The sequence below is a fragment of the Magnolia sinica genome, chromosome 1 (genome assembly GCF_029962835.1).
Source record: "Magnolia sinica isolate HGM2019 chromosome 1, MsV1, whole genome shotgun sequence".
Lineage (NCBI taxonomy): Eukaryota > Viridiplantae > Streptophyta > Magnoliopsida > Magnoliales > Magnoliaceae > Magnolia > Magnolia sinica.
Genome location: NC_080573.1, coordinates 57,896,105 through 57,968,193, shown reverse-complemented (window position 1 = coordinate 57,968,193; position 72,089 = coordinate 57,896,105).

Below are 72,089 nucleotides of genomic sequence, written 5' to 3'. Positions count from 1 at the left end.
GGGCTCACCATACACAAATATATATAATATTATTTAATATATATATATATATATATATTATGATCTATCCAGTCCAGCATCCAAACGTTGGACGGTTGGATGGACGGTGTTGATATAAACACATACATCATGTTGGGTGGGCCGCGCCGTTTATACGGTCTGGAGAAAACATGTACATCACGTGGGGCCCATGTTCGGACGGTCTAGATAGACCACAAACATCAAGATGGCCCCACATGAACGGTGCAATATACACCTCATGTAGAGGCCTAAGGACTTGCTTGCATGAAGGAGCAACTATTAGCTGCTGGCCATCCAGTAAATGGACGGCCCAGATAGAAAACATATACATTAAGGTGGGTCCACACATGTGGCCCACCAGGTTTATATATGTATATATATAATGTATATATTATATTATATTATATATATAATAAAAAAGAAACCAGCGTTTAGGCCTATGGCCCTTTCTAATCTGGGTTGACGTTGAGGATTCAACACATCCATCATGTGAGACCATGATCTGAACGGTCTGGATGACCCATGCACGTCATGGTGTGGGTATACGGACGGCATGGATCTAGAATACACACTATCATGGTGGGGCTTACAACAGGAAAGAGAGAGAGAGATAGAGAGAGAGAGAGAGAGAGAGAATCGGTTGGTGGAGGGACCCCACCACAATGGGTCCCTCTTTCATATAACACATACATCAAGATGGGTCCCACATATGTGGGCCCTTAAATCAAAAATCAAGTAATAAAATCACCCACCTATCGTCTTCTTGGACTTCTTCTTCCACCAATGTGTCCTAGAGCTCCATGGAATGCACTTCAACAGTCGACATGAAGCTTGGATGGTGGAGATGGGAGGTAGGAAGGTGGACCACACTAACTTCTCCATAGAAGCCATGGACGTTGGGTGCTTAGGTTGCTTGGGAGAAATGAAAGAGAAATGAAAGAGAGAGAGAGAGAGAGGGAGAGAGGTTGTAAGGAGTGAGAGGGATGGGTGATGGAGTGATGGGAGTACTTGTGTAAGAGAGAGAGTTGACTTTAGGGGAGGAGTGGTTGTACTTCGGGATGGGTGAGTGATGGAGTATGATGTGTACTTGATTGATGGGATTGATGTGATGTTCTCTAGGGATTGCAACACATGGCATTTTTCCTCGAACTGAACGCGGGCCCACATCTCCTGGCCCGGGTATCACCGCGGCGTGTAATACATGGCATCGGAAGCACGGTAACGGCCCGATCGCAAGGGTACAAGTTTCAAGTCAAGCCGACTCTGATATACGGGATACGACTCAAGATCACATGCAAACACTAATAACAAATCTCGGGTCACCAGAATTCGACTAGGATGACCGTAGAGGCATACAGAATAGTACGGTCTAAGATACGGGTCTCACACTATAAGTGCACCCAACATTGTACACTTGTTTATCAGTTACATGACTAGTTGTGTCTTGTAGTCGGATGAGTTCTTAGCAAAATGAAGACTGACGACGCAACTAGATCAGAAGCATCAAAGCAATATTGAAGATAAAGGAATGCTTCTACGATCTTAACCTTACAGATAAATGATCCCATCCCAAATAGGAAAACCTACTTAGGTCATCTATTTAAAGACAAATCCAAGTTCATAGGTTTTATCCTTTAGTCTTAACTTTAGCAAGTCCTAAGTTGGTGAAAGATTTATTGGACAAAACAAAAAAATCAGGAAAATTTGTCCACTATCGGTAAGACAAAGGTCCCACTGAATAGCACCTTCGATACCACCGAAGACACCTTCGGTGGTACCGAAGGGGCTTAAAATAGTCCAGCAGGCTTACAACATTAATTTGGTGTCACCAACTGGATATTTCGATGACACCGACTGCCACCGACGAACAAAATTTGATACCATCGAAAGAGACTGTTTTCAATTAGCAACTTTTGAAATTAATTCGGTATTACCGAAAGATATTTTGGTACCATAAAACTAAGTTTGGTGATATCAAAGTTGGCTCGGTAGCACCATAAACTAGCCATTTTCTATCTATTGGAACTTTTTATCTATAAAAGCGGCTTGTAGAAACTTGCGAAAATAGTGAAAATAGGCAGCATAGAGTTTCTAGTGTATCCCAAGCTTATCCTAGCCCATTTAGACTCTATCTATACGAGTTTCATGTTCTCTTCATTGTGATCCTTCACTCCTATGAGCATTCAAAGCTCCTATTAATGAAGAACATGAACTTGTGCCTTCTCTAGAGTACAAAAGCCAAACCAATAGTAAAACCCTTTGCCTTTTGATACTCTAGAGCATCCATAGGTTAAATCCCTTAGGAAATCCATTCATTATCCTAGATAGGAGATTTAACGAACTCCCATTACCTTGGTCACCTTTAAAGGTACATCTAATGCAAGGTTTTTTATCGTGAAGCTGAACCTAATAGGTAAATCTAAGCTACGCAATCGAGGAAGAACGAGGAAGTTGATTCAAGCATGAGAGCGCGAAGATCAAGCATCCCAAGATGAGCTACATAAGAGAACTTTATCCAACAAGTGTTATAGTTAAGAGTTCAAAGTTTAGTCTCTTTCCTCGTGTAGGATTGAGGCTAAGAGTTTGCTATTAATAAACTTGTTTAGGTTCCTGGTGTGGGACCTTGGCCGGTGGGCCTAAAACGTAGGTGCCTTATGTGGGACCTTAGTCGATGGGCCTAAACATAGGTTCCTTATTTGGGACCTTGGATGGTGGGCCTAAACAGTAGGTGCCTAGTGTGGGACCTTAGCTAGTGGGCTTAAACATGGGTTCCTAGTGTAAAACCTTTGCTCTTACAGAGAGTATAAATTGGTGTCATTAGTGTAGGACTGTAAAGGTTATTGGTGAACCTGCTTTAAAACCATTGATAGTGAAATCCGGTGTACTCTGGGATTGAGTGTGGATGTCGGGAATGGAGTAAGCACGTAGCTAAACCACTATAAATGCTTATGTCTGGAATTGTCATTTGCGCATTTGTTTAATAATATTTATATATACTTAAATGTTTTTAACTTCTCATACATGATTGAATGAATGCTATGGATTAATAGGAAGCACATTCCACACACAAGTTCACAACACTAGGCTAGTTGTTATATTCTGCATATTTTTAATAGCCTTTGTGATTGGAACCTCTAACTGGCTTGGAAGCTGTTAGAGTTATATTGCCTAACTTGGTTTAAATTGAATGATTATTTAAGTTAGACAATCAGGACTTTAAATAGGCAAAAATAATTGAAAAGTCCTATTCACACCCCCCCCCCACCCCCCCCCCCCTTCTCTCTAAGACCTTAACTTAGATTCTTTCTTTAGTATCAGCGATATAAACCGCCATTTCAATTGGTATCAGAGTGAGGTTCCTCTGAAAAAAGGTTTAACAACGTAGAGGAAGATCTTGACTGAAGAAAGAATTATGGACAAAGGAGAGGGACCATTTGTCTCACGAGCACCCATCTTTAATGGAAGAAACCACGCATACTAGAAGGCTAGAATGATATATTTTCTCCAGGCCTTAGATGATGATTAGGTGATTGTTAAAAATGGATATACTGCACCAACAGAACCAATTATTCTCAAAGATGGCACAACAATCACCAAACCAAAACTAAAGGCCAAATGGACCCAGTATGACAAAGAAATGAGGATGTGTGAAGCCAAAGCCATGAATGCAATCTGCTACAGAGTTTCATAAGAAGTATTTCATTAGATAAGTATGTGTGCAAGCTCTAAGGCAGCATGGGAGTTATTAGAAACCACCGATGAAGGAACAAACGCTGTAAAAATGTCAAGGCTTCAACTTCTAACATCTCAATTTGAACACATAAAGATGGAAGAAGATGAGACATTCATGGAGTTTTTCATAAGACTAAATGGTATATGTAACTCCATGGGAGGACTTGGAGAAAGAATTCCGGTACCCAAAATATGTAGGAAAATTCTGAGATCCCTAGCAGAACGCTTTAACTTTAAAGTCATCACCATTGAAGAGAGTAGGAATATAGAAGAAATGAAAGTAGAAGAACTAATAGTTTCCCTACAAACTTTTGAACTACACTTCAAACCACCCACAAAATCTAAAAATATTGTTCTCAAAACCTCTAACCATATGTGTACAATAGAGGAAGAAGATTGTGAGAATGAAAATGGAGATGAGGAAGTTGCCCTCTTAGCTAAAAAATTCAAAAGATTCTTTAATAAAAACCATGGAAGAAGACCATACAACAACAAGAGAGGTCAACCGGACCATAAGCACCAAACTACCAAATTCAACAAGTCCAAAGAGCTTCAATGCTGCAACTGGAAAAAGTTTGGTCACATCTCCACGGAATGCCCTATAAATAAATCCAAAGGAAAAGCTATGGCAGCCACCTGGGATGACACTGTTGACTCAAATTCAGATTCAGATGAGTCAAGTAGTGATGGAGATAAAAAATCACTGAAGATTCTCATGGCTTCCACCACTACAATCATTCTTAAAAATTCAGATGAGGAAGATGAACTTGATCTTGAAGAAATTAAAAAGAAGAGAGGAACTAGAGTTAGAAGCATAACTTTTGATAATCTGATCAAGAAAATTGAACTTCTATAATTAAAAGTTGAAAAAACAAGAAACTAAAAATGGAAGTAAAACATTCTGATCAAACAGAAAAACTAACCTGAAAATTTACTCAAAGCAGTGAAAATTTTGAGAAACTTCTAAGCAGGGGAAGAAAATCCAAAAATATGACAGGCCTAAGATATGAATCGGAATCCTCTTCTACCTCATCAATGATGACAAATTCAACTACTCCAATTCAGAAAGATCCAATTGAATGTCATTATTGTGGAAAGATATACAAATGGGAATGTCCTATAATAAAGAAATCCGATGTTACTTCCATAACAAAACACAAAGTCACATCCAAATCATTTGAAAGTCACTTAGAGAAATATTCTTCTAGCTCAAAGAAAGTGGTTACTAAATGGATAACGCAAAACAAACACAAGTGCCCTGGAAATGACTACGGCTCTTATAACATTTGGTCCATGTAAATCAACAAGTTACTTCGACCCATCTTTTAGTATATTTGATAATGGGTCAAGTAAACGTGAGCTATAAAATTATATAATAAAAAAATGAATTTTTTTAAAAAATAATATATATATATATATATATTAAAAATTAAAAATTTAGTCAAGAAATAAATCTCGTTTGGTTAAATTTGATTCTAGAGCTCTCAAAAGCATATTACTTTTGAATCAATTCTAAAAAATTCTTGACTAATAATTTCTTCATGGAGTCTGATAAAAATGCTTTCAAAACTCCATATATATCAAGTATCATTCATAACCTTTGAAATACTCATGAATATTATGATACTTATCTTGAACCAGAAAAGGTTGATACACATATTGCAATTAAATGTTTATTACCTACTGATTAACCATCTCCTTTGAATGATTATTGGTTCATTGTGATCTAAAAGCTAAATCTAAGGACTCTTGGCCTCTGAACATTTTGAATATTCCATGGAAGGATTTCAAAGATTTCACACTCTCAACCATACCATGGAATCCTATTTTAAAAACTATGCATGGTAGGAAAATCAATTTTAAGGATCTTTTTTGAGTTCCAAGAACACTTCGGTAACATCGAACTTACCTTCGGTGCTACCAAAATCGAGTCGTGTCAAGTTCTTTAAATCCTTCATTTCTCAGTTCTGCTTAGAATTATCTCTTATTTCTTCCAAAGTTCAGTTGAAGGATTGTAGAGCCAAAATCAGCAAAATCTAAGGTATCCCCTAGTGCTTTCTCTTTACGTCTCAAAAACTAGGATCATTTGACTTAAATTTATCTTCTCTTGATGGGTCCTCATCATTTCACTTCATTTTCCATAAAATGGAGTCATCTTTTTCTAGAGAAAAATCGATCCAAGAAGAAACATGACATTAAATATTCAATCACATCTAAGCATAAACTCAGCATTCCAAAATGTGGACGATCATCTAGCTAAACCTATAGACCCTTGTCTTCCTAAAACCTTAATCCCTCCAGGCACATTACTATAATTCTTTTTATTATATGTGCAAAAAATATGGATGGAAGTAGTCTTGAAAAACTCAAGGTTCAAGAGATTTCCTCTCTCCAAAGATGCCAATACTTCGGGGGACCAATAAATGAAATCTTCGCCTTTTTAATTTTGTCTCATTACACGCTATTCGAGGGGGGGGTGGTTGAGTTGGACTGTGATGGTGGAATAGTTATATCACTCCATACTGCATATCAACTCTTATAAGGATACCATTGTATTCCAAAACAACCTACTGAATTACAAATACACAGAATCAAAAGGGGTTGTTTTGAAAGGAACTCACTATATGATCTATATATACTTAATTGAAAAATCTGTGATTATAACCTATTTCAGTCAGGGGATACAAGCATCTTTTCAAATTAGTTATTATTTCTTTTTGTACTTATTGTTTTAACTTATGATTTCAACACGACATGGTTAAGAACAGGGGAAAGGAAGATGCGAAAGGAGAAATCACATCTTGAAAAAATAGAACCCATACTCCTTATCTACATTCTACTGCCAAGGCAAACAAATTTACCTTTGATCGATTTGTTAAATCCAGTCTCATAGAGCCATACAGGATAGACATTTATCTAGGATCAATGGGGTGGGATAACGTTCTTTATTTAGGGGGAGAAATAGAATATCACCTTATTTATCAATTCTTGAATTCTTGTCATGATGTTCAAGATGATCCTCCATCAATCGACATCAACTACATGAATCAAACCAAGGAGATCACTCCCTTGATGTTGGGACAACTTCTGAATTTTCCAGTCACACATACCCCACCAACTAGTCAATGATTAAATGATCCAAATGTCTGGAAAGAAGTGACCAGAACATTATGTGGTGACTAAATGGTACTCAGAAACAAAGTAAACTACCTGTCTTCATTGCATCTAGAATATACCACAAAAGTGTTTCACGAGATACTGAGTACCAATGCATATCCTTGTGAAGTTTCTGGAGATATTCTCCCACCAATTGTTTTAAATACCCTTTGTGATATCTATCGGAGAACTGAATTATGTCTGCCCACTCTAATTTTGAAACAATTAATTCAAGTTGTCATAGGTATTCATCACGCAAGTATTCCCTTTCCAAGCGTCATCTGCAAACTTTCAAAGTTTCTCACTATGCCACCTACTTGTGATACGATATATCCTACAGTATACCTTACCAAGAAAACACTACTAAAAGCACTTAAAAATAATCGTGAATGCAAGGGTAAGGAAGAAGCTCAAGACATTCCCATGACCACTAGATGGGACTCTTGTTGCACCCCAGTACCTGCACCAAGTACACTATCTATCAGCACTGGGCGCCTCCTTCGATAAAACAATCTAGCTTGTCAACTTCTTGAAGGGCAGTCAAATATACAAGCTCGCCTCTGATAGTGCAAAAATTGACTCTCCGAGATTGAACTACGTCTTAACGTTCTTCAACATATTGGGGAGCACATCACTGAATTGCTTCTGACTCATCGTTCTTATATCCCTCCGTATGAGGGTAGATCGTCTAGATGATCTTTACTGTGTTATTGCTGAATCATAGTACATTTATTTTTGGATAATCATGCCCTTAAGGGCTTGTTGGTTTGGATAATGGTTATTTTACCCAATCTTAGGGTAGTATTTTTGATAAATTTATGGTATTATCTTTTCTGGTCATATTAAATATGCATTTTATGGTCATCTTTTCTATCTAACATATGATTTGTCTGCTTATGATGATATATTTATTTATTTGAATGATGATATTTTTGCTTATATCATTATATGATCTATCTTGTTTACCCTCTGAATTATTATTATCTCTATGTTATTGGTTTATTTCCTGGCAAATCCTTTGCCAATAACTAACAAAAATGGGGAGAAAGAAACCTATCCACCAAAATAATGTTTGTTTTTGTAGAAATTACTTTTTCCCTTATTGAAGGTTATTCTTGGTAGATACTAAGGGGGAGCAGCATGGCTTTGTATTACATGTCAAGTCTTAAATTGTAAATTTCTATGTTTGATATGTAATTCTTATTGTCTTGGTATATCATTGGTATGGACCATGACACGATCGTAGGTTAGGTTATTTTTTTCACATAATTGACAAAGGGGGAGATTGTAAGTGCACCCAACGTTACACACTTGTTTGTTAATTACGTGACTAGTTATGTCTTGTAGTCGGATGAGTTCTTAGAAAAATGAAGACCGACGATGCAACTGGATCAGAAGCATCAAAGTTATATTAAGGACAAAGGACTACTTCTATGATCTTAACCTTGCAAATAAATGATCCCAACCCAAATAGGAAAACCTACTTAGGTCATCAATTCAAAGCCAAATCCAAGTTCATAGTTTTAATCCTTTAGTCTTGACCTTAGTAAGTCCCAAGTTGGTGAAAGATTTATTGGACAAAACAGGAAAATCAAAAAAATATGTCCACTGTCGGTAGGATAAAGTTGCCACTGAATAGCACCTTCGGTACCACCGAAGATACCTTCGGTGTTAACAAAGACACTCAAAACAATCCAATAGACTTACAACATTAATTCAGTGTCACCGACTGGATATTTTGATGACACTGACTACCACCAATGAACAAAATTCGGTACCACCGAAAGATACTATTTTCAATCAATAACTTGGGGAACTAATTCATTTCTACCGAAAGATATTTTGGTACCACCGAAGCAAGTTCAGTGATACCGAAGTTGGCTTCAGTAGCACCGTAAACTAGTTATTTTTTATCCGTTAGAACTTTTTATCTATAAAAGCGGCTTGTAAAAACTTACAAAATTAATGGAAATAGGCATCATCGAATTTCTAGTGTATCCTAAGCTTATCTAACCCATTTAGACTCTATCCATACGAGTTTCATGTTCTCTTCATTGTGATCCTTCACTCTTATGAGCATTCAAAGCTTCTATTAATGAAGAACATGAACTCATGCCTTCTCCAGAGTACAAAAGCCAACCAATAGTAAAACCCTTTGCTTTTTGATACTCTAGAGCATCCATAGGCTGAATCCCTTGGGAAATCCATTCATTATCCTAGATAGGAGATTCAACGAACTCCCATTACCTTGGTCACCTTTAAAGGTACATCTTATGCAAGGTTTTTTTTATCATGAAGTCGAACCTAACAGGTAAATCCAAGCTATTCGATCAGGGGAGCACAGGAAGTTGATTCAAGCACGAGAGCGCAAAGATCAAGCATCCCAAGATGAGCTACAAAAGAAAACTCTATCTGACAAGTAAGTGTCATAGTTAAGAGTTCAAAGTTTAGTCTCTTTCCTCATGTAGGATTGAGGTTAAGAGTTTGCTATCAACAAACTCGTTTAGGTTCCTTGTGTGGGACCTTGGCCGGTGGGCCTAAAACGTAGGTGCCTTGTGTGGGACCTTGGCTGGTGGGCCTAAACAAAGGTGCCTTGTGTAAGACCCCAGTCGGTGGGCCTAAACAGTAGGTGCCTAGTGTGGGACCTTAGTCGGTGGGCCTAAACGTGGGTTCTTAGTGTAGAACATTTACTCTTGCGGAGAGCATAAATTGGTGTAGGCACATAGTCAAACCACTATAAAAGTTTATATTTGGAATAGTCATTTGTGCATTTGTTTAATCAAGATTATATATACTTGAACGTTTTTAACTTCTCATACATGATTAAATGAATGTTATGGATTGATAGGAAGCACATTCCACACACAAGCTCACAATACTAAGCTAGTTGTTTATTCTACATATCTTTAATAGCCTTTGTGATTGGAACCTCTAACTGGCTTAGAAGTCGTTAGAGAAATATTGCCTGAATTGGTTTAAATTGAATGATTATTTAAGTTAGGCAATCAGGACTTTAAATAGGCAAAAATAATTGAAAAGTCCTATTCACCCCCCTCAAGGACCTTAACTCAGATTATTTCTTCAGTATCAGCGGTATAAACCGCAATTTCATACATTGATCATGCGGCACTCAAGTATATTCTCTCCAAGAATAATGCTAAGCCCCACTTGATAAGATGGATCGTTATACTCTAAGAATTTGATTTAGAAATAAAAGGTAAAAAGGGAGTAGAGAACGTAATGAATAATCATCTTTCACGACTTGATTTGCTTAATTACCTTGAGACGACACCCATGACCAACATGTTCCCTGACGAGCAATTGTTTAAAGTCTCCCACTCACCTTGGTTTACTGATATTGCTAATTATCTTGACATAGGTTTCACGCCAACACATTAGATTGCGCAAGATAAGAAAATTCTTCTCTGAGGTATGCAAATTTTTCTGGGATGATCTGTATCTATTCAAATATTTTCCAGACCATATGCTAAGGAGATGTGTGCCAGACAATGAATACCAAAGTGTCATCTCTTTCTATTAGTCTCAGGCCTGTGGTGCTCACTTTTCTGCTAAAAAGACCACGGCCAAAATTCTGCAGTGTGGCTTTTACTGGCCCACTTTGTTTAAGGACACTTATGATTTTTGTAAAGCTTGTGAGCATTATTAAAAATTAGGTGCACTGTCCCTTCAAAATATAATGCCTCTAAACTCAATTCTTATCATTGAAGCATTTGATTGCTGGGGCGTTGATTTCATGGGAGCAATCCCCCAATCCTTTGGAAATTTATATATTTTGCGAGCAGTAGACTATGTCACTAAATGTGTCAAAGTGATCCCATGCTGGAATAATGACCATCAAATGGTCATTAAATTCTTAAAAGAAAACATCTGTTCCTAGCTCGGAACTCCACATGATTTATCACTACGAACATTGAATCTATGCCACGTTGTGTTCATGGGAGACCACCACGAACATTAAATCTATGCCACATTGTGTTCATGGGAGACCAAGCATAAAATCCATAGATAAATTCTCCCAAGGGCTGTCAGGCATAGGTAATGGGGTGTAGAAGCCCGTATTCTGAGATTGCCCCTTGAAGGTCTGACAAACATGACAATATTGTACTGTTTTTCCCACACCACATACCAATTGTAACCAGTAATACTGCTCTTCCACAAGAGCTCACATCTTGTCTCGCCCAAGGTGTCCACTAAGGTTACCTCCACGTAGGTCCTAAATAATTTTCTCCCTCAGAGAACTTTGGGGGATGCACAATCGATTCCCTTTGAAGAGGAAATTTTCTTGTATATATAGTTCATTGGGATAACCTTCTTGGCACTTCATCCAAGAATATTTGCAGTCCTTGTCCTCGGCATATAGCTCCTTGAATCGAAGCCGATCATCTCATTGCTTATTGTAACAAGTAGTGATGCACGATGACTAAGTGCATCAACTACCTTATTCTGCTGCCTTGATTTGTGCTTCAGAACGAACGTGACTTCCTGCAAAAAAATGTAACCCATTTAGCATGCACACAATTCACTTTAGTCTAACTATTAATAAACTTTAATAATTGATGATTAGTGTATAAAACAAACTCTCTTTGAATCAGATAATGTCACCAATGTTGCAGCGTCTAAACAACTACGTACAACTCATGCTCATACGTCGACCACTTCTTTCAGGCTTCACTAATTTTCTCGCTGTAGAAGGCTACCAGCCTGCCTTCCTTTAATAATATTCCTCCGATTCCAACATAAGAAGTGTCATACTCAACCTCAAACGACTTGTCAAAATTAGGAAGAACCAAGACCAATATTGTGGACAATCGATGCATGATTTTATGAAAGCTCTTGTCAGCCTCATTGGTCCACTGAAACGGTCATTTTTTTCATGCAATCTGTAATAGGTGCGACTATCGTACTAAAATTTTACACAAATCGACGATAGAAGGTCGCTAACTTGTAAAAACTCTTCACTTCATGAATGTTTGTCGGGATCGGTCATTCCCTAATAGCTTGCACCTTTTCATCATCCACACGGATGCCTGTTGACGTTACAACAAATCCTAGAAATAACATGTTATCTGTTAAAAAACTACATTTTTTCAAGTTGAGGTATAACTTATTAACTTGTAGGACTTGCAGCACCTGCCTGAGATGTTCCCTGTGCTCTATCTCATCCTGGCTATACAACAGGATGTCATCAAAATATACTACCACAAATCGGTTAGTGAACGGTTTTAGCACTTGATTCATCAAACGCATAAAAGTACTTGGTGCATTCGATAGACCGAAGGGCATGACCAGCCACTCATATAACCCTTCCTTGGTCTTGAATGTCCTCTTCCACTCATCACCGGGTTGGATATGAATCTGATGGTACCCGCTCCTCAGGTCTAGCTTAGAGAACACATTAGCCCCTTCTATCATATCGAGCACGTCGTCCAACTGCGATATTGGGAACTGATATTTGATGGTAATTTTGTTAATTACCCGGCTGTCAACACACATGCATCATCTCACATATTTTCTTTTACTTTAATAATGCTAGTACAACACATGGGCTCGTACACTCTCTCAAAAGACCCTTACGGATCAATTCCTCCACTCACCCCTAAAATATCTCACACTTCGTCAGACTCATCTGATAATGAGGGCGATTGGGCATGCTAGCCCCAGGGATGAGGTCTATGTGATGTTTGATGTCCTCGATCATTGGGAGAAATTCATCAAGTAAATCTTTAGGCCAAACTTCTTTAAATTCATTTAGAAATAGTCTTAAACTTGGAGGAATGTTTGAGGGCTTTGATTCCTTGCCCTTCACCACTACGGCGTATACCTCGCCTGTTTCCTTGGATTCTTCTATGAAATCCCGAATGGTTAGGAGGGAACTCTCCTTCACTTTAGAGGCTTCAGGATAGTTCTCTGGTGCCATAGGGGTAAGAATTATTTTTCGACTATCCTTCACAAAAAATAAACATTATCTCATCCTCGGTGGTTCGCATCATGGTCTGATTGCCATGGTTGACTAAGTAACATATGGGATGCTTCCATGTCGACCATGTCACAAAGTATTTGGTCCTTATAATTTTTTCCAATGAGACAGTGTATTGTTCAGTTACTTTGGTCTCATTCACCTTTTTTATCCAGCCAATTGAGTATGGGGAAGGATGTTTTGTCGTTACTAGCTACAACTTGTCCACCATCACTCTTGAGATGATGTTCTCACTACTACCACTTCTATGATTACATCATAGACTTTTCCATTGACGATGCACCGCATACGGAATATATTGTGTCGCCATGGATGTAATTCCTTCCGTGGGATATACAGTAATCGTCTCACAATTAAAAATTTACCACAATCATTGCTCATCCATTCATCGCCATCTACTCCTTCCTTAGTGTTTTGATTATGTTCATCAAAACCAGTGTCTTCTTCTATGGCCTCACTTTCAATGCCCCCTTCGTTTATAGTCAAGTGTGTTACCGGATGTTGAGGACAAGTATTTGATAAGTAGCCCAGTTGGTCACAGTGGTAACAATTGTTCGACCTTAACCGAACATAAGGATTTGGAATCCTACTCGGGCCCACTTTTGTGGGTGTTACACGTTGAGGCCTAGATGAGTCGTTCCCCATATCACGGTTTGCGGTTACAAGAGATTGAGGACATTCTCCTACTAGTTCTTTTCCTCATGCCAGTACTGGATCCAGCATGTGACCCGTCATAGGGGTCGAGTTGAAGGATAGGGCCGAGCAGTAACTCTTACAAGTTGTGTTTCTACCTTACCTGCCAATAAAACTACTTTATCTACTGTCCTGATTGGGTGCATCTGAACTTGGTCCTGAATCGACGGTCGTAACCCATCTATAAATCATGCTACCTTCTGTGATTCGGTTTTTAACAGGTTATTTCATGTTGCAAACCACTGTCAGTAATTTTGGTATTGCTGGAATAGTCAATGACGGTTCAATTCCCCTATCATCAGTTTTAGTATTGCCGGAATAGTACCTGCTCATAATCGGTATGAAGGAATTGTGATCAAAGAAAGCATCTCATCAGTGGCCATGATGAGATGAGCGCCTTATTATGTCAGGCACGTGACAATTTTAATTTCTCCCACCATGCAGAAGCACCAGATTTTAATTTATACGCTACCAATTTCATCTTTTTATGCTTTGGAACATCCATGTAATCAAAATATCATTCTACTTTGGCTAGCCATTCGAAGAAATCTTCTATGCATAATAGACCGTTAAAACTAGGAAGCTTAGCCTTACCTCGATGGTCTCTTTTGGCATGATCTAGATGATCGCCTCCATGGATTGGTCGTCAGGCAAAGCCTTCATCGTTGTTAAAACTTGAATCATCTGGTGTAGCACTATGATTTACCACTGATAGTGCTCTATGGAAATTGGGATTGTGTCATACAGTAACCATAGGCGGTGGACCATCGCCTAGGGCTCAGGGCATAAGTAACACATCTGCAAGATGGTCGACGGTTGCTTACAACCCTTGCATGGTCAACTGACTCTCCCGGTGGAAAGCTTCCATTCTTTCCAAAAGATAATGAATCCCTAAATCACCGTCTATAGGATTTTGGTTCATACCTTCGATGTTTGTCATCGGCCCGAGGCGTGGGATGAACGTGATAAGGTTAATCACCGTCTTCCTCAAGGATAAATAATTCGAATCCATAAAGCTTTTTTGGACTCTTCACGAAGACTTCTCAAATCCACGAGGAAATAAAGAAAGAAAAATATAAATAAATTCTATAAAATTTGTAATTTGATTGATGAATGAAATAAACAACTTCACAACCCTTTAAATAGGGATACTAAGCAATTGGAGAGGTTTCAGAATCAAACTACAACTAAAACTCCTAGAATTCTCGTGATGTCTACTACTGGGGAAGGTTTTTGGCCAAAAATAGTAAGTGTCCTATTTGACTTCACCATGTTATTCTCCTAATTATTCTAAGTACTTCTCACATTGGGCGCAATCCTAGCGTCCCACAAATGAAGAATTATAATCAAACTAAAACTTACTATTTATATTAAAAATGGAATTAAAATAGGGAAACGATCGTTGATCTGATTGTATTTCGCAAATCCAGATTGTGCAAACCGGCATAGTGGGTTTGGGTGGGTAAAGTAGCTCGTTCTACCAAAAAATCATATATTTTACATCTGATAGCTCATTCCAGATTGCATGATACGCCTGATTTAAGGTCTGACGGTTCAGATCACTTTTGTCATCGACCAGGCCTTTTCAGATCCATCTTAGCCATGAAACTGTCCGCGACCCGCTTTACATAAAAAAGACAATGATAACTCATTTACTTTGAGTTACTCCATAAATCAAAAAACCAAATGAGCTCTCAATACATTAGCCCAAACATCAAGCATAACCAAAATTCAAGCCATGCTTGGAAACCTTCTTAAGGAATACAGGGGATCCTTATATGCCATCCTCAGGTAAGCCGCCACGCTACAGGAAACATTCATAAGCCTTTTCTCACAAGATGAAGGGAAACACAAATATAATATTAGCCCCAAAAAATAATTCAATGTGGACATTTAATTCCTATTGTTTTTCTTTTCATGTGGCCCACTTAAGTTTTTAATCAACTTAGCTTTTAAGATCATACTCTAGCATGACTAGGGTAATTACATATAAACAAATTAGATACAACAAAGACATTGTTGGGGGAAAAATATGACAAGTCATGAGTCGGCTTATGGAATGGACCAATTCTACTGACATAGCCAAGAGCTAATAGGTGCCGAGCCAAGAGCCAAGGCCTCCAAGGAGACCGATAGGTACCGAGCCAAGAGCTGAGGCTTCCAAGGGCACACAATGCTGACTCAATACATAGGTCAGCCAATGCATAGGTCGATCAGATCTTGACCCAACCCTAGTTTGATCTACCCGCTAGGTTGGCCATGGGTCAGCCATCCAAAACCGACCGCAACTTGATTTGTGAGCAATTCGATTAGCGTAATTCGACATTATATCTCCTTCAGAGCCGAGCCAGGAATTCGACTCAATATTAAAGATCTCCTTCTGAGATCCTCAGAAGATAATCCCCGATCCTGATAATCTAGGGATCGAAGATCTCGGGATCGTCCAAGATAATATTCAGGGATTAATCCCGAAGCCATCAGATTACATCTCCTCTATAAAGAGAGACGCCGAAAGGTGAAAGGTACACACACATTCTCACCCCTAACCTCTTATCAAATTATTATACCCAGGGTCCAGGCTTGACTTTGGCATCGGAGGGTCCACTGTACTAGCCAGGGTCTCCTTCATCCTCTCCCTATGCAAGTGTTCGAGCTGCAGAGGGGGTGAGCCAGAAAATGCATCAACAGTTTGGCACCGTCTATGGGAACGACATTGTAAGTCATTTTCGCTATATTAAAAGCATTATAGGACCTACCATGGCGAGAGGGAAAAAGAAACATTAAACCCCTCCTGAGGTGACCCCAATCGCGACCCCGCCAACGGCGGGTCATGCCCCACGACCCACGGACCAGCCAGTGCGACAGGAAACTTGCTAGGGCTCCCCAGCCCACCAAGAAACCTCTGGTTCGACTAGGCGTACTCAGCAGAATTGGAGAAATGTTCGACGTGATGCTTGGAAAAGAGACATCAGGACAAACCTGGATTACATGAGGCAGATGTTGAAGCAAATGCAGTCTCAGCAAGCACAGGAACTACCTAGAGGGAAGGATGGTCGAGTGTCATCCGCCAGTCCAACCCATGGCCTTCTGACCCACGAGCAATTCCTCAACGTCAAGATCCGGCCAAGCCGACTCCGACCAATATTTCAGGGTCTGTCTAGTTGACCGCTTCCGATCTTTGGCATGAAATAGATCGGAGGAGATGCAACTGACCCCCGGCCAAGGGAACTGTGGATAGCAAAGAGCCGTGGAAGATTGAAATCCAAAACCTTCAGAAACAGATTACAGATATGAAGCAGAATCATTCCGCCAACTCTTCTAGAAGGGAGGAAATAGAATCCCCATTCACAACCAACATAATATGGGCTTGACTACCAGATAGGTTCCGCCTGCCGCAGATCGCATTCTACATCGAGAAGGCCAACCCAAATGAATATGTCAAGTCCTTTCGGACCTACATGGAGTTGCACAATGTTTCGGACGCGGTTATGTGCCAAGCCTTTTCGCTTACCCTGTCTGACGTTGCCCGACTCTAGTTCAAACAACTAAAGTCGAGGTCCATTAGTTCATTCACCGAACTCAGTGAGGCGTTCGTCACGAACTTCATCGGGGAAAGAAGAAGCTTAAAGTGTCAGCGCATCTGAACAATATAGTTCAAAAAGAAGGGGAACTCCTTAAGGACTACATCAAGCACTTCAATCTCAAAGCCCTACAGGTTTGGAAACACTCGAACGAAATGGCCTTGAATGCCATCATGCAAGGGCTAAGAGATAAGCCCTTTCCCTTCTCCTTGGACAAGAAATCCTCGTCTATGTTGGTCGAGTTTATGAACCGGTCACAAAAATACGCTGACGCCGAGGAATCTAGGATTCTACGAGAGGCAGCCCAAAACAGGAATGCCTTGGCAAAAGGATCGATGAAGAAAGAGACCGACTTGGCCAATGTCAGTAAGAAATGGAAAGATGATTGGCCTCGAGATGAATGCAGGTCAGGCAAACGACCCGACAACAAGTTTACGATGTACACCTTGCTCAATAAACCTCAGGAGAAAGTAATGATGGAAATAAAGGGTGAACACTTTGTCAACTGGTCAAATAAGCTGTGAGGCAATCCTGACAGACGAAGCAGGAGCAAGTATCACCATTTTCATTGAGATCATGGACACAATATGAGTAACTGCTACAATCTGAAGCAAGAGATCGAAAGGCTTATCCGTGAAAGTCATCTCAGTGAGCTCGTGGACTCAAGGATTGATAGAACCATGATCGCGGAAGAACACCCAAGTGACAACCAACCGACTGAAGAAATCTAAACCATTGTCGGTGGTCACAAAGGTGGAGGTGACTTAAATAGCGCTCCCAAAGCACATGAAGGAGCATTAGTCGGCCCGAGTCTAAGGTCATAGTCTTGGCCTGACCTTTAAAGGAAAGAAAATTGGAGAAGTACCGCATGACATTCATAGAGGAAGACGCACGGGGCATCTATCACCATATGATGACACCCTAGTCATCTCTGTCACCATTGCGAATCGTAAGGTATTCAGGGTCCTCGTGGATAGCAGATCATCCGCCGATGTACTTTTCACTCTGGCATTCGATAAGATGAGTATCAAACGATGCATGTTACGACTAGTACGAACTCCCTTGATCAGGTTCTCAGGTGGACAGGTTTTCCCTGAGGGAACCATCTAACTCCCCCTCACTGTCGGGGATGCACCGAACCAAGCGATGGTCATGATCAACTTTCTCATAGTTGACCAATCTTCAGTCTACAACACTATCATGCAAGGGCTAAGAGATACCTTCTCCGAGCCATAGTTTTGACGTACCATCTCTCCATGAAGTTCCTGACCGAGTCGGGAGTCAGAATCGTTAAAGGGGATCAGTACGACGCTCGATGATGTTATGTTACAGATCTGAAAGCTCCATCCGAGGTAGCAACGATCCAGTCTCTGGACCCTCGCGATGAATCTCCCGAACGAGGCCAGCCAGTAGAAGACCTCGTCCAGGCACCACTAGATGAGTCTAACGTCTCCAGAATCGTTCAAATTAGCTGTTCCTTGACACCGCCGTTGAAGGACAAGATGATAGCATTGCTGCGGTGATATGCCGATGTCTTTGCGTGGTCTCACGAAGACATGCTGGCCATCAACCCTTCAGTCATCACTCATCGCCTCAACATCAACCCGACTTACAAATCGGTCTGATAGAAGCGGCGCACCCTCGGCCCTAAGAGGTATCTCATGATTGAGGAAGAGGTCAGTAGGCTCCTTAAGACCAAGTTTGTTGAGGAAGTGTACTACCCTGACTGGGCAGCCAACGTCGTACTAGTCAAAAAGGTCAATGGGAAGTGGTGGGTCTGCGTAGACTATACCGACCTAAATAAAGCCTACCTAAAGGACAGTTTTCCTCTTCCTAGGATCGACCAGTTAGTTGATAGTACTACCAGGCACGAGTTACTTAGTTTTATAGATTCTTATTCAGGTTGGAACCAAATTGTAATGCACCCATCTGATAAATCAAAAATCACCTTTGTCACTGACAAAAGTTTTTATTGTTACCGAGTGATGTCATTTGGGTTAAAGAATGCAGGAGTGACCTACTAAAGGTTGGTTAACAAAATATTTACTCGCCAAATAAGGTGAACGATGGAAGTATACATTGACGACATGCTCATCAAAAGCGTCAAAGCTACAGATCATATAGCTGACCTTGAGGAGATGTTCCTCATCCTTCGAAAATATCAAATGAAACTGAACCCGAATAAATGCGCATTCGACGTAGGCTCAGGCAAGTTTCTCGATTTTCTAGTGAGTCAGTGAGGGATCGAGGCAAACCCCAAGAAGATCTAGGCCCTGCTCAACATGGACTCGCTAAAATTGATAAAGGACATCCAAAGGCTGACTGAAAGGGTCGCTGCGCTCAATCGCTTTGTGTTCCGAGCCACAGATAAATGCCTTCCCTTCTTCAAGCAATTAAAGGGTCGGTAGATGGTAGATTGGATGGGCGAATGCGAGGCAGCCTTCCAGCAACTTAAGGTATACTTGGGATCATCACCCTTGCTCTCCAAGCCTGAGCCGGATGAAATGTTGCTACTCCACCTGGCAGTATCCGCGCAGCTATTAGCTCGGCCCTAATTCGCGAACACGAAGGGAAGCAGTTCCCAGTCTACTATGTCAACAAAGCACTTGTCTCGGTAGAGACGAGATATCCGCTCTTGGAAAAAGTGACCCTAGCGCTCGTCACCTCTTCTCGATGCTTACGATCATACTTTGAAGCTCATTTGATCGCTATTCTGACCGATCAACCATTGAGGCAAATACTCCATAAGCCGAAAGCCTCGGGACATCTCACTAAGTGGGCAATTGAACTGAGTGAGTTCGACATCCAGTATAAACCCAGTGTCACGATCAAATGCCAAGCCGTGGCCGATTTCATCGCTGAAGTCACACAGCAATCCTAGCTAACTTCAACCAACCCTGATCAAGCTGACTCTCCTGGAGAGTCAACCACTTGACAAAATTAAGAACAGTCTACTCTTGCTTCAATTAAGTATGCGTACATGCCTTAAGATTTGGATTTCAAGCCTCTAACAACACAACAAAATATGAAGATTTTCTCCTCGGACTTTGCTTGGAAGCTAGTTTGGGAGTCACTCATCTCGACGTATACAGTGATTCACAGCTGGTTGTCAACCAGATAGCCGACGTCTACTAGGCTAGGAAAGAGTGATTGAAAGTCTATCTACAAAAAGCTAAAGAGTTTATTAGTGGTTTTTAGCATTGCTTTGTCATCCAGATTCCACGAGTAGAAAACTCCAAAGCCGATCTACTAGCAAAGCTCGCCACAACTAACAAAGACGAGATCCCTCGGTTCGTTCCAATTGAGTTCGTAGTTAAGCCAAGCATCGATGAAACCGACACCTTGACTGTGCTTCCAATTGACTCGGGACCCACCTGAGTCGACCCAATCGTTCGTTATCTCGAGACCGGTGAACTGGCTGAAGATCGAACTCGGGCCCGACGGCTAAAAATTTGAGTCGCTCGTTATACCATGCTCAGCGAGATACTGTATAAGAAAGGATTCTTTATGCTGCTCCTAAGATGCCCACAACCTGATGAAGTTGACTATGTCTTAAGAGAGATCTATGAAGGCATCTATGGAAATCACTCTGGAGGATGATCTTTAGCTCATAAGGTTGTACGACATGGCTATTACTGGTCGACCTTCCAACATGATGCACGAAAGCTCGTCCAGAGTTGTGATAAATGCTAGAGATTCACCACTATCCCTCGGCAGCCACCAGAGGAGCTTACCCTCATGGCCGGGTCATGGCCCTTCGCTTAGTGGGGAATCGACATCATCAGACCTTTCCCTACAGGGAAGGGTCAGACCAAGTTCGTTGTCGTCGCCGTGGACTACTTCAACAAATGGGCCAAGGCCGAGCCGTTGGCCAAGATAACAGAATAAAAAATCATGGATTTTGTTTGAAAAAATATTATTTGCCGATTTGGGATACCTCGGACTATCGTCTCCGACAAAGGGAAACAGTTCGACAATAAGTAGTACCAGGAGATGTGTAAAAATCTCGGGATCCGAAGCGTATACTCGTCTTTACGCCATCCGCAGGCCAATGGACAAGTCGAGGCTATCAACAAGATCATCAAGCAACACCTCCGAACCAAACTCGACAGAGCGAAAGGAGCTTAAGCCGAGGAACTCCCCAAGGTATTGTGGGCCTACCGAACCACGACCCGGACTACAACAGGAAAGACCTTGTTTTCCCTAGCGTATGGGTCAGAGGCGATCACCCCCATGGAGATTGAATTACTGACCACCCGAGTAAGCTCATTCGATGAACAAGACAACGAGAAGCTATTGGCGCTCGGCCTCGACCTTCTGAAAGAATGGAGAGAACAAGCTCAGCTTCGGATGATCATCCTTCAGCAGTAAGTGTCTCGATTCTACAATGCTCGAGTCAAAGTTAAAAGGTTCCGAGTGGGAGACTTAGTCCTCCAGAACACATTCCAAAATACCAAGGAGGTCGGTGCAGGTACGTTGGGGCCCAACTAGGAAGGACTCTACGTGATTGCAAACACCGTCCGACCTGGCACATATCGATTGGAAGATCTGACCGGCCAATTATTGCCTCATCCTTGAAATGTCGAGCATCTCAGATCTACTACCCCTGAGTTGGCTGATAGACGATCATTGTTCAACCTTCATCAATAAACATACAAGGATCCATGACGGACAATGTAAATCGTACAATGGATTACAAGGAAAAATGTATTCATTGATCAGATAGAAATGTTACATCGGCATTAAATCAGCATTTGCATCAGTGTTACATTGGCAAAAAAAAGAAAAAGAAAATACATAAGATCAAAGTTGGACGACACTCACTTCCTCAGACGCTCTCGGTATTCAGCATGCTTGAAGTGCTTGAAGTTACAGATGTTCTCAAGCTCGACGCTCGGTACGCTTGAAATTCCTGAAGCCAAAAAAGGGAGCAGAAAGGAATTTTGCTCTGCAAAATCAACTTCAAGGCTCGGCCTCCATATCATGGGCCGATGGGGCTACCTCGGCAGTTGTCTCAGGAGTGGTCTCGGAAACTGCCTCATGATCAACCGTGACCTCACCACCAGGACCATCGGACCCCGACTCACTCTCGTCAAAGCCAGAGAGGTCGAGCTCGGGAAAGTCTCCTTTATCTCCCTCACGCACTCAGCATAACCTTAGTGAAAGAGAGTGTTCCTCTCATCCTCGAAGGTCTGGGATGACTGATATTCCTTCACGGCCTCTGTCCATGTGACAGCGAGAGCGGCCTTAGTCTCTGCTCTAATCCAATTGGCCGCATCACAAGCCTCGACGCACTCCTTGCAACATTTATCATATGCCCTCCTGACCTCTTCCAATTGCGAGGCTAGACGGGCCTTGTCCGCTACAGACTCCTCAAGGGCAACCCTCGTCGCCTCTAGCTTGGCCTCAGCAGAGGCGGCCCGAGCCTTGGCAGACGATAGCCAAGCCTCCGCCTCTCCAGCTCGCCTATTGCCTTGGCCAGCTTAGTAAAAAAAAAAAAGAGTATGAAAAGCTCATTGTCGAGGAAGGAAGCCGAACAAGCAAGCAACAAAAATCACGCTCTTACCTCAAGGAGCATTGTCGTCATCCTAGCAAGCGTCTGCTCCATGGAAGGTGGCTCAAAGAGGCTGATAAACTCCTCCTCGTTCCCTTGGTGATTCGATCAAGGGAGGATCCCCTCGACATACCGAAGGAAGCTCCCTCTCTCTTCCTCAGCTACCTCCTCCCTTAGAGGCTCCTCCTCCTCCTCCTCCCTCCTCGGGGGGACCTGCTCCACAACAGGTCCTGGCTGGGGAACCTCCCAAGGTTTGGGAGGAACCATCTCCACCACCTCCATACTCTCATCCATGACCTCAATTACGGTCAGGTGAGGAGGGGCGGCCTTTCCCTTGCCCTTAGAGGACATCTTCTGCTTCTTCGAAGCCCTTAGATCGCCCCGAGGAGGAGCTCTGACTTTAGAAGGAGGACGGAGGGTAGGCTAAGCTTTAGATATCTCTGCATTAAATGTGAGAACACAACAGTGTCAGCAAAGTTATCATCACTACAAAAAATTTCCAAGTCCGGATCATCAGCTACCTGTCAAAGCTGTGTCTAGGCCTGACTGAAGAAGATGCTCTGGTTAGAGAAGCCTTTTCCAAGATCTCATTTCCGGACTTAGGGCTCATAAGTCCTGGATCCGAGCTAAGGAACCAGGATCGAGCCTCGGCGGCTGCTTGAGGGCAACTAAAATAGTACGAGCAAATGATCAGAAGGCATAAGGAGAGAAATCAACTGACCAAAAATGATAAGAGCAAGTGATTATTCAAGTTACCTGCCTCGGAGAAGGGTCGAGGAACAAAGGGACTGAAGGGCCCTGACTCGGTCATTTCCCAACGGCTGAAGGCCCAGAACCACGATCCCTCCAGTTTTTATTAGAAAATGGAGGGTTGGTTATCAGAGTCTGCCAGTATTCCGCCAGGAACAAAAATAGTACCAGCTGGGATGCTGAGGGTTCGGCCGTATTTAATACAGGTGAAGGAATTCATCCACATTTAACTCAGGCTACTTCATCTCGGCCTAGAGAACCGCGTAGTCCCTCCACCTGTTCAGGGTAACATGCCCCAGAGCCATGCCGAGGCAGCCCAAGAGACGTCGAGCGACCTCCTGAAGAGGTAGACGAAGGCCGCACTGCAGCACGACCTGGAAGATTGCGACCACTCTAGGGGGGTCAGTCGGGCAGCTCATCCGATAAAGGGAGACGCAGGATGACCGACTCAGGAATGTGATACCCAATCCGAATCCGAGACAAGTCATCCTCAGTCAAAATTAAGGGCATCGGCCCCTTGGACCCTTCCCCAACGTTAGCCTCCTCAGCCTCGTCCTCGGCCAAAGGGTCAAACCGGCCAGGAAAACCTTTCATTGCTGTCTCCCGCCTAGGAGACAGATTCGACACCCTAACAAACGTCACTGGCCTTTGCATCGAAGAATCCAACACTCTCTGCGAATGACGGAATAAGGCATCCGCCTCCACTGCTATCTCTGCCACCAACGAAGGTGATTCGAAAGTAGCCCAGAAGTCACTCGCTTCACCTTCGTCACCGTGAACTCCCTCCCGAGGGCTTACGAGGCCTGAAATTTTTAAAATTAAAAAAAAGGGGAGGGAAAAGGAGCTCACCGGAGTTTCGTGGAGATGTTAGAGAATGCAGAGAGAGCATAAAATGGAGTGCAGAGGACAGAGAATGAAAATAGAGAGAGCAGATAAGTGCGAAAATGAAAAACGGAAGATGCTAGGGCATCCCTTTTTATAGTCGTCCCACGTGGCTCCGACATTAATTGGGAAGTCGAATCGGTGCCTCCTCGGATGCCCCAGCCTGACACATGGCACCACACCGCGTGCCGTTTGGATCCGCCATCGAGCTCCCTACCACGCGTCTTCTTCCTATTCGTCCCGCCGCTAAAATGACGACCTCACGGCTTGTGCGTCCTCGGGAAACGAATCGACGCATGTAAGAAAGAGGTAACATGTCCCGATATTCGTGATAGCCGCCGTACTAGCAATAAACACTCTATCATAAGCTCGGTCCAAATATAATCCGACCCAATTTTGATCTACTCCTCGGCTTCTAGAGGTTGGCATAAGGAGTAGGGGGGCTCACTATTGGGGAAAAAATATGACAAGTCGATGAGTCAAGTTATGGAACGGACCAATTCCATTGATATAGCCAAGTGCCAGTAGGTGCCGAGCCAAGAGCCAATAGACGCTAGGTGCCGAGCTAAGAGCTAAGGCTTCTAAGGAGATAGATAGGTGCCAAGCCAAGAGCTGAGGCTTCCAAGGGCACATAATGCCGACTCAATACATAGGTCATCTAAGGCATAGGTCGATTGGATCTTGACCCAACCCTAGTCTGGTCTACCCGCTAGGTCGGCCATCCACAGCCAACCGCAACTTGATCGGTGAGCAATTCGATCAGCATAATTCGACATTATATCTCCTTCAGAGCCGGGCCAAGAAGTCAGCTCAATATTAAAGATCTCCTTCTGAGATCCTCAGAAGATAATCCCCGATCCTGAGAATCTAGGGATCGAAGATCTCGGGATCGTCCAAGATAATGTTTGGGGATTGATCCCGAAGCCATCGGTTTACATCTCCTCTATAAAGAGAGACGCCGAAAGGTGAAAGGTACACACACATTCTCACCCTTAACCCCTTATCAAATTATTAGACCTAGAGTCCAAGCCTGACTTTGGCATCGAAGCGTCCCCTGTACTAGCCAGGGTCTCCTTTGTCCTCTCCCTGTGCAGGTGCTCGAGTTGCAGAGGGGGGTGAGCTAGAAACTAAATCAACAGACATCATGGTGGGTGGGCCTACAGAGTTTGGCGTGCTTATATCAATTATTATCTCAGTAGCCTCGGGTTACAGGCAAAGTCGCTATCTCTGAGACGGAAGCTCTCTGAAATGGAAGCACCTGCCAGAGCATTTCCTGTGAACTTCATGCAATCCGAAATCGTGATGTTTGTGAGAAATCAATTCCATTCATCCCTTTTTCTAGTTAATATTAAGGATGTGTGCACATCCAAAGCTCAACTAGGCCATATGGTACAAAAAGGTGGGTAGGGAAATGCCTACTGTTGTAACTTCTTGTGGGTCAACCATGATGTTTATATAGATCCATGCGGTTCAATCCTCTTACTGAGATGAATTGAAAATGCAAATAGCAGTCTCATCCAAAACATAAAATGCAAATAGCAGCCTCGTCCAAAATTTGTGTGACTCCACAAATGTTACAACCTTCAATCCTCACTATTCGGGTTGTGCGGCTCACTTGAGCATTGGATCTGTCACATTTTTAGCCAATGTCTTAACATAATTTGAAAAAAAAAAAATAGGAAAATAAAAATAAATTTCTCACAAATTTCACGGTGGGCTCGGCCATGAAAAATTAATGCACTATCATTAGAAAGGAAGAGGAGATCAATGGTAGTAATGGAGCGTGCAAAAGGAACCATCAGATCAGAATACAGCTCCTGTCCACATTCAACCGCAAACGCTCACAACAAATAGGTGGTTAGACCATTCATCATGTGGTCCCACCGCATCTAAAGTCCTGATTTACTCACATATTTGCCACGTGTACCATGAGATGCAGCTGCGTGTTACCTGTGCAATGCGAGATGGGCACAGATTAGATTAGGTACTACCCCCGCCCGTCTGGAGCTCAGGAAAGGCTAGACGTGTAGCTCATTGACTGGTGGAAAGTAGTTACATAAGAAGGCAGAGGACAGGTAAGCAAATGGAGACGTTACCACATACGTCTCCTCTTTTTCCGTTTTTTTCCAACACGGATTTCTTGCGAAAGCCTTCCGCGCTGGGAACCTAGGTGGGACCCACTGTGATGTTTGTGAGAAATCCTTTCCATCCATCAGTTTTGTGATTTCATTTTAGGACATGATGCCAAAAATGAACCGTATCCAATGCTCAAGTGGACTGAAAATGTGATAATTGAACATACACAGTTGAAATATTCATGGGGCTACGGAAGTTTTGAATCATGCTAATATTTTTGTTTTCAGTTCATCCAGTTGTAATTATGTTATTAACGGTATAGATCACATATAAACATCACTGTCAAACCCAGGGAGGTTTCAACAGTAGGAATTTCCCTAACCATCTTTTCCTTTATTACAGCCCACTTGAGCATTAGATACGGTTCATTTTTGACATCATGTCCTAAAATGAAATATAAAAAATGGATGGATGGGGATGATTTCTCAAAAAAATCACAGTAGGCCCCACCTGGGTTCCCAGCGCAGGAACTTCTTGTGAAAGGCTTTCGCAAGAAGGGCACGGATTAGGTACTTCTAGACCATCCAAATTGTTGAGCTGAATGGTGTTAGACTTTTTCTATTGTTTAACCCCGTTTAAATCTAGAGTGTCCAAATTGTTGAACTAACTTTTGATAGAGTATAATTTTTTTTTTTTAAAAAGTACATTGAGATGATAATAATACCCATGTTATGTTTACCGTCCAATTTTTAACCACTCACTATTTTGCTTTTAACCATCTATTTTCTACCAACTAAATTGATAGTCAAAATTGCTTCATCATTATAAATCTAGAAATATGCTCCATCCATAATCGGATGCAACTTAAGCCGTCGGATTATCACCCTTTTAACATTGGTCCCATAACTTAAACTTTTTTTTTTTTTTTTGAGAAATTGTAACCACTGTGCACAATTTTGTGAGTGAATCTTACCTATCCACTTACTTGTATATGGATATCGTAGAATGCACATTATCTATTTAGTGCACGGATTGGGTAGATGAAGTGACGTAACCCAGTTCTATTGGCCCCACCATGATGTATGTTTTCTATCCACACTATCCATCAATTTGGAGAGATCATATTAGGGCATGATCCAAACAATGAGTTAGATCCAAATCTCAAGTGGACCCCACCACAGAAAACAGTGGGGAGAGTGACACCCACCATTAAAAAGTTCTAAGGGCAACAAAAGTTTTCCATCAAGCTAATATTTGTGTTTTCCCTTCTTTCATGTCTGAGTTAATACATGAACAGGTTGGATCTCAAATAAACATCATGGTGGACCTTCGGAAGGTTTCAACAGTGGGCGTCACTCTCCCCACTGTTTTCTGTGGTGAGGTCCACTCCAGCCTTGGATCTACCTATATTTTAGATCATGCCTTAAAATGATCCCTCCAAATGTATGGATGGTGTGGATTCAACACATACATCATGGTGGGGCCCACAGAACTTGGCGACGTCACTTCGGTGGTGAGTCTCACTACTCAACTTGTCATTATCCAATCCACGTCCGAGAAAAAAGGACGCCAATTTCCTGCGAAAGCCTTTCACATGAAGTTCCTGCGCTGGGAACCCATGTGGGGCCCACTGTGATGTTTTTGAGAAATCATCCCTGTCCATCCGTTTTTTATTTCATTTTAGGACATGATGTCAAAAATGAACTGTATCCAATGCTCAAGTGGGCCATAATAAAGGAAAAGATGGTTAGGAAAATTCTCGTTGAAACCTCCCTGGGTTTGACAGTGATGTTTATATGTCATCTATACCGTTAATAACATAATTACATCTGGATGAATTGAAAACAAAATTATTAGCATGATTCAAAACTTTTGTGGCTCGATGAATATTTCAACTGTGTACGTTCAATTATCATGTTTTCAGTCCACTTGAGCATTAGATACGGTTCATTTTTGGCATCATGTCTTAAAATAAAACCACAAAATTGATGGATGGGAAGGATTTCTCACAAACATCATAGTGAGCCCTACTTGGGTTCCCAGTGCGGAAGGCTTTCGCAAGAAATCCGCGTGGTGAAAAACGAAAAAAGAGGAGAAGTATGAGCTAACGTCTACTTCTGCTTACGTGTCCTCCGCCTTCTTAGGTAACCACTTTCCACCAGTCAACGAGCTACACATCCAGCCCGTCCTGTGCTCCAGACGGGCGGAGGTAGTACCTAATCCGCACCCATGCGAGATGCCCAGCAGCATTGTATTAAGAAATTTCTCGATTTCCAAAATACATCAAGGTTAAGAAGGTAATTACATTTTGCATAAAGAAAAAAAAAATTTAATAATATTTTACTTTAAATAATAATAATAATAGAAACGAGGAGATGATCAGAAGATAGGTTGGAAGTTGAAACGGAAGCATCTCAACAGCGTAACTGACGCGAATCAGACAATCAGGAGGGGCAAGAGCGGGCCCACACCCCACCTCGCTTTTGAAAAGACCTCGCTTTAGGTGGAATTCCACGTCGACGGTGAGGGTCGGTGGTCTTCCGTACGGAAGCGAGAAAAGCAGTACAACGGAGAAAACAATGGCTGCTGACGACAAGATTTCATTGCTCGTGGCCCCCCCCTCTTCGAGTCTTTTTCGCCGCGACTGTAACGCCAAACCACCACCTCACCTCCCTATTTCTTACACCAAAGCGCGAGAATATTCCTTCCCGATTAGCCAGCTGCCACGCGGGAGCACCGAATTCCCTTCATTCCGCCGAGGGACTACCAGAGTCCGCGTGCGTGGCTACAGCGTTTTGAAGATAAGTGGGCCATCATTTAATCTGATCCGATCTTTGGCCTCAAAACTCCAAAGCATATATAAATTTAATCATTTATTTTAAGCCAAGTGTGAAAACTGATTTTTAACCTTGTTCCAACAATGAAGATTTGATACATCAACTAGTCACCAATGTTGCACCATATTCTTGAGATCTCGAGGATGAATGGAGCGTTGGTTTTTTTTTTTTTTTTTTTTTTTAAATCAGATGCTACGTGATGACAAAACAGGGAATAGTTGAGAGAAATTCGAGAGCTAACCAAACAATTAATGACGCCGGTAGTCAACTAGGAAGTCAAGCAAGCAAACGATATTCATTCAAGAGGTTAATCAAGTGGCCGATAATGATTCAGAAGTCAAATCAAGTGGTTAATGGTCATTCAAGAGCTCGATCAAGCGAAAAATAGTTTTTTAGGATCTCAATCAACCGGCTAAGCGGAATGCGGTCGAGTCAGCAAAAAGGCCGGGAGTGGTTATTGGTATGGTGGCAAGGAAGTCTCCAGAAGGTTACGTAGTGTTGAACGGTTACAACAACTGTTAGAATGTGGGAAGCATCCAAAAAGTCAAGTAGTGTTGAATGGTTATGACGACCGTTAGAACGTGGAAAGAATCAAATTGTCGGATTAAAGAAAAAAAATTGTGAGTGGAAGATTTCGTCTCATACCAACCCAATCAAACCAAACATTACCTTTCAAATTATCCTTTCAATTACCGGTCAATTTACATTCCATAGAGTAATCCTTTACTTTTCCTGTTAAAGAAATTACATTTCTTAGTGTAATTCTTTACTTTCAGCTTGTTGTTTGCATTTCGTAGTGTAATCCTTAGTACTAATCAAATAGGTGGTAATTTTATTTGTAATTTAAGTCTACACTCACACGCTGGATTCAATTCTTCACTCGAAAATTTGTTTTGCAACTGTTCTCTGCTACCAACTGTAAGAATCTCTTTCTCATCTCATTTTATCTGCATTCAAAAGTCACTTCGTATGAAAGGTAAATGTGTAACCCATCATCGAAGGACGAATCCCACCCTCTAAATATCAGCTGATCTTATTTACACATTGAGTGAATGGCTGAATATGCAACCGACCTTATTAGATCTCGATCATACACAACGTGTCTACCCTTCTTGACGCTTGGGGTCATAGATGTCCAGTTTGAACTGAGCCGCAATTCCAATCCTAGCATGTCAACATACACAAAGCCAAAAACCGACCACCAACAGCTTTTGGCATGTCCAGGGGGACACTAAACAACTTGGCTGTAAGAAATATACAATGTGTACCGACCATACCATGCAGCAAAAGTTTTTGACACACCCGATAGGATATTAAATACTAAGCGGTCAGAAATATTCACTGTGCACCGATTGTACTAAGCACCAACAGTTTTTGGCACACCCGGTAGGAAAACAAACTACTTGGTTTCCATAAATATATATTGTACATTGGTCATACCAAGTACTAATAGTTTTTTACATGCTTGGTGAGACTACAAACTACTTAGTTGCCTTAAACATTTGTTATGCACCGGTCATGCAAAGAATCAACAGTTTTTGGCACGCACGATGAGACCCTGTCTCTAATTTATCGATGTAATATTACCAATCAGAATTATGAAAAGAAGAAGTACTCGAATTGCTAGGATCAATCACTCTACACCAACCACACCACCTCCAGTCGAGGATGTGCCGGTTCAAGCGGCTTTCAAAGTGCTAAATCTGAACAATAGTCCAATGCTCGGTATCGGGGACTATGAAGGAACATCAACCTCTCAGACCATTTCTTTAGACGATATAACGGTCGTCATTCAATATGTACAATTGAGTATTCAACATGTACAAGAATATGGAAGATCTCAAGTTGAGCAATTTCATATTTAAACAGAGAATACTAACAGATACATAACCATCCAGATTGATGCCATGTATTTATTAATAGCTATGATGGTTGAGCGAATGTCATTGATGATGCAATATTTTTTTTTTTAACATACCCCCCCCCCCACACACACACACACACATACACACACACACACTCACGCTATAGTGGGATTTCACCACCTATGGGTACTCAAACCCTTGACCAGGTGTTGAAACTCCTGAGAGTCTACCACCGGGGCAAGAGTAAGGACCCATCGGTGATGTAATATAATGATTGAACTTCCTTAACATTATATTGCATCGGTCTACCACCGGGGCAAGAGTAAGGACCTATCGGTGATGTAATATAATGATTGAACTTCCTTCAACATTGATGCAATATATGTAATGACCCTAAAAAATTTTGTACTAATCTTTCCTTAGTAGTTTTTTTGGGGTAATTAGCGCTATACTCGATTGCTTGTGAAATTTGTATCAATCACTTTAAATTATATCTGCATGACTCAAAACTTATAGATTAGTTAGCACTATGTTACTCTGAAATCTGGGATCCATCGCTAAATCCAGTTGTTCTTGAAAATTTTTGGAAGTTCTGGATCAGACCTGGACTGCGCGTCGAAAGTCCGATGGCGATGATCTTAGACTGTTGCGGTCACCGTGTTGGACTTGGCCATCACCTCAAAGATCAAGTCCAGATGATGTTCTGGGTCGATTTGATTGAGTTCGGAGTGAAGAGTGTGAGAACGGTTGAAACTTAAATAAGATTTTATGAAATCTGAGTCGTGTCGTTTGCGCGATGATTTTAAGCAATCTGACTGTTGGATTTTGACCCAATTTCACCCTCTGATCAAGGAAGGTGGCCTAGGCATGTCCTTGTGCTTGTGGACCTGATCGAGATTCAGTGACCGTTGAATTGAGTGTGGTCCGCCACGGCTGATCTGAAGATCCGGTCGGTACGAAAACTCAGCTTGACCTAGATCCATGGTCAGTGAGTTTAAGTCCGACCTTTCGTGGTAATAGGCCCACCGGAAGTACTTCGTTAGATCGTGAGAGGCTGGTTTTGGTTATACCCTAAGTATACCTTGGCCCTGGGGTTATTTTCATCAATTTTTGGCCTATTTATAGACCTTAAAACCCTAGCTCTCTTTTCCATACGATTTTCCTAACCCTAGCTTGAAAAGAGAAAGGAAAAGAGAGAGAAAGTGAGAGAGAAGTTGGTGAATCATCTTAGATTCTTTCCTGTTCTTCTTCATCCTTGAACCTTCACTTTGAATCGTTATTCTGACAATTCTGAGTTCATCTTTGGGTAAGTTAACCTAACCCTAATCTGTGTTAGAGCTTAGAATAGTCATGGTGTTGCTGTATCTCATTTCTATTCTTGTCATAGGTTATCTTGTCGCCGTTGACGAAGACATATCGTCTGAAATCAGTTCGGTGTTCTTTTCTAGCTTAAGGTGCGGACTTTAAGTGTATAGGTTATGGTTTTCAAGGCTTTCAATGCCAGTTAATAATTTATTCTTGCTATGGATGAGATTTCATATGCCAAATGTTATGTTTATGTTGTGTTCCTGATATGCATGTGTTATATTGAGATTTGTGTATTCTATGTGTATGTATAAAGCACCGTATACGTATAAAATATGCACCTGTGTTTGCCATGATTATTTGTCATGTATGTATGCTAATTGTATGTGCGGCAACTCCTTGGTAAAAGGAATTGTCCAAATGCTTGTATTTCAATATATGTCAGGTATGTTATATTATGTATTCTAAGTGTTTGTAGAAATGTCTGAATGATCTAAAGTGTGATATATCAACCTAATATGGGCATTGAGAAGCGATTCTCAACTATCCCACTAGTGTGTATGATTTCCTTTATGTAAGTTACATTCCTTGTTGTTTAAATTCAAGTATTACTTATGCTTACATTCATGTTAAGTTGATATTCTTCAAATGCTTGAGTACCTCATGATTTGAGTTATTGTTCCATTACTATTCTAAATTGTAGTTACGATTATCTGTTGTAGTGGAATGTGTGTGGGACTATGCATTAGTCCAAGAAATCGGTAATTGACCTTAAGATCGTGGCTGAGGTTGTTTTCGCCACGTAGGACGTATTAGACGAACCCAACTCGTATTAGAGTTGTCGGCAGTGGTTTGGCCACGCGAAGTGTTTGCACACTCTATGTCGTTCAACCCAACGTGCGCTCGTGCTAGTCAAGTTTGTCAAGTAACCCGATTGTCCGATGTATGTTCACCATGTATGGACGCTACTGTTTGAATCTAGGGTACCGAACTTACCGATGAAATCCTATTAACTATGGTACCTTGATCCGCTAAGACTCATGAGCCGGACATGGTAGTATGGGACACTGTGGTCGAACTGTCAACCTACGCTGGGGTGACGAGCCTCCCCGTAGTGACTAGTGAGCAACCAAACTCGTGAGCCGATTATGGTGGTATGAGACACTATATTCGTGCTGTCGGCCTACATTGATTGGTGACGAGCCCTTTGTAGTGACCTCGAGCATACATGGATACCGCATTAAGGTGACGAGCCTTAGTGTAGTGACGAAAGTATGATAGGCGTGCATTGATTGGTGACGAGCCCTTTGCAATGACCTACAAACATATGATCGTATGAGCTATCTAGGACTAACGACCCTAGAATGGATCACTGTTTGGATGGTGATATGAGGAAGGTATCTTAGCTTCCCAATCCTGCTGTATGAAAAGGACTAATAACAACTTGGTAATCATATTCATGCACCGCATTTGCATGTGCTTTGTAGACGTGGCGCACTTTGAGGTGGTGTCATGCGTAACGTAAGATGAAGACGTTGAGGGTGTACGCGTGAGGGCACGCATCATTCTGCATACATCCTTGTATTAACAAGAGTACTTAGGACATGTTTAATTGTTCCGCTTTATCATTACTGCTTGATTGAACTGATAACATGTTAACCTGTGCTTTATTGTTCCTCTGAGTTGATCACTCCCACGTTGTGGGGCGGTGTTTAAACACCCACCAGACTTTGTCTTAGCTACTGATGTTGCAGATGTTGAGGCGACCTCTGAGGCAGAGCGGGAGATGGATGATGATGAGGCTGCTTTCTCTTTTATGCAGTTTTCAGACGGGTTCTAGTGAGCCTCGTTCTGATGCCGGGATGCTAGAATTTCTTTTGAAAAATTAAATGATGTAATCTAATACTTGTAATTTTGATAGTAACACTTTCAGAATGACCTGGTTTGTATATTTACTTCAGGGATTTGCACTTGTACACATATTTCTATAAGTCTTCCGCTTGCTTTCTTCACTTATCCCTGAATTATATTTGCTATTTGGCTTAATCTATTCCATGTTTTATGCACTAATACAGACAACATACATCCATCATTAAATATGTTGCATAAGTGATATTTTGGAACTCGGGAGCTGAGTTATGCTCGACTCCTGAATTTCAGGGCGTTACAATATAATACTGAAGGAAGTTCAATCGGAAATATAGCTCAGCCATTTGTGCCTCCTCCTTAGAGGAATCTGTCACCGGTCCCAGTTTGGAAGATGAGAAATACTCCTCCCATCGAACTTAAATGACTAGAGCGAGAGGCTAGGAATTTCATTCCTGAAATTCAGAATCAAGGCTTATTGGGAGGATATAATCCCTAATGATTCTCTAAGAATTTGTTGTTCTAAGAGACATCAAACCAATTAGGTCCCAATCCACTATTGATATTTGAATCTTAGCGAGTAAATCATGATCAAATCATGCAAATGATCTAAGAAGTTGTAGGCCAAGTACCCGGCCACAATACTATTTCGATCTACCATAAGCTATATCATTTATTGATTTGCCAATAACACCCATTAGATTGGAACATGCTTCCCATTCTGATTCAGGATGGGCGGAACGCTCCGCTATCCATCAAAATTAGGCGACTAGAGCAGGAGGTCAGAAATTTTATTCATGAAAAAAGGAAACCAGGATATACATAGGGGGAAGTCATTCCTTGGGAATCCATTGTATCATGAAAGACAAAACCAGGTAGGCCTTGAACCACCTCCAATGGCCAAATTACATCGTTCGAATTGTGACCAAATTATTCAAATGGTTCAGGAAGTAATAGGTCGTAATACTACCTCGGTCAACCATAAGCCTTATTTGGAATGGATTGACCGACAGTCTCCATTATCAGGGTCAATTTTGTCATTTTTTTTATTAGGGCGGTCGAGTTCAACCAAGACGGTCGAATTTACCATTTTTCAATTATGATGGCCAAGTTCAATCAGGATAGTTGAATTTACCATTTATCGATCATGATGGCCGAGTTCGACCATGACGGTCAAATTTACCATTTTTTGATCATGATGGACGAGTTTGACTAAGACAACCGAATTTGTTGTCTCTTAATCAAGATGAGTAGGGTTGTACATTGAGCCGAGTCGAGTCAAGGTGGGCTAAGCTTGGCTTGGCTCGTTATTGCTATCCTCGAGTTTGAGCTCGAGCTCAAGCTCAAGCTCGGCCTCGAGCTCAACATTGAAGCTTGGCTTGTTTGCCAAAGCTATCGAGTCGAGTTCAAGTCGAGCTAGTGGTTCGAGTCGATTCGAGTTTACCTCGAGTTCGAGTTAAGCTTATTTGCCCAACACGACCCAACCCAGCCCCCAGCTCGACCCAAACCCTAACCCAACTCAACCCAACGCCCAACCCAGCCTCAACCCGACTCAACCCAATGCCTAACTTGACCCAATCTGCCAATCATATATTGATTAACATTTTAAAAAATAAAATAAAATAATCTCCAATAATATACTGATAATATGATATATATATATATATATATATATTCAAAATTAATTAAAAAAACATTAATCACATTCACCTACCTTTGTTTGTGGTGGCTGAATGGGCTGAGCAGGCCTGAGAAGAGTCACTGAGTAAGGATTGGGCGCGGGTTGCTTGAAGTTGCCGAGTGGGCTGCGTGGGTTACTCAAAAAAATTAGGAGAATGAGAGAAAGAGAAAGAGAGAGGGGCAGAGAGTGCGGGCTGCTGTACTGGGTGCGGCGTGCTCGATAGGGAAAGGGAAAGAAAAAGGGGAATACGGACGGACGGTCAGGTAGGGTTTTTTACTTTTTACTTTTTAGTTTTTAGGAAAAACTTTTAAGTTTTACTTCTCTCTCTATATATATATATTATATTTAATATTAATATAATATATTATATTTAATATTAATATTATATATTATATATATAATATGTAAATATAATATTAAAATATATTATTCGAGCCAAGTCAAGCTCGAGTTCAAGCTTCGAGTCGAGTCGAGTCAAGTTGAAATGCACCATGGTCGAACTCAGCTCGAACTCAACTCGAGTTTTAGAAAAGAAGCTTGACTCACCCCGAGTCGGCCTTTCAAGCCGAATCAATCTGAGCTAACTCGAACTAAGTTAAGTGAGCTTTTCGAGTTAGCTCAACTCATGTACAGCCCTAAAGATGAGCGAGTTTGACCAGCATGGTTAAATTTACCATTTTTTTTATCACGATGGCCAAGTTCGACCACAAAGGCCAAATTTACCATTTTTCGATCATGATGGCCGAGTTCGACTAGAATAGTCAATTTTGTCATTTTTCAATCAAGATGGTCGAGTGTGATCAAGATGGCTGAAATTGATATTTTTACATGGCCGAGCAATCACATTTATTGCAACAAACAACGAATTAACATCACATTCACCTTTTACTAAAGGCGAAGCAATGTAAGGGGGGCAATGTTGTACTGTATTCCTGACCATTCTTAGAAAAACCAATTGGGAAGTATGCACATTATAGCAAAGGAAAAATATTGCAAACTAAAGATCTTGAAGGATACTTGGAGTGTTTTTTACGGAATCACATACAACTAACAAGATGACATGACAGGGAGCAGTTGGGAGGAATTCAAAAGAAAATTAAGTAGTTGACCAAGCGGCCAATAGCCATCTAAGAGGTCGAGTAAGGCATCGATATTCATCCATGAGATCGATCAAGCAGTTGATGGTCATCCAAGAGCTTGATCAAGTGGCCAATAGTCATCCAAGAAGTCGATCAAGCGGCCGATAGCCATCCATGAGGTCTATCAAGCAACCAATAATCATTTAGAAGACAAACCAAGTAATCAATGGTTATCCGAGAGCTCGATCAAGTGACAGATGGTCATCCAGGAGCATGATCAAGTGGTCGAACAGAATGCAGTCGATGCGGCAAGGAAGCCTGGAGTGGTTACTGGGACAGGTGGCAAGTCTCCAAAAGATTGTATAATATTGAATGGTTACAACTGTTAGAATGTGGGAAGCATCCAGAAAACCAAGTAGTGTTGAGCTGTTATGGCAACCGTCAGAACATAGGAAGGATCCAGATGGTTGGATTAAAGCTATAAATAAAAGAGGAATGCAAGAGGAAGATTTCGTCTCATACTAACCCAATCAAACTAAACATTACCTTTCAATTATCACTCAATCTACATTCCATAGTGTAATCTATTACTTTTTCCTATCAAGCAAGTTACATTTCTTACTGCAATTCTTTACTTTGAGCTTGATGTTTGCATTCCGTAGTTTAATCCATAGCACTAATCAAATAGTTGGTAATTTTAAATATAATTTAAGTTACACTTGCACGCTAGATTCAGTTCTTCACTCAGAAAGGTGTTTTGTAGCTGTTCTTTGTGTTCAATTATAAGAATCCCCTTCTCGTCTCACTTTATCTATATTGAAAAGTCATTTCATACATAAAGAAAAGGTGTAACCCATCATCATTATCAGAGGACGAACCCCACCCTTTGAATATCGCCTGATTCTGTTTAGGGAGGGGCTGAATATGCAACCAATCCCATTAAATCTCGACCATACACTACGTGTTTGCTTCTCTTTGCGCTTGAGGTAATAGTGTTCGGTTTGAATTGAGCTATAATTCCAATTCTGGCACGCCTGCACATACACAGTTGAAAACTGACCACCAACGGTTTTTGGCATGCCCAATGGAATACTAAATTATTTGGTTATCAAAAATATACACTGTGCACGAGCTATACTAAGCTGTAATAGTTTTTGACATGCATGGTGGGATACTAACTACTAGGTGGCCAAAAATATTCGCTGTGTATCGTTCGTACCAAGCACCAACAACCTGTACGTTAGATCCAACGAATATGTGGACAAAGTGGGTAAAAAAAATAGAAGAACAAAACAAAAACAGTCTCGAGTTCACATTCAATGCAGTGAGAAATGAAATGATGGTGGACACGACCTCAACGGCAGTGACCTCAGGCGATAAGTCCGTGACCAACGGCTAATGATTTATATATTCAAGATTATGGATGTTATGGGCCGCACCTTAAATGGACTATAGGCCGAAAATCTCTAAGAATTTTCTGATTCTGTTGGGGCTGTGTTGGAGTCGTATCTGTAACCACGTAGTAGGAAACGCCTCTCGTCTCCTTTGAGTGTGCCTTCTAGACGTGGGTCTCTCTCCTGGCGTATTGTCTTTTGGTGAAAGATGTTTTGTATAATGTGAGAGAGATTTTGTATTTTCAGTTTCTCTTATTTAAGTGTGTGTGTGTGTATATATACACACATACATACACACATTTTTCTTTTTTCTTTCTTTTTTTTTTTTTTTTTAAAGTTTTTATTTATTTTTTATCTTTTATGATTTTGCGAGTGTTTTTCAGAATATTTTCTTAAAGAGGAGTTAAAGGGTCCCATTAGATCACATCGGGAATTGTGTTTTCATGGGGCTAGTTGGTATATGTATGCCATTGCCATCAGGATCTTCACGTTTAAATTAAAAGAAATAGATGGTAGTTTTACTTCTTATAAAACCAGCCAAATTAACTAGATTATTAGGTTAATTGCAAGTGCCTCCTTGCATTTATATAACAATTATACATACCTGCTCTCTTTTAGATTGTTGGGAAGACCAATTTGTACCAAGTGACAAAAATACCATCCAGATGGTCCAACCCCGGCTCACCCTGACTCGAGTGAGTGCCAACTTGACTCAAGAGTAGCCGAGTCTTTTAACCATGGTCATTAGAGTTCACGTGTAGTGTAGCAAGAAATAAAATGATCATGGACCCATTCACATGGGCAGTAACATCAGGTCCTAAGTCCCTTAGAACGGGGCCAATGATTCATATATTCTAGATGTCATGGGACCCACTGTGAAAGCCATCCTATCCTTGAACATATACCCATGGTTGAATGATATTCATGCCTTTTTTTTTTATTATAGCATTTTTGGTTTGTTAGCTTTGGCTTTGATTTTATTGAAATGTGGTGTTGACTTAGATGTAAGAATACATTTGACTTGGAGTCGCCGTTAACCAAAAGAAGATTGTAATCTACGGCCAAATAGAAATGGTAAAATCGCTTAATGGTCAATGAATCGCAAGATTCCCCAACTCAAGTGACTCTTATGGTTGGTCTACGACCATCGATTCTAGATAAGGGCCTCGGTTACATAAAAGGAATGAGTTAGGCACCCTCCTCTGCCCGTGTGACGCATGGTCTTTACCTTATGGGGTTGTATGATTTTTTTAGAAATTGAAGAAACTTGCAAATATAATAAAGTTATCTCATACTATGCTAGGTCGTAGGGTTAGGATCGGCAAAAAAGAACAAAGCAATAACAAGTATAGAAAGCACAAAACATTAAGCCATACTGCACCAACTTTCTAAGGTCCAGTAAGCGTAAAAGAAATGAAAGCAGAATAAAAGCATGAGTGGGTGTAGACGTTACAAGTGTATAGGGAATGTGTGGAGTTGAATACATTTGGATTCAACATATGAGAGGAAAAAGGAAAATTAGACACCATTTTCTAATAAATGTGATTGTCAGATATCCCGAATTCCAAACCTACTTGTTTACTTCAGTAGTTACTTTGGCTTTGATGTTGACTAACAAGGAAGCATGGTGAGAGGAATATTTCGAAGAGGAATGATGGTTAGATGTATGTGGTTTTCGAAGCCTTAAAGGTTGATGGTTGTCAAATCAGATTCATTATGGCCCATTTTCCTTGATTAAAACCCTCTGGCATAGATAATCATCTTTCCACTATATTACCCTCTCTCATCTTTCTTCCTCATCTCAAGCTCTCTCACTATTTTTTATTTTTATTTAACTTTGTGGCAATGGGTTGCCTTAAATAGACAATGGATCAAGTGACATGTAAGTGTTTCAGCTCAGATCAGAATACGTCAAGCCAAGATCGCTCAGGGCAACCTCAGGATTGGGGTATACATCCTTTAGTTCGGGATAAGTTCTTATTAGCATTCATGGCAGCCAATCCATTTATAAGATTATGTATTTCCCCACCTCATATCTAGGCTACATTTTTAGTTGTACATGTGTCTTTCTCGGGGTCCAACTGAAGTTGACGAGAAGGATTCAAATCTATTTAAGGTCGGGTGTTTAAAGATGCCCCTCTTCGGCAGAAGTCGAGAGTACAACTGAATGCCAAAGTGAATGGACACTACACCTCCATATTAGACATAAACATGATCTTGTTTATTCCTTGCCAGAGTGTCATTGTTAAGAGGCTTTCCTAGTTAAAGATTATTTTGGATATCTCATGAGGGTTGGAAAAAATGTTACAATGTCCATGCACATTCTATGGCTTTACGGGACATTGAATTGCAACCCCTTTCACACCATGATCAACACATATGCATCGAAGGAGTTTGCAAGTCTAGATTTAGGGTGGTTAGAGTCTGTGCGCTTTAAATGGCCTTACGAGGATAACACACTTTGATCTAGAAATGTAGTTTCTAATGCTGCATGATTCTTTAAGATCGTTTGTAAGATAGGCTATTTGTAATGGGCAGTTGCCTGCACATTTTGTGACTTTATAAATCTCCCAAATTACAATGTGTTACACTTACAAGTGTCCCAGATTAGAGTCATCCAGGTTATTCTTTCGCCATTTGAATTCTCGATTTTGTCACTTTGGTCATAATATAGTTTTTTGCAGTTGGAAGTGTGGTTGTGCTAATCTAGAAGTAATAATTCTGTATTCCGATATGATCGAGCTGACACTAAAAGTTCAGGTTGGCTGCCCCATGTTCCGTATATGATTTCGGAGAAAAATGATAAGTGAGATAACCAAAATCAATTATTGGTGGTGTTGGCACCCACTAGGAAGTATGGAAGACCACTTAGTGGCTCAAATAACGTGCGCGTTGTATTTAAATTTTTTTTTTTTAGATTGTTTTTTCTCTAAATGATCCCCCGCTTGTAGAATGTTGTTCCATAGGGTTTTTATTGCAAAATATTTTTTTGAATGCTTTTTTAGGCCATTTATTTTGAAGTATTCGCTTGATTTTGTGGGTGAGCATCACCAAGCGGTTTTTTTAATTATTTGGCCTCTGTTTTTTGTTTTTCTTTTTCAAATAAGTTTGGCTTGCTCTCATTTTCACTAGGGATTGTGATAATTACAATTGGAGTTGTTTTTTTTTTTTTTTTTTTTTTGCATAGTTTTTTTTTAAAATTTTTTTGAAAATAAAACACTAACCTATCATCTCACAATCCAGTGGATGCAATTAAGATTACTTTTTATTGAGACAAGCTCACTTCTCGGTGTCCAACTTTAGGCATGCTTTTAGTTGACGCATCAATCTTCTCTTTACTATCTACAGTGCTTCTATACCTATGAAGAGAAAGAGATTGCTTCAGTTTGAGGATTAAAGAGTCATAGTAGAGGGAGCGATACTCACCTAGGTAGTTTGCTGAGATTGTCTGATTAAGCCTGGAAAGATGCCCATGGCTAGAGTGATGCAACCTGCAGCAATGGATTTTTTTTGGATGTTTATTTATATACATGCATCTGCACCCATTTTTTTAGGCAAACATAACTTCTTATGGAAGAGACGAAGTAAAAAAAAATTTATGCCAGTCTTTTTCGTATGATTTGTTATTTGAATTTTTGTGCTTTGGATTGCAGGGATTAGACACTTGATTGTTCCAACAACCGTCCTCTATGAGATTTGAGCCGATTCCTTATGGTTTTGCATAACCCGTAAAAGTATGGATTAAAAGTTTCTTCTTAAATCTGGGTTGAGTTGAAAGTTCTTGAAAGTCATGGTTTTCATGCTTTGCCTTCAAGATATAAGCCTAGGTCGAAGTTGATGAACACCTTGCTTTTGCTTCTCTTCCTTTTCTGGTTTTTTTTTTTTTTTTTTTTTTTGTAACCATTTTTACCCATAGCACTCTTTCAGGTTTTTACTATGTCCAGTTTTGCCTGGCATTTTTGCCTATGGTGCCCTTTCAGGTTTTCATCACATCCTAGGTATTTCTTCTTACATGCCCCTTAGTAGCTCTGCCTTTTTGCCCATGCTGCCCTTTTTAGGTTTTCACAAGGTCCGTTGTGCATTCATTATTTTTTACTCAAGGCATCCTTGAAGGTTTTTACTTCGTCCATTTTACTTCGAACACACTTTTTTCTTCTTATTTTGTTTTTCATTTACTATGGTTGGAAACTCCATTATTGCTAGCCAACGGAAGTTTCCAAGATAATAGGAGGCTTTGAAACTTGCTTCCCAAGGTGGAAATCTTTTTAAGGGTGAGGAGGTTGGTGGGTTTTTGCACCCGAGGACTGTTTTAGTGTTGATGATTATTGAGAATGATAGGAACTAAACTTAGGAAATTTGTCCATCATGTTCAATAAAGTGAAAAAAAAGTAATTCCCAACTAAAACAATAGTAAGCATCGAAAATGGCTACCTATTGTAGGAAAATGAAACAAGAACAATGATATTTGAATGGACAAGAAAAGTTTGAAAATAGCCATCGATGAAAAAAAAAAAAATCAAACGTTTGAAGAATATAATGTTGAAATATAAGACAAGTTTTGGTTATTCTTTGGTTATCCTAAATACTCTTTTGATTATCAATGTTGTAATGAAAATATAGAGTTGATCATTTGGTTGTGTTAAGTCTAGATTTTACTATGCATACATCGAACTCAATGTTTAGAATTATTCAATTATAGGATTAACACTTTGAACTTGATTAGGATATTTATCAAGTGCTAGAGTTTAGGTGTAAGTAGGTGTGTCTCAATTCTTGCAAGAGAAGTTTTAAGTTCATTAATGGCCTATATAGTGATTCGATTGCATTGCATTTGCCCTTGCATAAATGCATTCAACATATTCTCAAAGTTTTTCTTCAGTAGAGATCAAGTACATGACCCTTGGGAATTATTTTTTGCATTCACAGTTGGTGCATTCTTCCAACTGAAATTTGGATGATTTTGCTAATTAGGAGTGTATGTAATGGAATCGGGTGCACTAAAGGGGCATTGATACACGTTCGTAGCATTATGCAGGCCACTAATGATGAGACGCAAATATTACATACTTATCATCTTAATTGCACTAGTTTATCATGCATTCAAAGGCTTAATTGATCTAATTATACACATTTTATGCATGCGAGGTGATTTCAGAACCAATGATAAAAATGTGCTTAAAGTGATGGAATTAAAGCTTAAAAGAAGACACAATGAAGGATTAAAGATATCAAGGTCATGAAGAGGATTTGAAGTATTAAATAATCAAGGAAACAAAGTGTAAAAGGAAGAAAATTGAAGATTTAAAGTGGAGTTGAAAACAAAAAGAAATCAGAAACATTTGATCTCATTGATGGGAATTCATTGCCATCGAGTGGATTTTGATGGGAGTTCAATCCCTCGAGTACAAATCAAGAAATTCATAAAATTTTCAAATTAGTTGTTGGACTCACTAGTTGATGCCATCAGCGAATTTCTAAATTTTGAAAAATTGTTGCTGGAAATTTACCGTGTTCCTACTCGATCCCTTGAGGAGATCTTCGATGTCATCGACAGGTGTCCTAGAGGAGTTCGATGCCATTGAAGACCCATGGATAGTGCGAGATGCTGCATAAATTCAATGTCAGTTTGTGAAATTTTCATGTCGATGCAAAAGATGGAGTTACTAATCTATTTAAAGGGGTATTTAGGACGTTCCTAATCATCTTCTAGATTTTGGAGAGAGAGAGAGAGAGAGAGAGAGAGAGAGAGAGAGAGAGCTTTGGTGGAGCTTTGATAATGTTCTATTACTTCGATTTCTTCACGGGTTCTAGTAGATCTTTTATTTTTGTTTTGTTTTAGGATGTTAGACATGTTAGGCTAATTTCTTAGCTAAAGCTAATGGATGAAGCTTGTAGTTAAGTACATTATTTAGTTTATTCGATTCAACAAACAATGGTTTTGAATGATGCTAGTAAATTGAGTTGATTTAGATTTTACGTTAAAGTCATTGAATTGTCAATTTCTGAATTTGTTATGAATTGTGTTTATAATAAATGCTTTAATTTAATAATTTCTTAGCCTGAATTAGAGAAGGATCAATTTATATAATTGATTGATCTATTATCGCCTAAGGGTGCTTTAAACTCTCTTGATTCCCTGCGATTGATGTCCGAGTATTTCATGAGAGAATCACTCAATCGAAATCATGCTTTAATTGGTATTAATGATTGGTTTAATTGAATTATCTTCCGATTGGATAGGATAGAACTTCGATTTCAATTGAGTTATAATTATTAAATCAGTGAATGAGGTATTGTGATTATTATAAGTGGATTCCTGGATCCTTAGTTGTTTTTATTTATTTATTTTAAAACCATTTTCTACCTCATTGGATTTAAAACCCAGACCAACCATTACCTTATGATTAGTTCTAGGTTGTGTTCCCCATTTCATGTGGATTCAATCTTGAACTCACTTAGTTAAAACTACATTGCAGCCCTACACTTGCGGTTGTCATCCTGTTGTATAGATCAATATGTGCATCATTTAGAGTCTTGATGAATATTTCTCTATGGGTTTGCAATGCGTAAAGAAGTTCCCAAACTAATATTTGGGCAGGAATATTTTTGAGTTGGGTTGCGACATCATAAGCGGTTTCAGCCTTGGAAGTTAATCCTTCCAAAGATTTCTTAAGATCTCCTCTAGGCATATCTCTCTGGAAACATCACCCATTTGGGTTCATTTTCCTACTTTGGAGCACTCTAGATAGTGCCATGGGATTGTTTGTTATTGAAGACCGGCACCCCCTTCCTTGAAGGACTAGAGAAGGTTGTGATGGTGGAGGTAATAGTTGGTAGGAGATAGTGGCCAGGTGATTTGACCGAGGTGTTGGGCTTGCCCCTAAGAGAACGAGAGGTTGCACGAGTGAATTTTTTAGGATATGGGCCGTCTGAGCTGATTTGGCCAACTCATGTGGCATGTAGAATGGGGAGGGATATCCTCATTGAAGGGTGACTGGTGGATGGTTGACAACGGGTGGTGGCTCTAGGGCTCTCCCCATGAGAATAATTTGCTGGTGAGTCCAAGACTAATTGTGACTAGCGATTGGATTGGTTATTGAGGTGTGCCCTTGTAATACCAGTTGTTGGTTCCACTATTAATGTGCATTACAGACTGGTTGACAGTTTAGTTCAAGGGCTTTTCTTTGAAAGATCAACGGAGGAGGGAGTGGTGCCCCTTACAGGACAAGAGGGGAAAATTCTTGACCATAACTCAGTGCCAAGTTTACCTGAATGACATGGAGTAGATAATCTCCCTAGATAGCATTGATAGTGGGGGTTCTCGATGTATGGGGCCCTGCCTAAAGCTGAGGTAAGGGATTTTGGAGTATACTGTTATTGCTTGCAGCGACAGAGTTAGAGGTCGTGATCATAATTTTCTTCTGATCAAATAGATTATGGACCCCATGCTTCAAAGAGAAACATCGTTCTGTGGTGTGACCCCTTCATTGGTGGAATGCACAATATTCCCTTTCATTGTAGTTTAGAGGCAATGGGTTTATAGATGCCTAGGATGGAGAGGAGCCAGAAGTTGTCTCTGGATTAAGATGACCAAAATGTTAGTGTCTAGGTGCCTGAGCTACACCTTTTTGCCTATTTTGATTTAGATATTGCGGATTTAACCTGGGTTATTGCTGTTGTAGCTGCTATCCTTATTAAGGGGCGATTGGTACCCCCTACACCAAAGCAACAAGATTGTTGGTTTCCATTTGACAATGAGTAGTTGTATCATTGTTTCTGGTTCCGTACCTACTTGCCTTTTCTTCAGCCTTTGCTTTTTATGTAGGAGGATATTGGTAGGCCGATGGTGAGATTATGCCGACTCTTATTTCGGCCTCCACTTGTTTTCCTACATGGATTAGCTGGGCAAAAATTAGATATCCTGATATGTTTGAATTGGTCGATTGGACGATCATGGAGATTAGCTCCTCTTCGTTGATGAGCATTTTCATTCTCGTGGCCATGGCTCTCAATCATCCAACATATGCAGATAACGACTCATCGCTTCCTTGCCTAAGGGCTGCCAGATCTGCCCTTCGAGGTGTTGCATTCAAATTGTACATAAAGCAATCTATGAATGCTTGGGACATGTCTTTCCAAATCCTAATCTTGTGGTAATTGACCGATGTGTACCATTCAAGTGTGTCACCTCTCAAGGACCTTTGAAATGAGCATATTAAGGCTTTGTCATCCCCTGCCACAATATCGAGTTCACCGCAGAAAGCTTTCAAGTGATCGATGGGATGTCCCATACTGTCGTACCTTTAAAACTATGGTACTTCAAAATTTGTTAGTACCTTGGCGCCTAGGAAGGGGCAAAGGTCCTTGAATTTGATGGAAGGTAGTTTCACCGCATGTTGCTTCTAGAGCTTGTTTCTCATGGCCCTGAGTTAGTCCTTGAAATGCTCTCAAAGTCAATTGATTTCAAAAAGTTGTTAAGGAATTGGTCATGACTAGGGGTGTACATTAAATCGAACCAAGTCGAACTAGCCTCAGCTCAACTTGACTCGGCCACTGGCTGACCTCAGCTCGAACTCGGCTCGGCTCGGTCCTCGAGCCTGACTGGCCAGCTCGGCTTCGTTCGGTTAGCAGCCCGGGCCGAGTTCGAGCCAAGATCGAGCCGATTTTTCTGTTGTGGCATTTCCACAAACACCTGGATTGCACCTTCAAAATTCCTCTGTATGTGAAACAGAAGCAATATTTTTACAGGTATTTTATCAAACACCTTCTAAGCAACATAAAAACCAAGAAAAACTAAGAAAAAAAAGGTATTTGTTTCATGTACATACCTTCCTTGCCACCAGCCACACTTCGTTGAGTCATTTTATCAAACACTTGGTGAGCAACATCAATGGCAAAGTAACCGAGTCACCAAACTGGTTCGATCTGAGTTCGATTCGAGCTAGATTTGATCTGAGTCGAGTTGAGCTGGGGCCTACTCGAACTCATTTTCAAGCTCAAAAAATCAGGTCGAACTTAGCTTCGAACCGAGTCGAATTGAGATTTTTCGAGTTGAGTCGAGTGAGCTAACCGAGCTAGCTCGGTTCGTGTACACCCCTAGTTGTGACCCTTGTGGAACTCAGCTGGCTATTTCCTTGTAGTTATCAATCTCTTTGGCATTCTTGTTGTCCCTGACAAGGGGGTTTGGTTGAAAAAGGAAAGCCAAATGAGGGGATTGGAGTAAAGTCCCTACTATGGGATGAGATTGACTATAAAGATGTACATGGATAGACAATAGAGGTTGAACTTGACTAGAATGCAAATGTTGTAATTGACCAAAAGGTAAATGTTTTGATTGTTCTGACTGGAATTAAAAATGCTCTTATTATGGGGAGGCTACTGGAATTGATTGGACCAAGAATGGCTAGAATGTGCCTGTTGAGGCATTGGCTGGCTTCCGTTAAGGTGAGGAAAATGGATAGGTAACTGGCTCCCTGCCAAGACTTGTTGTTGGCTCCCATTAGGGAGAGGATGCGCTGAAATTTAAGATGTTATAAATGGAGGGTGTTGAAAGTGAACCCAATTCCCATCAGGGGGAATGGGTTGAGATTGGTTAATGGTTAGGTCGAAAAGATTCATATGAGTGCTTGGTTGTTGCGCATTGTGAATGGATTGGGTGACTCGTTCCTTAAGAAGGCAGGTCATTAAATCCTCTAGCCTATGCATGTTGCGGTCGAGGTCAGCCACTGAAAGGTTGGCCACAGGTTGGGGATCTTACTGTCTGGGAGAAACCGGGATGGGTTCTGGATTGTCTCCTTGGACTGACTTGGTTGTTTGTGCATGAGTTCGGATGATGCTTTGGTATATGCTTGTTGACTTTACAAGGTGGCAAACCTACAACAAATTTTTAAGCACATTGGTTGTAGACTGACCGATCATCTCTTGATTTGGTTCATTGTGCACTCCTCCTTTTTGTAATTTCTTTTTCTGAGTTTTTTCCTTGATTTTTCAAATATTTTTTGTTCTTTTATTTTTTCTACTTTTTTCCTTTTTAGTTTTATAAAAGGAGAACCTCTAAAATGTAAATGTCAGGAAAATTCTATGCACACTAGAATATATAAAAAGAAATGTAAAATGACCAATACGATTTGAATTACAAGAAAGTAAATGGACCAATGGCAACTAGAATGTAATATGCTCACAAAAAAGTAAAGGGGACCAGTTTGCACTAGAATTCAAGATGCAGGAAGGAAAGTAAAATAGACTAGTGCAAACTGGAAAGTTAGCCGGTTAGTACATTAGTAGGTTAGCGTGGGACCAATAAAGACTAGAATGGTGGAAGTTAAGGAATACCCTAAAAAATATTAAAGTATCGTGTTTTAAGTCGGGCCTTGGCTAGTGGCAACAATCCTCGGTGGAGTCGTCATTCTGTAAATGCCCTCCCACCTGTGAACACATACACGTGAAGGAATGATACTCATGATTTTCTTGGCTTTCTCTGTCTATCAGCTCTGGCTTTGATTTGATTAAAATGTAGGATTGACTCATAGGCAAAAATACATTTGACTTGGATTCACCATGAATTAAAAGAAGCTTGTAATCTATAGTCGACTAGAAATTATAAAAACGCTTAACTGTTGGGTAATCATAAGATTCCCCAACTCAAGTGGTTCCTACGTTTCATCAGTGGTGGTTGATTCTAGATAAAGGCCTCGATTATGGAAAAGGAAAGGGTTAGGCACAATTTTCCACCCGTGAGACGCATAGTCTCTACTTTATGGGATTGCATGGTTTTTTGGGTGATTTAGAAAAACTTCCAAATATAACAAAATTAAGACATACTACATTAGGCCGTAGGGCCATGATAAACAAAGTAGAACAAGGCAGTAACAAAGTAAAGAAAGGACACAAAATTAAGCCATACTTTGTGGAATTTTTAGGGTTCGACAATGCAAAATAGTAAAAAAATAAATAAAAGCATGAGTGGGTGTGGACATTGCAAGTGTGTAGGGAATGTGCATAGTAGAATACAACTTGATTTGAAGTGTGAGAGGGAAAAGGAGAAATCAGACACCATTTTCTAATAAAATGGATGACTAAATGTTTGGAATTTCGAACCTACTCATTTACTTCACTAGTTGCTTTGGTTTTAATATTGACTAACAAGGAAGCGTGGTGAGAGGAATACTTTGGAGAGGACTGATGGTTAGACGTTTGGAGTTTTCGAAGCCAAGAAGGTCGGTGGTCATCAAATCAGATTCATCAGGGCCCACTTCCCTTGATCAAAACCCTCTAGCAGAGATAGTCTTCTTTCCTCCATATTACCATCTCCCATCTTTCCATCCTCATCTTCGGCTCTCTCATTGTTTTTTTTTTTTTTTTTTTGGCAATGAGTTAACTTTAATAGACAAGGGACTAAAGCAACAAATAAGGGGTCGTTTGGCACCGTGGATTGGAGGGGATTTGAGGGGGTTTCACATCCCCTGGTTGTTTGGTTGTTTGGCAGCATAAAGTAACTAGGGGTTTCAAATCCAGGGGGTTTCCAATCCCCTCTTTGAGGGGGTTTGTAATCCACCGTGAGAGCTTGGATTACACCTAAAAGCATTTCAATAGTTGCACGTGTAACATGTGTGTCACTATACACTATCATTCTATTGGGCACATGGCCTACTAATGATGATCAGCACCATCCAAACATTGTCCATGTAAATCAGTACTGTCCAAACATTGTCTAGCACTGTCCAAACATTGTCCATGTAAATCAGTACCGTCCAAACATTGTCCAGCACCGTCCAAACATTGTCCATGTAAATCAACAATTAAAAATCGTTGGTTAGTCACTCAGACATGATCTTGTGCTTGTGGCCCATCCGAGACTTGGAATGTCATCATTTTCAGGCAAAGCATATATTTCAGCGGGCTTATCACAACCATTGTGTCAAAAATTACATATCTCACTAATTAGAGATATTAAATTAGTTGATTTAGTAATTAAATTCAAACCTCTGTAAATATACCATGAATAGGTGGATTAAAGTTGATCCACACTAGGAGGATTGCAAATCTAGGGGGTTTCTAATCCATGGGGTCTCGAATCTAGGGGGTTCGAAATCCACGCTCTCAAACAGGCCCAAGTGCTTCATCTCGGATCGCAATACGTCAATCCAAGCTCGCTCAGGGAGACCTTAGGATCGGGTATACAACCTTTGGTTCGAGACAGGTTGTGATTGGCGTGAATGGCGTTCAGGGCGGCCAATCCCAAAAACGGTGTTGCGGGACCGTATATGTGCACATACGGTCCTGGGAAATCCGTTTCTAGAATTACGAATTTTCCCACCCCGTATCTAGGCTACATTAATACTCCCTTGGGTCCTATCATCTGTGCGCATTAACAATGGTTGCTCCGCGCTGATGGGTGTCTTTAGGCCATGATTTTAACCATACATGTGTATTGCTCGGTGTCCAACCGAAGTGGCTGAGCAGAATTCAAATTTATTCAAGGTGGAGTGTCTACACCCACCATGAATGGAATTAATAATAGGCCAAAAGTCTCCCAGACATGAAGATGGATGCTACACATCCAATGTTTTGCTTCTTTTCCATAGGAGGAACTAGCAGATCAGGTAGGATCACACTGAAAATAGCGTCCTGGTGGAGGAAATTAGTACATCGTTGGGCCACCAGATTCGAACTGAAGGAAACCAGAACGGAGTTGTGTTTCTTTCTTATAAAACCATCCACATTAGATTATTGGATTAACCATATGTTCCTCCTCTTGGTTACATGACAACTATGCATACCTCCTATCCCATCTGTGGTGGTGCAGGTAGGTGGAGGAATTTGTACCAAATAACAAAAATGACATTGTATGAGCTCGCTATTATGCATAAATGACAACCGACTAATCCATTGGGGTTGCTTCAACATAAAAATTGGGTTAATCCAATCAAGTCAGCCACACCATAGAAAACAATGAGCCACCACTTGAAAGTCTGAAACATGTGGTGGCCGACGACCTAATTGTAGGATCGACCTGATTTTTGAGGAGTCTCATTTTCATGATGGGTTGACCTCGTTGGGGTTGGATTAGATGCACACCAGTATCCCGGGCCACAGATCTACAGCTAGTTGCTCAAAGATGATATATATTGCTTCCTTCAACTAGGAAATGGAGGTATATACCATCAACCGCTCCTTAGCTTTGTGGCAGACAGACTTTGTTCCAACGCTGAGATCATCGGATCGAATGCCCATGTTGTGTGTGTGTCCATTAAAAATAAATTGAAAAAAAAAAAAACGCATAATTGTCATAAAACTATGAGGAACTAGGTGCAATCAAGCCCATATCACTCCATCCTTCCATCCTTCAATCATAGGTTCTATTTATCTCCATCCTGAAATCATAGGTTCTACCCAATATAAGCTGCATATGATCGATAGTTTACATCAATGCTTAGACCTTTCTAAGCATACTTAAGATGGACTGTCCATTTTTCAAACCACTAATTGACTAGTTAGGATCATCCAATAAATTAAAGTGATTTGATAAGGATGGAAAAAAAAATAAAAAAATCAAAGACCTGCCCATTCACATGACGGATAGTCTACACCAATGCTTATACCTAACTAGAAAACTCAATATAAATTGTTTATTTTCCAACCAAAGCAATCTGATAAGGTATGAGCAATCAAATGTAACTTACAGGCATGATCGATTGTACATATCAATGCTCAGATCTTTCTAACATACTCATATGGATAGTCTATTTTCCAAGCCACTAATTGGTTGGTTAGAATCATCCTATTCAAGTGATTTAAGAGTGATGGACAACCAAAGATAGGGCCTCATGATGGACGATCCAAATCAATGCTTGTACACCTCTAGCATTCTCAAACCACTAATTGAATGGTTAGGATCACCAAATCAAAGTGATTAGAGAGGAATGGGCCATCATCAAAGGTGGGAAAGACATGATATAAATGCTTAGAACTAATATAGTCAATATGGACCATCTATTTTCCAATTAGATAGTTTGGACCATCCAATCAAAGTGATTAGAATCTATATCAATGATTAGAACTTTCCTAGTGTTATTGATATGGAACATTCATTTCTGTATCTATTAATAAATGGCTAAAAACATCTGATCAAAGTGATTTGAAAGGAATGAGCCATTGAAGGTGTGATCCCCTGATAGGCAATACATATCTATAATTAGACTAATAATTTTGATGATTTGTTTCCATAGCAATAGATTGGATGATTAGGATGATATGATGAAAGTGATTAAAGAGGAGTGAACCATCAAAGGTAGCCCATCAATGATCAAACCATCTATAGTGTAATCAATAGTGATCACCTATTTCCATATCCATTAGTTAGATGGTTATGATCACCGGATCAAAATTATTTGAAAAAAAATAAGCCTAAACAATGGATGGTCCATATCAATTATCAGATCTTTTTGGGCATCATCGATATGAATTATTCATTTCCACAGCAATTGATAAAATGGTTACAATCATATGATTAAAATGATTCAGAGAGGGATGGGCCATGAAGGTGGGCCCCGCATCTGATTAGAGTTTTCTAGATCCGTACAATGGGTCCCACATCTATTGATATGTAATTTGGGGCTAATTTACATGTCGTGGGATACATACAGTAGATGTCATATGTTCATCACTATGCATGCAAACAGTGTAGTTGGGATCAAAACTTAGATGAAATAGATTTTATTTTATTTTTTCACTTTTACACCGTACGTGTAAGCAGAAAGTAAGAAAATGACTTTCAAATATGAAAAAAAAAAAATTTCAAAATAGCAAACATGGTAGATATGGTAAAAGCTATTACTTTGCAGATTAATGCATGTTAAAGTACTTTATAGTATAAAACGTTCGCATATTCCAATGGCGTGCAGACAAACGTGCTCGGATGTGGTCAGTGCACTGTGGCCCCCACCATGATGTATGTATTTCATCCATCTGGCCATCCATTTTTTCATCTCATTTTAGGGCACAAGCCCAAAAATGAGGCGGATCCAAATATCAAGGGACCACACGACAAGAAACAGTGGTGATTGAAAGCACACTGTTAAAAAAATTTACTGCGAGCCACAAAAGGTCAGGTGACAAATAAACATTACCGTGGGCTCTAAGAAGTTTTTAATGGTAAGTGTTATGTCACCATTTTTTTACTGTGCTGTGGTCCACTTGAGATTTGGATCTGCTTCACTTTTGAACCCATGCCTTATAATAAGCTAGAAATGTGAATGGAGGGTACCGAACTTTTTTTTTTTTTTTTGGGTTAGTTTGTTAGTGCACGCCTATGTCAGTGCAAACACTCCATGTTAGCCACCCCAACTCGGGATCTATACCAAGACCTCAAGTGTTGAAACGAGGTATACTCGGTATGCCAGTTGAGCTATGGATCTGGGTGTCGGGGACCGTACTTGTATGGGAGGTGTCACTACCAAATCAAAGTCCGACGGGCTCGTAGCGTGTACGAAATCAACGTGGGGGAGTTTACCTTATACTTGGGGTGAGAACGACGACTGATATGCATTCATTCAAGAATGGTGGACATGCCATACACATCAAGCAAATTAAACCATCCAAATCATCAAACCCAATATTAGGTAATTATAGAATTACCTTGGTTTGTTGGTCGATCAAAAATCTGTTTCATGATCATTTGTAGTTGAATCCAGACCGTTGAATATTTCCATCTTAACTGAGGATCTGACCAGTTGGGAAATCAAATAGGCCTATTTAGGATCCATCTAAAGTGTGGTCCCCTATTTGAGGGTTTAAGATTACATGGACAGCACGCTACAGCGTCGTACCGTAAGTGCAAAAGCCACCGGAATGCGAGAGTATCAAGTGTGGCCCACACCCTCAACGGTTGGGACGACCGCTTGGCGCTTACAGGCTAACAGCCACATTTATTATAGAGATACGGTGAGATACCAATTCATGTGGTCCCGGGGGACTCCATTGTTTTCTAAAATCTAAAGGTAGAACTTTTGGTTGCTTTTAAGTATTTAAATGAACTTGCTAAATTTCACACGGCTCCATTTTCAGAGAGGAAAGAAAAATCAAGGATAAAATCCGGCCTTTCTTTCTTTAGACCGAGGGAAAGCGACGGCTATTAAACAACTCCTGCTTTATGCCCGAATGACGAAATTGTCCTTGGGTTCGGGATATGCGAGCCTGGTGCTTTGGGCTGCCTTGTAAGTAAAGGACCCAAGAAGTTTATTTCACGAAACGTCCCCATCTAGGTAGAAGAGAAATTGACTGAAACGGTCAAAGGCAGCAACGTTCCAAATGACCAAATTACCCTTTGTGGGTCCCAATGTAAAAAACAACATACTGACAAGGTCAGTAGCCAAATCGTTACCGAAGTGACGTCACAATCTCTGTGGACCCCACCATGATGCATGTGTTATATCCCTACCGTCCAACCATTTGTAGAGATCGTTTTATGGCTGGAGGAAAAGAATGAGATAGATCTAAAGTTCAAGTGGACCCACCACAGAAAACCGTGAGATCAGTCACAACCACCATTAAAATATTTATAAACCCACCATGATGTATTTTTTAGATCCGACCATTCATAAGTTAACATAGAGATAGATGAAGTGAAAAAAAATATTTAAGCTTGATAAAAAACTTCCGTGGTACCTAAGAAGTTTTGAACGGTGGATGTCACTGTCCCCACTGTTTTTTATGGTGGGGTCCACTTGAACTTCAGGTCGGTCTCATTATTTTTCTCATAACGTAAAACGATGTCTCCACGTGGATGACAGTATGGATACAACACATGCATTATAGTGGGGTCCACATAGCCTGGTGACGTCACTTCAGTAGCCGTTTGGCTTCTGACCATGTCAGTACCTAATCCGCGCCCGTCTCAAGGCTACCGGGTCATTTGCGCTGTTAGGGTTGAAAATATGATTAACTGGACTGGCGGGCCCCGTGATCTGGACATCTCATCGCCCCTCTCTTAATTGGGTATTCTGGTAATTTCCCTTAGCATAAGAGGCAAGGTAAAAATTAAAAATAAAGAAAGACAAACCTAGGATAGGAAGTTTGCCAAGCCCACACGCGGTACAAGGCATACCATCAACTTGCCGGCACACGTGCCAGAGTGGCAGGCAGGTTCAGTATCCTAGCCGTTGATCAGGTTGGTGGGACAGGCTAGATGCCCTTGCCCAGACATCAAGCTCGAATACCTATCATATGTTTCACCTTTACTGGTCTAAGGTATCGGACCAATGGGATCTTGTAGCGCTGTGCCGTGCTGGCAGATGTGTCGTGTGCATGAGCTAAATGGAACGCGGATCAGGTGGTTGTGTTGCCATCACCACCAGCAGCGGTGGTTTTGTGATGTGTGGGGTGCTGTGCTGCCCACTGTTGTGTGTTTTATATCCACACCGTCCATCCGTTTTTTCAGCTTATTTTAGTTTATAAACCTAAAAATGGAAGCAGATCAGAAGTTCAAAGTGGACCACACCACTGGAAATAGTGATGATAATGAAACCCACCATTGAAACATTTATATGGCGCACCGTGGTCTAGAAAGCTTTTAATGGTAAGTGTTCAACAAACATTATTTCTTATAGTTTCCTCTACCTGGATATATGAACTTCATTCTTTTATTTTATTTGGACCATGCTCTAAAATGAGCTGGAAAAATAGATGAACCACGTCCGTATAAAAACCATGAATCTAGATGCGTCTCACGGTCAAAGATTCGCACCGACTAAGCCATTACCCAAGACTCGCCTAATACGTGCCCGTCGTTGTGAGCTAATAAATCTCCACCTTTTCACTCTTTTTAATACTAAGTATTGTCCATGCGCGCCAAAGCTAGCCCGCTCTTTCTGCTATACTAGATGATCGAGACCGCTTATCTACGAGGACCTAAAAGATAGTCGAGTTAGAATGAATATTCAAACTTAATTTATTTATATGCGGCGAATTATCGGATTTGTAATGCTTTTCCCACGTGGCATACTAATTGAATGGGCGAGTGGATGGACGGTCAGGATATGAAGTACCAGGTGGCTTCTTTCCACGCCAGCTCGTGGGTTACTGCGCGATATCTTCACGTGACTAAGAACGTAGAGGGCTTGACTTGCACCAACCGATTGCCACGTGGGCTAAAGGTGCATCAGATCCACATATATATGATCAAGACCGCTCATCTATCTTAACTCAAAAGCGAGTCGAGGTAGGAAGAATGATCATGCTTACAATATGTATGTGCGGCGAATTTTTCGGTTTCATTCTGCTTTTGCCACGTGGCATCTCATTCGGCTTGTGCCAGCCACGCCAGACAGTTAAGAGGATGAAGTAGGTGGTGGACTGAAAAGGCGAGCGGCTTGTGCGAGCCACGCCAGCTTGCGTGGATTATTATAAAGTAATGTGTGGAAATGAGGGTGTGAGAGGAGAGTACGTAGATCGAGGACAACGACAGCGGGAAAGATGGCTCACGGAATTTGTACTGGGAACGGACTACGGAAGAAAGGACATCCGATAATCACGCTCCTCATTATCTCTTCTCTTTTACTTCCCATCTTTCTTTCCCTTTTGTCGAGATATCGCATTGTCTTCTGGTGGAATGCTACCGGGCTGCACGTTGTAACTGTACGCTCGACCCACGTTCTGTTCAGTTGCACATGTCGATTTTCTAATCCGCTCATCTACACGTTCTCATTTCATGGACAGATATGGATTTGCTTGTCTTCGAAATCAGAAAAATATGATCATTGAGTGGCAAAATGCGTTCATTGAATGCAGACCGTTCGTTTATTTTTCTTTTTCCCCCGTGTACTGCTTTTCTTCCGACCTAATGACCATGGTGTTGCATCTAGGTTTCAAATTCGGTCACGGGCGTGATAGAATCGACTATGCGGTTGGATTTCAATGGAACAACTTTGACCCAAACGTCAAGGTGGAAAAATATATCAAATTTAACTGCGTATGATCAAGATTGGGATTGGCCACTGGCCAGTTAGCGGTTGGTAAGTTGTTTAATATGATCATGTGACTATTAGAGGGTAAAGTTTGTCTTTAAAAAATGGGTTACACCTTTAAGGTTTGTTGTCTGAAAATGAGTTAAACTTTATTTTCATATAAAATAATTTTAAAATACAAAAGTAATAAAAAAAAAAAAACAAAACACTTACCGTTGATTGCAAGGAGTAATAGCGAAGCACCTTTTGAAAAAAATTGCTTATATTACAATATAAATTGCATGTAGACTTCGATTAATGCTAAGGATTTTGACTACTAAATTAATACTACCCCTAATGTAGGATTAGGGTATTGATTATGCTAAGGAATGTAAATTACATATTATGATAAGAAATATTAAGGATAATTGACATATTTGATTTGTATGATTGGGTTGGTATGAGACATGTTGCTTTGTTAAAATCCTTTATATTTATAGAGTACCATGGCATAATCATCCGAATGTTTCTTCTCACATCCAACAGTTACAACAACCACTTCATCACTACTCTGACCTTCTAGATTCTTCATTCTCTTATTGACATTTGTCACAGTAACCACTCTTCTCGCATGGCCATGTTCGACTTCCGATTCTTAACCACATTCCACCCTTAGATCGCATGTATCACTGAACCAACACTAGTTGTTATCCCTGCAAAAAGCGTCTTAAATATATTTGTAGATCTTACACGTGTTGTATGCTTCTTATGCAATGACATGTGTTGTTCCTAATTGTCTCTCCCAAGAACGATTAAAAATATGGTACAACATTACCCCCACGTCGCTTCGCCTTTGGACAAAAAGATGATAATGACATTGGTCCATTGTTCAATGCAATAAATATGACCGGATTTTCATTCCATGTATCAACTCCTTACTGACTCTGCTCAACCAAGACTAAAATTGAATGATGGTTGTGCTTTTTCCCATGGTTGTCATCGTGACACGTAGCAATTCTCTTCGAATGGTCGAATCATACGAGTCATAATTACCTTGTCATTAATGTGCATGTTCCTGACTAATATATATGCAGTTTCGAATTGATTTTGATTATTATTTTTTTTTTTTTTTGTGACTCTTTCTCTCATACCCTTCTTCCCTTTCTTCCCCAAAATTTCTATCACTGTTATGATTGCTTCTTCATCTTTTGCTCCTCCAACCTTCCATTAGGAAGATCTCATACAAAATCTAGACACTCTCTCTCTCCCACGATTATAAATAATATCGTTTTTGACATCCCTGTCGATTAGAACGAAACATTTCTTTCACTTGAACCGGCCTTCAACCCGAAAGTTACTTATCAGAAAATTTCAAATATTGTGGATCAGTTCTTCCCAAGCGGTCCACATGAAAAATTATTACTTTAATATAATTTCCCAAATCCTTCGAGTGCTTTCAAAGCTTCAAGATCATGGCCAAAACCAAATGAAAGGGTGGACAAAATGATACAATCGCGTACTCCAGCAACATGGCAATACATGGAGAAAAGTAGGCATCTACGAATGCATTAGGCTCTCTGTTTGTTAATACTCAACATATACTTCCCTCATTTTCGTAACTTCAACTTTCTGGAGTCGATCGACCAACGCCTTCCTTTCAGATGTGGTCCCATGAGCCCAACAATCATGGATGTTTGTGCTTTCACCCATCTTCTTCCTTTGGTTGATGTAATCTACCCAAGTTTTTCCCAAGACGACGATCACTACTTCATCACTTCAGACAAGAATGGAAGGGTGTATTCCAACTTCATGCTCAATCAACGCAAGAAGCACACTAAAGTTAGTGATTAGGAATACACAATGTTCCCATTGATGTGGATTTGTTGTTATTTTCTTTACATGAATACTGCATAAATCGCGAAAGAGTGTATTCATTTGGTCGAGGCTCTAGCTCAAGGATGACAATTAGCTCTTGCTCCATTTATGCTCAGAAATTTGTATCGCGGCATTTATGAAGGCATAACCAAAGGTTTTTACCAAAATGGAGGACCTCTATGGCTTTTGTGACACCCTGATCACTGTTTTAATGTGGGCGGGCGTGATGTGGGTGGGACTGGATGCCTGGGCGAGCTACCGCGATGGGCGAGCTATTGTTGTAGTTGACTGTAGCGTAACTTGTCCCACATCGGAAGAGTTGTCTGAAGTAATGGTGGTTATATGTGGAGTTGTCACCTTATACTGTATGAGGCCTTTTTAGGGCAACCTCGAGAACAAAACCGTGCAGGCTGTGCCCAGAGCGAACAATATCATACAATGTGGGCGTGGGCTATTATAACTTCTTCAAATGTGGTTTTGTGAATATTTTTATTATTTTACTTGCAACCTTTTTACTTCCAAACTCTACTCCTCCTCCTTTAGTCAGAGCAATATCCTTTATCTTAAGGTCATTCATACATTTGCAACTGTAAGAACCATTTCTTCTCTCTTTCCACCAATATGCCCAACCATTCCTTCTGCCCATTCCAAAATAAAGAAATCGACCTAGCCTATTTCACCAAAAAGGACTTTGAACTGGATGATCCTGACATAATCGGGCACAGAGACAAGGCCTCGAAAGTTACCTCATTTTTAGAGGCCTCCCTTATGGTGGCACCATAGAAACTAGTGTCAATGCTAAGGCAAGGGTTGAACAATATTGTCCCAACCTTCTTGCGCGCCAATTTAGCTTATCTTAATGCATTTCTTACCCTTTCAATCATATAACTTCTAACCAACCTCCTCATCAACACCCACTTGTGGAATCAGTTGGCATTTATCAAACTCTCCACATAAACTTTCAAACAATAAGCACTACTTTTGAGTTAAATGTCTTATAAAGTTGTCCCTACCAAATGATCACTTTCCTTAATTTGTGGCAGAATTACTACAATAAATTGGTCGCTGAACCTACTGCTCTCATCATCACCTGACTTTTCTCTTCTAAAACTGGGAAAGCTAAACGCATGGCCAAGAAAAAGAGACCAGCAATCGAGAAAACTATAAAGAAAGTTACATCGAAGCTGACTACATCTCCAGGCCGGAAGATGACACAGTCTCAGAGAACATCAGCTACACCGATCACCACTCCTTCATCAGGAACAAAAAGACTGATCGATCCAACATCTCCTTAGCACAAGAACTAAAATAGTCTCGATTGCTAGCACTTTCAAGCCGAAACAACCAATTTGACCACTCTAACTTCTATATCTCCATAAGTTGTTAGGAGAGTTTCAGACCTTGGACCTCTTCCAGGTCTCATTCTTGCACCTTTTATTGCTCCTGCAACGCTAATAAGTTCCTCTACGACAACTGGGGATGGCCGAGCCACGAGGAAAACTCTAGGTATTTCTCTTATAACTAGTGTTGTTCATGCCTTGAAAAATATAATAAAACTAAGTATTGCCTAGGAACATTACCTTCGAAATATTCTTGGGAAATGAATTAAGCTCATAAGTGGTATGTAGGAGGCAATTTTAATCGAGCCTGGAATAAATGAGAAAAAGATAAGAAAAGATTGAATGATCCCGACCTTCCTCTTAATTGTTATCTCAAACCATACTATCCCAATCCACCACCTTTTTCTCTTTCTACTCGTTTCCTCTTCAATCTTCTATTTATATTCTTTATCTTTCCTAATATTTCTCGTTTATGCAGTAATAAAAGAAGTTACAACTGTTGAAAAATAAGTTATTCCTATAGTAGTCTCTTCTCTTCAATACATTAAAGAAACTATCACTCCTGCTGTTAGGGAAGATTCTGCAAATCAAATGGCGAAATTCAGTGGATCTAATTTTGAAGCAACTATAAGCAATGTGCCTCAGCATTATAAAGATATTCTTTAAGACATGGAAACTGCCAAGTTGTTGGAGCCTTTCCATGTTTCCTCTCATTATGGGGCTCCATCGATAATGCTCGAGCAAGAAAATGATGTGCCAATTGCATTACCACCGTAGAGTATCCATAAAGACACATCTCCTCATCCCACTTCTGCATTGGCCAACCGTTCTGTATCATCGTTGGGTCCTACTGAGCAACCTTCTTCTGTCATAACCTTCTTCCGTCATAACTACTAACCAACTCGGACAACTAATCTTCCAGGAACTTTCCTTGGCCGAGAAATGACCAGTGAGGCTCCTATGGTGGAATCAACTATCTTCACAATATCTAGATTCACCACTCCTTTAGATCCACCATTTACTCCCGCACCTTCACAAACTGAGACGACAATGACAAGTCATCCATCTCCCAGTAAGGTGTCCCTCATTGAAGCCATGCTCTCCTCACTTGACCAAGCCCTCTACAGCGATATCATTATGGCTAAGTCTCCTCTACCTTCCCCGAAACTTCAGCAAATCAAAAACAAATTACAAGCTCTTATACATTAAGGGGTTGTAGAGTTTATTTCGATGGGGTTGATCAAGAGAATTGTGTTTCTCCTCCATCATTAACAAGTGTTTTCTTGCTCGAATGAAACCATCTCTGCCTAAGTACATGCACTTCACAAATTCTTGTACCTTGTGCAAGAGTACCAGGAGATCAATATTACGGTTAAGAATATTCAAGCTGAGCACTTGGCTACAAAATGTCGAAGTAACAAAGGTCAGTGCTGCTGGAGAAAAACTTTTTGCTGCATATGTCAAACTGAAAGAATTTGATGTAGAAAGAGTTGATCTCTCCGCTCAAATTACAGCATTAGAGGAGCAGTTAGTGGCCTTAAAGAAACGCCATGAGAAGATAGAACAAGTTTGTGGGGGGTAGGAGAGTGAGATTAATACTCTAGTCGACTTTGTTCAACATAGAACATCATCAGTCGGTTGAGCCAGGCATCTAGACTTGAAGACTTAAACAACTCTTGCCAAACAAATGGTTAGGCAGTGCAAGGATAATACAGAAGACGGCTTCATTCTCTTGTTTTGATTTTTGATCCTGGATTTGTACAACAATTTTTAAATTTATAAAATCATCATGAGTGTCACTTTTTATCTTTTTATATTCTCTTGGCTATTCTTTACTTAGCCTTTTTTTTGTTTCTTTTGTTAGAAGAAGTAACTACCATAATGATGTGGCGCCAAAACGAGGAGTCATGCACCATTTTTCTTACCAAAATAAATGCCATCATGGCTGCACATCCCAACTTTTCGAAAGATGGTACGACGCCTTGCATGCCATTATTGCATTTCACCTATGCTATGATGCATCGAATGTGGGAATGATCCTTGGTCCAGGAAATCTATATAAACAACACCTATCTTACCATTTCATCACACCTCTATACTCTCTCTAGTTTTAAACCTTTCTAACTTTTTAGCCATCATATTTTCTATTGGAATCCCTCTCCTTACTCAAGCTAAGGCTTTACGGATGGATATTCTCTCCATTGACCTTAATGATTACGACAACCTTCCCTTCTGTTTGACATGGACTCTATCAACCACTACTTTGCAGAAATTGCTTTGCTCAACAAACCTCTAGGAGAAGTCATGGAGGTTATGAAGAAACTTTATCGCCTCAAGAATGCCTTTTCTTTAGGTCGAATTTGACGCTTATCGCGTATGAAACAACAAGAATTTGTTTATGCTGAGGTCCATACCGTCCTTGAGAATGACGAGGTGTCCTGAAACTATCGTCTTCATTGGACTCAGCAACATCAATTCAACAAAATGGTATTGTGTGTGCTCTAAGCCCAACATAAGAGGATGACATCAAGGAGATGGAGTGCCTTTATCCTGGGAGGGATTGCTCAAATCCTCGGGAATTCCTAGCGTGCATAGACTCCCAGGTTACCATTTTCCAATCTTGATCATAGGAGATCAATGTTCGTAAGAGGGAAGCAGAAATCAACGCCATCATCCTCGACCATCATATGGACGAAGTCTTGCACTTCCTTAAGTGTGTAATGATCAAGGGAGAGTCCTAAAAGAATAAGAAATGTCGGGTAGAGGACACCAAGGCACATGCATAGGAAGAATTTGAAGCAATCAAGGCAGTGCATGCTTGAAGTGCATTTTTGACTGGGCCTCTTTCGTTGTTCTTTATTTTTTCTTATTGTTTTTGGTTTTTTTCTTATAGTTGGCTAGAGGCCTTCTTATATTTTATTTTTTTACATCAATAAAATACCATTTTTTTTCTTTCTTCTTAACCATGTTAAATTCTGGTTTATTATTAGCGGTAAGGATTTATTACTACTAATACTCTTACTTGGCTTGGCCTTGCACTACTTATCATATACTAGGGTAATATGTCTTTAAGAATTTTCCATTAATTAGAGCCTTTATGACCTTCCCCTGCATGTGATGAATTATATAAGCTCAACCTTAGAGAACTTTGATGAACAAGAATGGTCCATCCTAGGCGAATGACCATTTATGAATAACAACATCTTTGGACCCCAATAGTAACACTACCTTCCAGACCATGTCTCCTTCCCAAAGGCTTTCCCTTTCACTCTTTTGTTATAGGCTCGAGCGACCTTGACCTTTTTGGATATTATAGAATTTAAAGTTATCAATTACATCTCATCTAACCTCTTCAGTTCGACCAACATGGGCTCTGTAAACTTGGCTAGAGTTAATTTAAAGTGATATGTGACCCTCAAGGATGGCACAATGACCTCTAAAGGTATCACTACATCATGTCATAGGTAAGCATGAAGGGACTTACTCCAGTACTAGTCCGAGGCAAATTTCAATAAGCTTAAAGGGCTTCAGATAACTTATTATGCCATCCACAGGGATTATCCTTGATCATCTTTCTCAAAATATTATTTATGACTTTGTTGCTAGCCTTGGCTTGACCGTTAGCCTGTGCATAGTAAGGCAATGAATATAGTATCTTGATCTTTTACTGCTTGGCCATCACCTTCACTTCTTTGGATGAGAATATTGCTTCTCGGTCCAAGCTAATGGACTCGGGAATTCCAAATCTACCAATAATACCAGTCTCGATAAACTTAATAATTTCTTTATGGCTGACTCCCTTCATGGACTTTTCTTCTACCTATGTAGTGAAATAATTGGTAGCTACTATGATAAAATTATTCAATTTTGATGAAGGCGGATGAATTTGACCTATCAAATCAATGGTCTATTCTCAAAAAGACCAAGGCTTGACGATAAGATGTAATTCGCTCATAGGCATGTGTTGCATTAGCCTCATGTTTTTTACATGCCTGACATCCCTTAACATATTGAATGCAATCGACTATCATTTTTGGCAAAAATTTGCCATAATACCTAAGTGTGAGCTTCATCTTTCTTCGAACTTGGTGGGCTGCACATATCACCTCATGTACTTTGCCCATGGTAAACATGGTCTCCTTTTATCCTAAGCATCATAATAACACGCCATTGGCCTCCTTTCTATTCAGCTTGCTGTCGACCATGATGTAATTATGAGTCGTTCTTCTAATATCTTGCTGGTCTTGGCCCAAGGACATTGAAGATAACTCATGATTAGAATTCTCCAATCATTTTCACTTATCTCGACCTGACACATTTTTAGGGTTGGTTCCCTTTGAAAGACAGATGGTAAAGACCTCGTTTGTACATCAATCATTCTCTTGTTGAAAGACTGATGGTTGAGTCTAACTATAAGTTATGTTATCTCATTGGAGCCAACATTATGTTCTTGTATTACATGCCTCAATTCGACATCATCAAAATTATCCATCAGTTGGGTTATCAAGGCATAATATGGAAATAGTGGAACATTGGTACACTTAAACAAACCTGTCCTTTGGTTTATTACTAGTTATGAATCACATGTTATTGCTATGTTCCTTGCACCCAATTCTATCAACATTTCCAAGCCAATCGCTAGAGTCTTGTAGTTGGCTTGATTATTATAACTATAACTAGAACGCAAACTCCTACTTCTTTCCATCTTGGGAGTTTAAAATAATCCTCGATCCTAATGATCTGTCGGTTCTCAAAGCATCAAAAACAATTTTTAGGGCGTCAGATGTAGTAGATACAAGTCTAACACTTCTAGAGGAAGTTGACCTTCTACGTCAAATGGGTGATTAACCAAAAAATTTGTTATAGATAGTCCTTTTACTTCTCTTTGAGGAACATATTTGAGATCAAATTCATCTAAAGTCAACACCCATTTGCCAATTCATCTATTCAAAATTAGCTGATTTAACATATATTTCACTAAATCAGTGATCGTAATTACATCAATTGACTCAGATAGTAAATAATATCGTAATTTAGCAGTGACAAAGTACAATGACAAACATAACTTCTTTATTACAGAATATCATCTCTCAGTATCTAACAACGTTCGACTAAGGTTGTAGATTGCATGCTCCTTTTGATCATCATCGTCTTGTGCCAGTAACACTCTAATTGACTCTTCAACAGTAGCGACACATAGCTTGAGCGGTCAATTTTTGACTGATGACATCAACATCAGTGGCTTCATTAAGTACTCATTGATTTTGTCAAAAGCCAACTCCTGTTCTATTTCTCATCTAAATTCATCTCCTTGTTTCAACTTCACGAATAAAGAAAATACATTAGTTTTTCTTGCACAAATAGAGACGAATCTATATATAAACTTAACTTGGCCGAGAAAGCGTTGCAACTCTACTTTGTTTCACGGTGGTTGAGCATCTATAATTACCCAAGCCTTATTTTGATATATCTTGATCTCTCACTGATGCACAAGAAATCCTAAGATGTTTCATACTGAGACACCAAAATTGCATTTAAGAGGGTTCATTTCCATCTTATGGACCCTCATTCGCTTAAATAATTTATGTAAATGGGCAAAATTCTCTACACTGTTGGCCGATTTAACCACCACATCATTGATGTATACTTTCATGAAGTGGCCAATCATGTCATGAAAGATAACATTCATTTCCCTTTGATAAGTAGCCCTACATTTTGAGCCCAAATGGCATAACCACCTAATAAAAAGTCCAGGGCATCTGAATGCCATTTTCAACACATCATCAGGTGTTATACTTATTTGGTTGTACCCTATATGGCCATCCATAAAGGAAAACCATCTTATATCTAGAAACTCGGTCGATTAGATGATTGTCCATTGGCATTGGCTTGATTTAGGTTCACAAACTCCTTGAAGCTTACCATTTTTCTTAATAATCGAAACCACATTAGAGATCCATTTAGCATATTTGATGGGCTTAATGAATATTACCTTTAACAGCCCTCGATCTCCTCTTTTATTTTCTGAGTAACTTTTGTTGTCATTCTCTTAAGTGGATGTTTCTATGGTTAATACCCCTCCCTTATCGAAAACTTGTGCTTGACTAGGTTTTGTGTAACCCAGGCATTTCATGTTAATCACATGCAAAATAGTTGGCAAACTCCCTAAGCAAGTCAATGAACTTGGCCTAAATTCATGGTTTTAATAAATCACTTATGAAGGTTAACTTGGGATTTTGTTGTCCCCAGATTTACTTCGACTAGGGGATCCTAAACTCGGGTCTGAGAATTATCTAGATTTTTTGGGGCCCATTTCAGATCCTTTATATCTATGCCGTCCTCGGCTACCTCATCCACCGATATTACAGTTTCAGCTAGGTTGATAAAACAACTATCATAATATTTTCTTAAGCTCTCCTCAAGCTTCTTTATTTTAGTCGTGAACTTGGCTGTCCTCCCCTCGACTGATGGTGCACTTGTCATGGGATCTCTTCTATAGTATAGTGTAACGCCCCGTGTTTTTAGGACCTGAGTATATGACTCATTTTCCAAAAACCCGAGTGTTAATCTATAGAGAGAGTTAAATTCAGGTGTATATATATATATATATATATATTCTTTATCTTTCAGAGTTAGCAATTTAGCATAGGATGGATAAATCAATATAAAGGAAAATTTTGCATTCACATTTAGAATATACAAGAGGTTGCCCATGATGACTTATACAAACCAATGTCTCGATATAAACAAATATAGGATTTACATAGTTTAATACATGAGAAATATTAAAATGCATTTAAATGTAAGCTGCACGATCACACATCTTCTCTAGGCAGGTACAACCATGCATCCTCGACAATTACACCTAGCTCCTTATCAGATTGAACCTGAATATCACTTAAGCTACCTGTGCTACCTGTACAGTTATATATTTAATGAATGAGTGGCCAACTCAGTGTGAATTCCCCTCAAGATTACACACCTCTGCCTTAGCTAAGCATAGTTAAAAACATTAGGGCATTCAAAACAATACATGATGCAGTCTTTTTAAATGCATGAATGCGTGAATTCACATTGACCTGTGGATGCTCATCCAGTCAGACTTGGGCTTATCACCCATGCATAAGACTGGTCACCAGTGTAGCATATCTCGTATAGCATGGTGCCAAGTCATCAAAATAGGTCGATAGTTGGTGGTCTGGGAGCTAGCGAAATGATATCCCAATGAACCTAATGGCACGTACTACAATATATAAAATTAACCACCTGTCATCACTAATATGCTATAAATGCATAATTAGCCAAACCATTATTATTCCAATTACAATCAGCCAATTTAAGTAACTTAATAGTTACTATGGAGGGCTCGTCACCCAGCATAGGCCAACAGCTCGGGCATAGTGTCCCATGACCACCATCCCCGGCTCATGAGGTCCTCCCATCTTAAGATGCTTAATGGATGCCTATCGACCAGTGGCCAATCAAATTCGATAATTAAGGATTTCTATTGCATGGTTATAGGCCATTAAAGCCATGTAAAACAACTATCAAAACATGGGACAAATATTAAATTGCGGCGGTAAAAGGATGCTTAGAACATTAAATCGAGATGGCAAAGGGGTCAGGCAAGGTTAAATCAAAGCAGTTAAAGAGGTAATTCCTAAGCCACTCAAGTCGTATGACCTATCGATGGTAAATCCCACATTAATATTCCATATCCCATGTAACCTCCAAATCAAGGGCCTATTCCTTACCACACTCCATCTTGTTACATCCTAACTATGGGCCCACATAAACAAGAGGGATTACCCACTAGTAAGTGTAGTGAATATAGATCCATAAGTGACTTACAACAATTCATGTAAAAGCATATAGCTATAGCATGACAGACATAAGTATAATAATCACAATAGATCATGATATGAACTATCGATTAAAATGAGAGTTATCATGTAAGTAACTATCACATGCAATCATGGTTCACAACTATTGTAAGACCTGTATCTTAGACCATACCATTCCTTATGCTTCCGCAGTCCTCCCGGTCGAATTTCGGCAACCCTCAACCCATATCCAATGTTTGCATTCGATCCTAAGCCGAGTCTTGCATAACGAAGCCGGCTCAAACCGAAACCTGTACCTTAGTGACCACGCCGTCACTGCGGTTCCAACGCCGCGACTCGCGCACCGAACTAATAGCCAGGCCAGGAGATGTGGGCCTACGTTCATTTCGAAGAACGCCGTCATTGCGAATATCATGAAAATCTCTGCGATATGTCCCATCAATCAATGACAAGTACAAGCCATACCCGAAGTACAATAACCCATCCCTACCTTTTCAAAAGTCAACTCTCTCTCCCCTCACCATTCCTCTTTTTCTCCATTTTCAACCACAACCATACCTCCCATCACCCTTTCCTTACAACCACCACATCACCCATCCCTTAAGCCTCTACTTCTCTTTCTCTCTCTCATTTCATCTCTTCACTTCCCAAGAAACACACCATCCCATGTCCAAGCTCTCTCCCTCCCAAACAACAAGTGTGGCCCACTTTCCCTACCCTCTCACCTCACATCTCAACCGTTCATTCATCATCTACCACCATCAAACTTAAAGGTAAGGAGCTAAGGAAGCTAAGTGAGCAAGGAGAAGGCCTAGAGGTGGGTGATCCACCATTAATTTCCATTAAGGGCCCACTTATGATGGGACCCATTTTGATGTATGTGTTTGTGATTAAAGAGGGACCCATAGTGGCGAGGTCCCTCCACTCCACCGATCTCTCTCTATTTCTCTCTCCCTCTCTCTCTCTCTCTCTCTTTCATGGCTGATGGGCCACCTGATGATATGTGTATTGTATCCATACTATCCATTTAGTGGAACACACTATAACCCACTAGTGGAGCCCACCTTGTTTCCAACGTCCAAGGATAAATATCATGATGGTCCAGATCAAGTGAGCCACGTTCTTGTGGGACCCACCATGATGCTTGTATTGTATACACTGTCCAGCGTCCAGGGACGCTGGACGTGGGTCCAAGTGACGCTGGACGTTGCATGGGGTGAGTGTACTGACATGGGTGTGTACTAACAAAGCTAACGAAAAAAAGCTTCTGGGGTGGGCCGCTCATGTAGGCCTCACCTTAATGTATGTATATAATCCACACCATCTATCTCGTTTCCCATATCATTTTAGGTGTTGAGCCGAAAAATGAAGTTAATCCGAGTATCTGGTGGACCATATATTAGAAAACAGTGGTATTTACCATTAAAAATCCACCTGATGATCCTATGCACCAAAATACCTCGGATATTAGACTCGTATGGCTTGTCTTGAGCTGTAGGAATGAGTGGACGGAGGGGATTTTGTTGATGTGGGCCCCACCTAGGAGAAACCCCAAGAACATAAAAAAAACAATGAGGCAGCAGCGCTTCCTGCTGCCCCTTACGACGCAGCAGCGTTTGCGTGGATGCTGGGCTGGCTGGGACCCATGGCCCCAGCTGTGCACCCCACCATGATGTGTGTCGACCATCAACACCTTGCATTTGGTGGGCCCTCCTCCCAGCTGTGGGCCGCCCAAAAATTAGCTACATGTGGCGCTCAGGTGGCCCACATCACAGGGAACAGTTGGATTGGACGCCTACCATTGAAATCCTTTTGGGGTTGCAAAGTTTTGGATCAGATATGATATTTGTTTTTTTCCCCTTCATTCGGTCTGCGTGACCTCATCCACAGGTTGGATGGCATATAGATAGTATAGTGGGCCTCAGGTTTGAGTGACCTTATCAAGCGTTTGGATGCAAATAAATATTACAGTGGGCCTCCAGGTCCACATGACCTTATTAACAGGTTGGATGCAAATAAATATTACAGTGGGCCCTTAGGTCCACGTGACCTTATCAACAGGTTGGATGGAAAACAAATATTATGGTAGGCCCCAAGTCCAAGTGACCCTATCAACAAGTTAGATGCAAATAAATATTACAGTGGTCCCCTAGGTCCGCGTGACCATATCAATAGGTTGGATGGAAGACAAATATTATGGTGGGCCCCAGGTCCACGTGACCCTATCAATAGGTTAGGTGAAAAACAAACATTATGGTAGGCCCACGTCTATGTGACCTTTTCCACAGGTTGGGTGGAAAATAAACATTGTGGTGGGTCCCACATGGGACTCACTGCTGTATGTATTATACCCACACCTCTCATCAATGGGGACCTCCACCATGACGTATGTGATTTATTTATGCCACCCATCCCTATGGGACACACCATAATGCATGTGTCACATCCAACCTGTCCAACCATTTGAAAGCTCATTTTAAGGCTTGAAATTAAAAATAAGGCAGATGTAGGATTAGGTGGGCCACGTTTCAGGAAGGCAGTGGGTTTGAACGTCCACCATTAAACCCTTGAGAATTCTAATGGTGAAAATCCTTATAATCACTCATTTTTGGGTGTGGCTTATTTGATATACGTGTGGCCCATGTGATATGGCCCACTTACCATAATTATGGCCCATGTTATGAGGCCCATTGTGATGTATGTAAGGCCCATGTGACTAGGCCCATCTTGATGCATTTGTGGCTCGTCGTTGGGGCCCACCTTGATATATATATGAGAGCCATATAGGAGGCCCATTTGATGTACTAGAGGCCCATGGGTCAAGGCCCAATAGGGCATACATAAGGCCCATTGTAGTGTGATTCCACCATGGTACATGAATTGACCCTTATAGCGGGCTATGTTTTGGGAGCAGTGACGGTTTAATGTCCACATTGCAAGGATGATGTTGGTTAAATGACCGCATTGTCACTCTCCTTAGGGCCCATTGATAGGCCCATACTTGTAGTGTGTAGGCCGTCTAGGCCCATCTTCGCTATACACAAAGCCCATCATTATATAACATGCTTAGTATTGATCCATGATCATACGCATCATATGTATGCTTGATATGAGGAGTGACTGATCATAGCATATGCCCTCAGGAAACTCGTTTATGGGCTCCCTGATATGTGAAGTTTACCTTCATGAGCAAGCGGTATGCGCAGGATTTGTTACATGTCTGGTAGAGTGATTCATGTACTTGCATTTGTGTGATTGTGATTATTGTATGCCCTAGTGACATTAGGGCCATGGCCTCCACAGACACATTGTGGATGGCTGAATTGGATACTGAAAATACTGTTTCTAGTATCGGGGCGCCATAGATGTCCCTGAGTGAAAATCCCTAAACCCAATGGTACTAGAGGATGACTCCAACGTCAAGACCGAGTGGATACACGAGCGCGCAAGGGCCGTATACCAGTAGGCCACGTCTGCCACTGTGTCGTGGTCGGTTGGAAAGGGGTGTGACCTTACCCGCTTGAGTGAGGGGGCAATTTCTAGGTTGAGTTTAACCAGCTTGAGTAATGGGTCCGCTATCGACGAGCGAGGCCCAATATTGGCAGGTGGAGAGTGAGGT